The sequence below is a fragment of the Silene latifolia genome, chromosome 10 (assembly GCF_048544455.1).
Source record: "Silene latifolia isolate original U9 population chromosome 10, ASM4854445v1, whole genome shotgun sequence".
Taxonomy (NCBI): Eukaryota; Viridiplantae; Streptophyta; class Magnoliopsida; order Caryophyllales; family Caryophyllaceae; genus Silene; species Silene latifolia.
The window spans coordinates 140,556,808-140,628,896 of NC_133535.1; the positions used below are offsets into that span (position 1 = coordinate 140,556,808).

The 72,089-nt window shown below is 41.3% G+C and overlaps 4 protein-coding genes across 6 annotated transcripts; 2 read left to right on the plus strand and 2 right to left on the minus strand.

Moving 5' to 3' along the window:
- Window positions 1-3,037: 3,037 nt before the first annotated feature.
- LOC141606044 (zinc finger BED domain-containing protein DAYSLEEPER) lies at window positions 3,038-8,401 on the minus strand. 2 transcript variants are annotated; one of them, XM_074425022.1, is made up of 2 exons: window positions 7,968-8,401; window positions 3,038-6,011 (listed from the first exon to the last, which is right to left on the minus strand). In XM_074425022.1, the coding sequence occupies exon 2, from the start codon at window positions 5,988-5,990 to the stop codon at window positions 3,270-3,272; it is 2,721 nt and encodes a 906-aa protein (XP_074281123.1). In that variant the 5' UTR covers window positions 5,991-6,011; window positions 7,968-8,401; the 3' UTR covers window positions 3,038-3,269. The 2 variants fall into 2 exon arrangements, with proteins under 2 accessions (XP_074281123.1, XP_074281122.1); XM_074425021.1 differs by lacking the exon at window positions 7,968-8,401 and adding an exon at window positions 6,857-7,155.
- A 3,519-nt stretch (window positions 8,402-11,920) lies between these two features.
- LOC141606045 (uncharacterized) lies at window positions 11,921-20,439 on the plus strand. Of its 2 annotated transcripts, none has more exons than XM_074425024.1 (6): window positions 11,921-12,586; window positions 15,639-15,725; window positions 16,465-16,629; window positions 16,721-16,807; window positions 16,901-16,972; window positions 18,244-20,439. In XM_074425024.1, the coding sequence occupies exons 1-6, from the start codon at window positions 12,389-12,391 to the stop codon at window positions 20,098-20,100; spliced, it is 2,466 nt and encodes an 821-aa protein (XP_074281125.1). In that variant the 5' UTR covers window positions 11,921-12,388; the 3' UTR covers window positions 20,101-20,439. The 2 variants fall into 2 exon arrangements, with proteins under 2 accessions (XP_074281125.1, XP_074281124.1); XM_074425023.1 differs by having other exon boundaries at window positions 12,005-12,586; window positions 18,214-20,439.
- A 1,690-nt stretch (window positions 20,440-22,129) lies between these two features.
- On the minus strand, window positions 22,130-23,399 carry LOC141606046 (uncharacterized). The gene is made up of 2 exons (XM_074425026.1): window positions 22,458-23,399; window positions 22,130-22,354 (listed from the first exon to the last, which is right to left on the minus strand). Exon 1 carries the CDS (start codon window positions 23,325-23,327, stop codon window positions 22,461-22,463), a length of 867 nt encoding a protein of 288 aa, XP_074281127.1. The 5' UTR covers window positions 23,328-23,399; the 3' UTR covers window positions 22,130-22,354; window positions 22,458-22,460.
- Window positions 23,400-35,799: 12,400 nt separating this feature from the next.
- Window positions 35,800-36,303, plus strand: LOC141608363 (uncharacterized). The gene has a single exon (XM_074427724.1). It carries the CDS (start codon window positions 35,800-35,802, stop codon window positions 36,301-36,303), a length of 504 nt encoding a protein of 167 aa, XP_074283825.1.
- Window positions 36,304-72,089: the final 35,786 nt, after the last annotated feature.

A 72,089-nucleotide genomic window follows, 5' to 3' on the forward strand; every position in this document is an offset into this window, starting at 1 on the left:
CAAAAATATATTAACAATCAAAGATACAAAACATTATGATTTCACAACAACACAACCATAGGATAAATTAATATTTGTAAAAAAATACATATGACAAAATTTGGCTAAACTAAGCAAAAGTAGAGTAAGCATAGTAAAATTGGTTAAAACATCCTAAATTGGTTTTAGCTAAACTAAACTACCTTAATAATCCTAAACATTCTAAATTGGATTTTAATTAACTAAATTATTTTAACAATCCTAAACTTAATTAAACTAATCATTCTCAAATGATTTAAACATCCTAAATTGGCTTTTAACTAAACTAAACTACCCTAATAATATTAAATATCCTAAATTGTATTTTAATTAAACTAAATTATTTTAACAATCCTAAACTTATAAACAAATTATTCTAAGCATTCTACACTAATTACTCAAGCATCCTAAATTAGCATCCTAAACTATCTTAAACTAAGCATCCTAAATTAATCAAGCATCCTAAACTAAGCATCCTAAATTATTCTAAGCATCCTACACTAACCATAATTAATCAAAATAATAACCATAAAACAACCCTAATTAATCAAAATAAGAAAATTAAGTAAACAAACCTTGACTTAATTGAGACAAGGAAGTGGGGAGGTGGTCGGCAGCACCGGGTCCGGCGGCAGCGAAGGGCGGCAGGCGGCAGACGGCCGGCGGCAGGGGAAAGAGAAAAAAGGAAAGGAGAAAGGGGAAGGGGAAGGGGAAAGACAAAAAAAGGAAAGGAGAAAGGGAAAGGGGAGAGAGGGCGGCGGAAAGGTGTGGTGACCGGAGTGGGGTTGTGGCCGGAGTGGGTGGTTGTCGGAGGAGGATTGTCGAAATTATTGAAGAGAGATAGGGGATTAGGTAAAAATAATAGAAGAGAGATAGGGGGACACGGGTGAAAACCCGTCTATAAAAAAAGCTTGTGACGGAATTTCCGTCGCAACAATAAAAAAATATTTTTCACTGATGAGTTGTAAACACAGTCATTAAAAAAAGGCTGCGACGGAAATTCCGTCGCAGGGAAAATATTATTTTAATATAGCGAAAGAAATTCCGTCGCAGACTTTATTATTATTTTAATATTGCGACGGAAATTCCGTCGCAGCCCTTCCCGCCATGTCAGAAAATTTGGCGATCTGGGAAATTTTGTTGTGACGGAAAGTCCGTCGCACAATCTGAGGTCCGCCGCAGGATCCGTCGCAGGTTTAAATTAGCTACGGATTAATCTTCCGTCGCAATGTGTCCGTCGCATCGAAACGTTTTTTTTGTAGTGTCATTCTTCCAAACTGTGCCTGAAAAGTGGGTTACTATTCTAACCTCAGCATCTGGAACACATGTTGGGTGAATGGGGAGACACCTATTATGAATTCTAGTCTGACCCCGTCGCAAGCCTTATCTGCTATGAATCTTAAGGTTAAGGATTTAATCATAGTTTCGGGAGAGTGGGACTCAGATCTTATCTATGATTTGTTTGGTGATGAATGGAGGTCTAAAATTCTTGCTCTTCCCCTGTGTATTTCACAACCTAATGATAAAATTTATTGGAAGCATTCGACATCAGGAGTTTACTCGGTGAAAAGGAGTTATGGGATTGCACTTGAGGATCATTTGAATAAGACATGTAGAGAAAAGGATTTAGATAGAGCTAGTAGGGTATGTGTTGCTTTCTGTAGGAAGAAGTTATGGAAACTTCCTGGGCCTCAGACGTGGAAAGTCTTGATCTGGAGAATTATTACTAATTCTATCTCGAATGGAACGGCGTTTCTGAAAAGAGGCATCAATGTAGACCCCTACTATCGCTTTTGTTATGGTAGTGATTGCCTAGAGACGGTGAATCATCTGTTCCGCGATTGTGCAGTTGTCACACAGATTTGGGTTGCTTCTAGTCTTGGAATACGAACTCATAACGATAATCATGTGGATGTCGGTGATTGGATAGTTAATTGGATTAACTATCTTTCGGGGGATTGATAACGGGGACCGGCTGATTATTCACTTCCTCGCCATCATTTGGAGCATTTGGTGCCATAGAAACAACCTTGTCTTTAGAGACTGCACGTTTTCTCCGAATGCTTTTTTCAAGATGCAATCACGGACAGCTGCCGATGTGATTGCTGCGAAAGAGTCTTCTCTTGGGAGGCCAAGATTTGATTATTATAGTATACATCTACCGTTTAATGAGGTACGTGAGAAACTTAAGGAGTGCATCCCCATTTATCTGATTGGCACGGGCCATGGATGCAATACAATTAGGGTGAAAGTGGATGATGGTTGGAGGAACTCTTTAAGATCGGCAGCGGGTTGGGTGGCGTATGATTCGAATGACACGGTTATTTATGAAGGTGGTAAAGGGTTCTGGTCTGAATCTGCGTTACAGGCGGAAGCTAAAGGTATCCGTGAAGCACTTCTTTGGGTTAGGACAAATGGTTTTCTTCATTTGGACGTGTTCTCCGACTGCCTGCGGATCTTATTCCAGATCACAGGAGTGGAGAATGAACACCGCTTGACTCAAGGAATCCTTCTAGACATCGAAGCTTGCTTTCCTTTTTTTCATTGTCTTAGTTTTAGTTTCATCCCTAGAAACCTTAATTCCGTGGCCCATCGACTAGCTAAACGGGCCATGGTTATGTAAGACGGGTTCCCTTTACAGCTGCCAAAAAAAAAAAAAAAATAGTAATGTAAATTCACATGGGCCTCAAACCCGAGTGTAATCTATCGTAATGTCGTCTTACACAAAAATTATTATTGATCATTTTTGAAATACAATCAACTATGCACAAGTCGATTAGCTTAGTTAAGTCATAAGAGGCAATACTCATGATTCATGAGCTGGGTTTCAACCCCATCACTCTGAGCATCATGTCCCTCGTACAATATTTACGAATGACACGCGTCAACATCGAACTACGTGCCGAGTGAGAAGGTAGCGTACCATCACCACATTCGACACTTGCCTCTGTTTCATCACAGTACTTTTATAACCGTTATAGCGACACTCTGGTTATAAAAAATAACTTGGCAAAAGATATAACAAGATCCAATCAAACACCAAAGACACGCTAAATCACAAAAGTTGCGAAAATTACAAATGTGGCTTGGCTACCTAAGACTAAGACTAAGAATCAGCGTTTAAGAACACCATTTTCACAATCTGGGCTAAAAATCGAAAAAAGAAAAAACACTAATAAGCAATTGAAGAAAAAAATAACCTAAACAATAAAACATCAATATCTTACAAGTTCTGAACCAACAGCCAGACCTCAAAGTTCCATCTTCACTACCTCTGTCGAGACGGTTGGCGTAGCTTGTTGCAACCAATCCTTGGCACATATCAGGGCTTCGACTGTCTCAGGGCGCAACGAGCATCTGTATGAGTCCATCTCCTTAGGCACAGTATCAAACACGGAGTCTGACGCAACCGTTGAGAGAGGAATTGATAAAATATCCCGAGCCATTTTCGACAGGGTGGGATACTTGATCTTATTTAGCTTCCACCAACCGAGCACATCGAAATCTTGGACCCTGGGAAGGAGTGACTCCTCCAAATACTGTTCCAATTCTGATTTCATTTGTTGACTTGTCGTCTCCATAATATACATATCAAAGTCGGATAGTCCGTTATTTCCTGTCTGATCCACAACCTTCATGTTACCACCAGACCCGTCTTCTCCATAAGACGGGGTCAAAGGTGAAGGAAGATTAGAGTACTCTTTAAAAAGCTCGTGCATCCCATCATCAACGACCCGGATGTAATGCGGAGCTTCCTCCGTGAAAATTTTCGTGAAGCTGAACTCAACAAGTTTCATTTTGAACCTTGGGTCCATGGCAACGGCAATGGCTAAGATCAAGCAAGCATTCTTGAAGTATTTGTGGAACTTATCTTGCAAGATTCTAGCCATGCCGCTAACAAAGATATCGTCACTTGCACCAGCACGAGCCAACTCAAGTTGAATCTTCCATACCTCATGAAAAAAGACGTGAGATGATGGAACCGTCTTTGATGTAAGCAAGTCGGCGGTGTCATGCAGGAGTTTGAGGAACATACAGATATTCTCCACTTCTTTCCAATCTTCCATGGAAGGAGCATCGGTGTAGTTAGGATCGCTGGTATCCAGGCACGAAAACACTTGTTTCAGCTCAGATGCGGCAAGCAGCATTTCGTAGGTTGTGTTCCATTTGGTCAGATTGTCCAGAGAGAGACTCTTTTCAGAAGGAACTTGAAGCTGTTGCTTCAACTCAAGAAATTTCTCCTCATGAGATTCAACTGTCTTCACGTATTTCACACTAGTTCTAATTTTTTGAATCGTTCCTCGGCCACCGTCTAATACTTCTTGGGCCATGCTGCTTAAGGTATTGGCAATGCATCCCCTAATCAAGAACTGACCATTGAAAAGAAGTGGGTTTTTCACAGCAAGCAAGGCCCGAAGCTTTTCGAGCCCAGATTCACCCAGAGGCTGATTGAAAGTAATCGAGGCTAATTTACGGTCCAAGCCCCAGTCAGAGAGACAAGTACCAATAGCATGGCTGAATGCAGTGTCAGACTCAGGGAAAGGTTCAATCACGACATTAAGAAGTCTCCTATGCAACTTCCAGTCATTATCAATAAACTGCCCGGTCACAAAAACATAACCAGTTGATTGGTTAGAAGTCCACATATCCAATGTAAGGCAGATCCGCCCGGGTATTCCCTCAACAAATTTTTGAAGGGTTTGCTTCTCCCTCAGGAAAGTGGCGACACAATCTCCTTGTACAATGTTGAAGCTCACCATATCAAAACGAGGCTGAAGATTCTGGACAAAGGAAACGAAACCCGGATGCTCAACCATGTGAAGTGGATAATCATGCATGATGATCATCCTAGCAATCTCGTGCCGACATCGGTCTTGATCAAATATGAGGTATGGTGAACCTTGGGTCCTATACCGTCTTTTTGGTTGCTGAACAGTACCTGTCTCAGTCCCACCACTCTTAGGCAGGTATGGGGATAACTGATTCTTCTCTTGCTGACGAAGAATGACCGGGCACGTCCCTTTGGCAATGTGCCGTTTGAGATGGCTTGTACCGGCAACCTTTGAGCCGGTACTGTAAGCAAATGACTGCTTGCAAACCTTACAACAGGCCCTCCTACAGCCAGCACTTACTGTTTCAATGGTAAAATGCTCCCAAACAATAGACTTCTTTTTTCGGCGTTTACCGGGCTGGGTATCAGGAGTAGGTTCCAGAGAACTAGGGTGCTCGGTGCTGAGAGGTTGTGGCAAATCCATCAACTCCATGCCAACAGCAGGTGAATTGATAAGTTCATTACCATGAGAATGCGAATTGACCAGTTCCACCGGCTGCAAGTTATCTTCTTGCATATTTTCATGCTTGAAGTGACCATTATCGTGATCGACAAGCTCTGAACTTTCAGGGTGCGAATACATTAGCTCAGCATTGTTAGGCTGGGAATGATCCAGTGAGCCAGCGTCTGCATGTGGATGGACCATCTCAACAGTGACCGCATGTGGATGAACCATCTCTGAAGAGGCTGGCACAGAATGAACAATTTCCGAACCAAGAGCATGTGGATTCATATGATCTATCTCTGAAGAGGCTGGCTCGGAATGAACAATTTCCGAACCAATAGCATGTGGATTCATATGTTCAGAAACGATCGGCACTGTATGAAGGTGCTCAATTCCCTCTGGAGGTGAAATCATCTTTTCAGAAGTGGGTGGTGGTGAATAAGTCACCTCCTCACCAAGTGGCTCAGGATGTGCGATGTCGGCGCTAGTAGTTTGATGTTGAGCCTGATCACTAGTATTCTGAGGATCAAATTGGTCACCCTGCGCCTCGGAATCAACAAGCTCCATGTCGACAGTGTCTGGCTCAACTCGCTCCGGTTTCACCCCTGCTGCCGTATTGTTAAGTTCTGAGTTTGTTGGATGAGCATCAACTTGATAAGCATCAACCATTTCATTATTCTCAGGAGATGTTGTCATACTGAAAGAAAAAGTCAGAACCTGAAAGAAAAGTAATCATCCGTCAAGAAGTTACAGATTCTATGTGAAACACCAGTACAGAAGCCTCAAGGCTTGGGATTGTATCAAACTTCATCAAGTAATGACATGACTCCAATAACTAAATTCTAGCCAGTATTTAATTAGCTTTAGAAGAAATAGCTGAAATACAATAGGCCCTCAATAATCAGTACTCGACTTCTTTGTTATTAAAGCAAACTTAAGCACACATACAGTACTCTTCTGTATCTGACTGTGAACATACAACAAAATCCTACATAAACCATACAAATAAAAAAAAAAAAATTTAAATCAGACCCAGATAACGAAACAGATTTACGTCAACGATTAACCAAGCCCTAATTTCAATTTCTTGTAAAAGAGGATTAAGCTGTCAATTAGCATAATCACACATCATGATGGATTCATGATCAAAGTAAAACGATTTGCTTTGACAATTAATCACGCCCAAATTTCACTTCATTGTCTAACACGATTAACATGTCAATTATCATAATCACATCATGGTCAAAGTTCCACCTTTACTACCATGTGACCCAATTGAATCAACACATTAAAACTCCTTCCATTACAATAAAAAAATAAAATAAAATAAATAATCAAGCAAACTCGGGCTCCGATTGTAAAAAAACAACATAAATACGAGTATAACAAAGACGGGTAGATTAAACCAACCCAATTGCATCAATAATCATACAACCCAATTGCATCAATATTCATACATCCCATGTAATACTTCAATCTAACAGAAACTTTGGGCTCAGATTAACATACAAAATACAAGTAGAAAAGAGACAGAAAGACAAGAGTTTTGGAGACCCAACTACCTCGGAAGGAGACTCCTATAAAAACTGGGCTTTAATTTTTTGTTCAGAAAGATGAAGTGGATGCAATCAAGGTCCACCCCACAAGATACAATAATAATTCCTAAATATAATAACCTAAGATATGAGATACTAGTATATCATATATACCACCTAACCAAGTCTACGCAGTTTCTAATAAAACCAAAGCCCAATACCAAGGGCCCAACAAAAAATCACTTGACTAAAATACCCTTTCCTTAAAATAGCAGTCCTGTTTTGGTGAGAGTTGATTGAATAGGGGTAAATTTGACATTTTTCATGCCAATAAAGAAAGGGACCAGAAGGGCTAATATGAGTAATGATGCAAGGCCCAAGAAAGTTTTAAAATGACTTAAATACCCTTTCCTTAAAAGACGAGGACCACACCAATAAAAGTTAATTACATAGGGGTAAAGTGGTCATTTTTTTCATACCCAATAAGAGAGGACATCAGAGAACCAAAACACATGGGACCAAAAGGGCAAAGATGTAATTTTTTCAGCCCCAAACTTTTGTGGGCTGTTAAACAATAAGATAACAAGATCGAACCATTATATTTCTAGGGTTTATGATATAAACTTCATCTTCAATTGGGCTGTTTCAAAAATACCTCTTTTTATATCATATCATACCAATCACAACATGAAATTAAATTACCACAAAAGCTTATTTTCATACCAAAACACAACAGAAGCCCAGAAGTTTATCGACCAAATAATTGAACATCATAAAACCCAAACTATGGAGCCAAAATTCAAAACTTTCATGTTTTATGCCAAAATTCAAACTATTTCGTACAAGTTTACACAATGATGACGCTCAAAAACCTCTGAAATTCTCATCTAGATACCGTATACTAAGATCTAATCGAATTAAACAATGAACAAGAAGCTCGAATTCAAGTTCATAACAAAAACAAGAAAAAATCGATAAAAATATCAACTTTAAAGTGTGTTACTCAACATCAACAATAAACAACAACTAAATATGATTAGCATAAAAAAAATAAAAAAATAAAAAACACAATATTTCAACAGCGATTACGATGACGATAGATAGGAAGCAAAAACCTAGGGTTTGCGCGGAAACTTACAATCGACGATCTCGAATCGGAAAAGTCAACTTATTAAAACAATCGACGTCGTCGCTGTTGCCGTCGTCGGCGGAGGAGAAATGACGGCGGAGAGATCTAGGGTTTTGGAGGGAGAGGAGAGAGAGAGTGAAGAAAATTGGGGATTTTTTTTTTGGGTAGGGGAGGAAGAGAGAGATTGGGCTTGGATAGTGGGTTGGGTAATGTGGTAAAAGAACCAAGAATTGGACCTTATTATTTTAGGAAGGGGGACTGACTAGCCACTGGGAGTGAGTTACGCATTTGCATTTAGTATAAACGAGATTGGGACTCGTTTTCTATGTGACTTTTGTGTTACATTACATTCATTTAATTTGGGTGTTTTTATTTTTTTTGTGCAACATATAAGTCCAATTCGATTGCTGCTCAATTGTTGCTTTTGTGTTAGCCTTCTTGTTGTTCGTTGGTTTGTTTTTCTGTTGGATTTGATTTACCACATTGTATTGTTTTAGTACTTTTCATTCTACTGGGATGCTTTAGACTTTAGATGTAGGATTCAAAAGGGTTATCGGTTATCGGTTACGAGAAAAATTTTAGTTTAATTGACGGTTATTGCATTTTTTTTGGTTAAAACGATAAACTTTGGAGTCTTTGGTTGATCGAGGAACTTCATTATTTAAACAAGAAACGTTTATAATTATTTTTATGTTAAAAACAATATACTTGTACTTGATTTGGCGTTTACCCTGAGGAGCTTATGAACTACTTAATTATTTAAACAAGAAACGTTTTAAATTTAGTGTGGGTTGGGTAAGTTGACACTTCAGTCTACAAGTAGCAAAATATGACTTCAAATTTGAAAATGCCTAGTGTATTCACTTATATGCATGTGGTTAAATACATTTGTCACCTATAGAAACACTACCTATCACATTTGAACAACTGATTAATGATCATTTGGTTCGGATTTATATCATCGAGTCAGATTGAAATAATTTCACTTAGGTGAACTTTCTTATTGAATTGAATTTTGATTCCTTACATTTAAATGGTAAATGGTTTAATAGTTTGATCTATTACAACTTACAAGTCAACACCAATTTAAATCTAACCACAAATTTGGGCGTGTTTGGTTGAAGGGTTTGGAATGGATAAAAATGTATCTGGGCAAATCTAATGTTTGGTTGACTTGTTTTGGAATGAAGTTAGATACTTAATGGATTCTAACTCCATTACAACCTTAGCCTCCCCCTCAAGTTTCCAACTTCATTCCCCCGTAGCGTAAAAAATAAACATACCAAACAACTTTAGAGTGGTAAATTTTTTTTTTTATACGGTGAGAAAACTAGGTTAATCGTAAACCAACCTATACCATCCTTGCGGATGAGAAAGTAAAACGAAATTCGAAAAATTTCGATTTACCATGAAGAACCATTTAATAAAAGGTTACATATAAATAGGTTCTCCTCGAGAAAGCGCACATTTTAAACCCCGTGAAAAAGAAATCAAAAATAAACTCAATATGATCATGGATCAAAGGAGATACCAACACGCGCAGATCTCAAGAATACCCACAAGATAGCATAGTGACCAAATCTAATCAACGAAGGCAACAAGGGGAATAGATAGACCCAAAAAAATTTTTAGATCTGTTTATAAATCCAAAAGGATTATAAGAGCATCCACAATAGATGAACCTTTAAAGAGGTTTGTCACATGACACATCACCAAATTAACAAACCTCACCAATAACAAACCCATACATAACAATAACCAAACTTTTTCAAGGTTCATATTATAGGACCCACTTCAATTTATCCATTTTTTCCTCTCATATGCTGGGTACATTTTATGGACCACCACTTACCATGTCATCCCACAAACCAGTATATAAATATATGTAACCATTCTCATCTATGAACCTTAACCCTCATTCCCAACAATAGAGAGGTTTGTCAACAAACCTCTAAAAAGTACACAAACCTTTTGTTGACAAACCTTTATTGTGGATGCCCTAAACTTCCATACACATCCATTATAAATATGCATAGCTAATTTGAAGAAATTAATAGTAATTTGGCCAATTTATGAAGTTAACTTTAGAAATATTGCTATTAAATCACTGATTTAAACTTTTTTGACCAAGACATTATGACTGAAAAATGCTCTCTTAGGCTAAAATGGAGAGCAAATTAAAGTCAAATCTTTAAAAGGGAGAAAAATCAAGAAAAATGGCTAAAAATTTTCCAATATGAAATTAATAAGAGACTAAAGATCTACCTAATCTTGAAGAAGGAAGAAAATGACTAAGAAGAATGGTGATTCAAGAAAGGAGATGAAGAAGAGTTTGGGGATTGGCTTTCAACCCTATTTCTTCTTAATTCTTTTTTCTTTTTTTTTTCTTTTTTTTTTTTTTTTTTTTTTGCTTTGCGAGATTCCCTCTCTCTATTATGTGTTATTTTAACTTTAGAGTGGTATGGGATCTCAATCCATTCTTCTACAGTTTCAATATATCTAAATTAAGTTAAAGTTTAATTAAATTAGTATAATTTAATTACGTTGATTTAAATTAAGTGAAGTTTAATTAAGTTTGGTTTGTTGATGTTTTGCTTTGTCTAGTTATTAATGAAGTTAATTTAAGTGAAGTTTAATTAAGTTAAGTGATTAGGTTCGAGTGGCCTCACCAAAATCAAACAATTTAACTTGACCAATGAACTAGGGTAATCGAGGTCGAGTACAAGGATAATGCTGGTTTACACATAATTTGATTCGAGTCTAAGTTTAGTTTAAGCAAGAGGTTTGGTTTGATTGAAATTTGAACCTAAATTATGAACTAAAAAGGAAAGAAAAAAGAAATATATACTATAGTGATAACTAAATGTGATCTAAGGATTAGTAAGGAGGGGGTGTATTAATCATTGAAGAAGAGACTAGGGTTGTCGGGGACTCAAGATCACTCACGTGATAGGGTATGAGTCAGGTCACCGTATTTGGGTCGATGTGAAGTTTTTGTCTAGGTCTAGCCACGACCTTTTGGTCTGAGGGCTCCCTTATGATGATTCTAACGGACTTTCGCTCTTATTAAGTCAACACTATCAATCTTAGATGGTCTATTCACTGGTCTCCGCTTTCGGTTATAAGACAAGCATACAATGGTGATGAAAGACATGAACTTTCACTCAATAGTTCATCAAACATGTAGAATGCATAAGATTGAAGACAAAACACCCAAATAATTTACCAATTACTACCACATCCACCCAATCATATGGCCATAATCTCACATAAAATCCATCTAAACCCTAGTAATTAGCTACTGACACGTGATAAGAGAAAATATCACACCAATCTTAAGATTAACAATGAACAATATCTCTAACAAGATATTAAACTAACTAAAACAAGATTGAAAGCAAATGAAAGACAAAATACAAGTAGAACTTTTACCAACAAACACTAATGAAGAAGAAAGATCGAAACTTTCATAAAACCATATGATTGAAGATTTGAAGTCTTCAACTTTAAATACAACCCAAGAGAGAAATAAAACCAAACTAATCAATACTAGATTAGTGCTAAAACAAGGAAAAGTTAAGGGTTGATTAAGATAAAATTAGACGAATGAGGAGATTTCTAAATCTATGTTTCGTCTCAAAGGCTCTCTAAAACCTTTATACGGAGTATTTAATTAATAGTCTACCAATTGACATAAGGGGGTCTTCAAATTTGGAGAAGCAACGTGTAAGCCGTGACACTCAGCCAGCCAGACGACCATCAGCTTCATGTAGGGGGCGCGCCTAAATTGCAAATGGGAGGGAAGAACATCAATTAGGGGTCTTCAGCCGATCGACCGACGACCGTCGGCCAGCTAGTGGCCTTAATTAATCCGCTTCTTTACTAAACTCCTTTCATAAATGTAGAATCGTTGGTTGCTAACCATATGATAAAAAAGATCAATTACCTTATTTCTCAAATCCATTGTTGTCATTGTAAGTGCTGTTTGACATTTAGTTAATGATCTTTTTCCCCTTTATAAAAAAAGTAACTCTTCAATTTAATTTCCGTTTAACCTCACTAAATTTAATTAAGTTTATAAGTATTAAACTCGATAAGTTCAATTAAGTTCAACTCATTTAATTTGGTTTAGTTCAAAATACTTGGGTCATTTTGGTTCAGCTTGGCTTTGTTTCAATCTAAAAAGACACTCTCACGGGTCACGGTATTCAAAAATCCCCCTCAACTCCCTCTCTAAAATATCCCAATCCCACCCGCCATCGTTCTTTCTATCTCTCTAAAATTGGGGAAATTTAGCTGCACAAATTCATTAAAATCTAGGGTTCTGTACTTCTCCACAACTGTGTTGTTTACTGAATCAGTTCGTGTGATTGAATTTCGTGACGAGGCATTTTAATTGGCGAAACTTCATTTGTTTGCTCAATCTTTGGATGGATTCAAGAGATTCATCATCATCCTCGTCGATGAATGTGGCGAGAGAAGGCGGCGGCGTAGCGAATGACGATGAAAACTTATTACTCACTGCTTCGCTTGCTAAAGAAGCTTCTGCGTTGTTTCAATCGGAGAAGTTTGCGGAATGTGTTGATATTTTAAAGCAATTGCTTCAGAAAAATGAAGGTGATCCAAAGGTATAATTCTCGATTTCTTGTTCTTCTTTTTATTCATTTTCATTTTAAGTTCAGAATTTTGTAATTCTTGTGTAAGTTGGTTGGTGTAAACCATGTAATGCATAATTGATGATAAGTGTTGTTGATTTTGTTTAGTAGGAATTTTGAGGTGTAGTTTTTGATTGAATTCGGTTCGGACTCGGGTTAATGGTAGATTGGTAGGTAGTAGGTACGCCAGGTAGATAGCTTTTAGATAATTGCAAGGTGGTGGTATTACTGTTTTCAGCGGCGAATTGATTGAGTCACGAGTGGATGTTGGAACGTCTCGGTTTTGGAATGGAGACAGTTGTTTTCAAGAAGTTCCTTTTTTTTTTTTTTTTTTTTTTTTTTTTTTTTTGGGAGGCTCTAGCCTAAGGCTTAAGAGTATAGTTTGATGTATGGTGAATGGTGAATTTAGTTTTTAAAAGGTCCGTGGCACACCTCATAGGAACGAGGCATATTGGCGGGGAGCTCATTTACACGAGGCTCATTGAATTTGGAATCAAGTTTGTATTTTAAGAATGAAAGTCTGTGTAACAGTTCAATTTTTTTGGATTTTAAAGAAGGATAACATGTAAACAAGGAAAAGGTAGGGATAATGTGGCCACGAGAAAGGCATAATAAAAGAACTAAAAGAACTATAAGGTGTTTTGGGGAGTGCCTTGGGGTTAAGCCTGCTTGAGGCCCGCTTTTCATAACTAAGATTGTGATCATGGGTGTAGGTTTCACATTCTTGCTAAAAACAGGCTGAACTCGATAACTACTTGTGGTTTTTGACGAGGTCAAGATTGTGATCATGGGTGTAGGTTTCACATTCTTGCTGAGAATACTGAACCGAAGCTCGATACAACATCCCTCGTTTTCGTCCAAAATATTGAATGATGTTGGTGCCTAGTTTCCCTTGTACAAATGTCATCTACTTCCTCCATTCCACTCAATACTATACATTTGGATTTTGCACAAGTTTTAAGGAAAATTATTATTATAAGCAATTTCACAAATTTACCCTAAAATGTCCTCAACCCCTAACAACTAACTCCCAATCATCGGTCCTCGCTCCTCTCCCCACCAACCACCCTTCATAATGCCCCCTTCTTTGTTGGCGGGATCACCTCAACCAGACCAACCACCAGAGCCGTCAACCGCAGGCGAAGCCATCAGGCTAATCCCCACCGCAAAACTTCCACCCGTAAGTCTTCTTAAATAAGCATAATGCGGTTTATCATCAAAGTGAAGCCATCATCGGTCGCCTGTCTTCGTAATCGGAGATTGGTAACTCGACTTCTTCCTACTCCTACCCATATCTGCTTTGGGTCGAGTGATCGCGAGCGATGTGACTTCGGTATCGGAGATCGTATCGTGTGACTCGTGTCTGGTGTTGGTCAATTGGGCGTAATGGTTCTCCCGTGGACTGCAGTCCGTCGTTTATAGTGCTTGTTTGGTGGTTTAGAGAGGGTTGTGGGTGGCTTATTCGATAGTAACAAAGGGAGATTTTGGTGAAGAAGTCCGCGGTGGTCGCTGGAATTACGTTCGCCTCTGGCAGCGTGTGTCTAGTGGCTTGGCGGTGCAAAGGGTTATGCCATCTTGTTGTTTTGGTTGTCTGGACGTCGGGTAGATTGTGGTGGTATGAGTACTGGAGATAGTGGCGTCGTTACAGAGGGTTGGGTGGTTGTGGGCTAGGCTAGTGTCGTCGTGATTGGCGTTAGTGGTGTTGCGTGACGGCGGTGAGCTGGAGAACTAACATGGTGTCTTTATGAATGGTGGTAGTGGCAATGGGTAAGTGAAAGAGGAGGAGAGAGAGAAAAGGGGGGGGGGGGGGGGGGGGGTATGAAAACCAAGGGTAAAAATGCAACTTAATGACTTAAAACTTGCCAAATAAATAAATGTATGCAGTTGAATGCAAAAGCCTAATATGGAAAATGTAAATTGAGTGGAATGAAGGGAGTATATTTTTACTCTTTCTGAGCTTACAAACGTGCTTCTTATCTATCAGTCTATCACTAATGTTTTATACACACCTCGTCAACAATTGAGCTTTTTGGGAGTTATAGCAAATTTTTGCTGTGTGTGTTTCTGACTGTTTCAACAAGTTATTTGTTGCTCAAAAAATTTAATCTATGCCTTGACTGGTCTACTCAAGGTTAGTAGACTTACATACTAGAGTTGTTAGGTATTTAAAGTAGTGTCGCACTTAGCAGATATTCTTGTTCATTTTGGCTCTTGGATTCTATTTCATGTTGCGTTCTTTTTGTTTTTTAGGGGTGGGGTGTGATGTCCTTTTTTCCATCAATAAATTTCGGGGTTTGGTTATGCCAAAGACAAGAATTTCCCTTTTTCAAATGAAAAGGGCACTCTTTTGATTGTATTTGGAAGATTGTTTCTTCTAACTTCTTTAGATGTCTGCAGTGTCTGAGATTGTTTGTGAATAATCCATGACGAAAATTGCTTCTTTTTGCTAAAACGAAAAAAATTACGTAAGCAGTACACGTTTACATTCCATGAAAAATTCATAATTAAAATGCATATAGATCTAGATCATGTTTTACTTATTGTGATAGTTTGTATGGTCAGATCATATGAAACAGAAATTAGTGTTTAGACTTTTATCAGCTTAATTTCTGAACACAGAAAATTTTCAGTCTACAGGAACCCCACTAAGTAGCCTTACAAAAAGCTACTTCTACTATCTTGACTACTGCACAAAACTAGGAAAATTGGTGTTTTTCAGATTCATCTCTTAGAAACACAATCATTAGCCTTGTAAAAGCTAGCTTGACAACTGAACATGACTAGGAAACATGTGTTTTTCATAATGAACATGGGTCAGGACTCGGATTATAATTTTACGTTCTGGAGAGTTTGATGACCAACCTTGGTAAACAATCACCAATTGGCATGCAATGCACGTCACTTCATGTTTGTGTCAGTTTGTGTGAATTAAGTGAATCTATATCAGTTATCCGTTTTTTATGACGTCTGTATGTCCCCTTTCATGTCTTTTTATTCATGCCAAGCTTCACCAAATATTGTACAGATTCTACATAATGTTGCTGTAGCAGAGTACCTGCGCGATGAATGTTCAGATCCAAAGAAATTGGTGGAAGTCCTTATCAGTGTCAAGGTAATGTTTATGGCCTTAAATTGAGATATATGCTGAATGTTCAGTCTGTGACCTGTTCTCAGTCAGAGAAAACCACATTTGTTCATATGCTAGATTGGGTGCTAACTAATCCTGTATTAATTGATTATCATGGAAAGAGTAGACTTCATTTGCTGAAGTAATACCTTTGATAGAGAGTTTTTTTTTTTTTTTTTTTTAAAAAATATGAACTCTGTTAGGATTTAGGAACGTAAGCTGAAAAACCTAATGAGCAACATAACAATCCAAGTGCATAGGTGTGTGGTCAGTATCAGTTATGCCTTAATCAACCAATCAATGAACGGATAACAATAGATTCACCTTCTAGGATGAAATAAAATTTGTATGAACTTAATCTTACTCGTAAATGGAATACCTCACTAAACTAAGAGTTATGAGTTTATGACAGCCAGATCTAAAAGCATCAGAAGTCAAAAGAGATGAATTTTGTGAGAATCTACTCGGTGAGGGTCTGAAAACCGGGAGAATTGTTGAGTTTACAATCATGAGACGATTGCCCAATTTTCCACCTTGTCTATTTTGGCACTGGAGTTAATTATTGCGTTCAAGCAAAAAATCTATTTGGTCTATATGTGCACACTTGTATCGAATTATAGTCTAATCAATTACCCCCCTTTTCCAAACAGTCGCAGGCCTTTGCTGATTTCATAGTTTATATGTGAACTTTTGCTTTTGTTAAAATTGCTTCTATATATGCCAGGGGAGGAGTGAAGACCTTGCTCGTGTATCTAGAGAACAAACAGATCCGGCCACCCATGCTTCAAATAAATCTATTTCAGGAACTGAAGGACATAATGATAAAACTAATGATGCCAATTCTGTTTTTGCTGATAAAGTTGATGCATCTGTGGCAGCATTGAACATTGTATGTATTTATTGAATCCTTAATGTGCCACGCCCTGTTACTATTCTTTTGGGTAGTCTTTCTGATTATCTTTTTTATTTACGATTCCCAGGCAGTTATTCTCTTCCAACTGCATGAATACTCAAAAGCATTATCAGTTTTGGTGCCGTTATTTCATAATATTGAAGCAATAGATAAGGTTTGTCAATGATGTTTACTCTCATAGTTGCAAATATAACTTTTTATGGGTGTTTGTTGATTTACCTCCTTAATTGCCACGTGTCATGTGCAGACAACTGCTTTGCGTGTTTGCCTCTTACTTCTGGATGCTGCCTTTTTGACCCAGGATGCATCCAAATTTTCGGTAAGTTTGTGGGCAAATGTATATTATTGTCATTGTTGGCAGCAAGTGTTTTATTATTATTATTGTATTGCGTGCTTAGTACAATAGTCCCAAACTATTTGTAACTGAAAGGAACAAACTAGAAATAGTCAAATTAGTGAGTAGCATTTTTAATGGGGTACTTGAGGTAAATTGCCTAATTTTGTACAAATGACCCTTATTGAAACTTTTTAAAGTGATCGTCTGTCCTTGGATGGAGGGAGGAATTAAGGGGGCGTTTGGTTGGGGGGCCTTTAGGAAAGGGAATTAAACCTCTCCATTTCCTTTGTTGTTTGTTTGTTTAACCATTTTTCCCTTACCCTTTAGCAAAATTTCAGAATAGGATTACCCCAAATCCCTCCAAATTGATTCCCCCACCCCCAAAGGGGTATCCTGTTCCCTTACCCCACTATCTCCTATCACCACCTTCACAACACTCACATCCACTATGAACGACTACCACCCACCACCTCCTCTCACACCGACACGTCCATCACCGGCTCCTCCCTCCGGCATACTTGCCGGCCACCGCCTCCCTGCGCCGTCGCCAGCCTCATCGACAAATACCACTCCCCTTCTAAATCCACCATCCTCAACCTCTAAACACCACACTAACACCACTAAATATCATCTACCACCGTTGAAACCTCCTCCAACCCTACAAACTCCAGATCTAGGGTTTGTAGGGGTGGAGGAGGAGGTTTTGGTGGTGGTAGATGGTATTTTAGTGTTAGTGTGGTGTTTAGAGGTTGGGTTTCAAAGGAGAGTGAGGCTGACATGGGTACGGCACCGGTTGACATGGGTTTCAAAGGACTATCGAAGGGCTGGCTGACGGTGGTGCCAGTAGAGGTGGTTTGAGGTGGTGGTTAATGTTAATGTCTTTATTTTTCATTCCCTTGCTCATATCAACAAACACGTAATAAGAATAGGAAAGAAAACCCTTTCCTTTCCTTTTGTTTCCCTTTTCAATTTCCTTTCCCTAGCGCGAACCAAACACCCCCTTGTTGCTTATCCGGCCGTACCAAGCCTTCATGGTATGTTTTGTGGTTGTAATAAAATGTTTGGCTGTATTCTTAAAGTTCACACTGATATATTTAGTTTGAGGTAGAATTTCGTGTGTTGGTTGCTTGGAGTTATAATAGTACAATGTGCCTCAAAGATATATACGTATGAGATATCCGTCTTCCATCTGAGTCTTGATATTTTGTCTGCTGCTTAGGAAGATGACTCAATTCCATGCTACTTCTCTCCAGGATGTCATAAACTATCTCGATAAAGCTTTTGGAGGGAGTTATATGCTCAATCAAATTGATGATGGGAGCACTATTCATCTACAAATGCCAAATTTGGTATCAAAGTCCTCATCAATTGCTAATAATTCATCAACCTCTGACGATTTGTATTCAGAAGCGACATTTAGTGGAAATGCCTCTGAAGGGTCTTTATCAAGAACACAATCAGATGATACGATGGAATATGAAACATTGTTATCGACACTTGACATATCTAGGCCGTCCAATATTCCTTTATTAAGTGATATTTCAAGGACGTCCATTGATAGGTCAACGCCAACCATTAATCTGAAGCTGCAATTACCCCTTTACAAGATACAGCATTTGCTTCTAATGAGAAATCTAAAGGCGGCAAAACGTGAAGTTAAGCAAACGATGAATATAGCGCGTGAAGTAGATTCTTCAAGGGCTTTACTACTCAAATCGCAGCTTGAGTATTCCAGTGGAAATTACTCCAAAGCATTCAAGCTTCTAAGAGCATCTAGTAATCAATTAGATGTTGCAAGTTCTATCGTAATAAACAATAATATTGGGTGTATCTATTATCAGCAAGGCAAGCTTCACACCTCGAGCATTTTCTTTCACAAAGCGTTGACAAATTGTTCATTCCTCTGGAAGGAAAAGGAAAAGCCTCGGAAACTTACCACATTTTCTCAAGACAAATCTTTGCTCATAGCATACAACTGTGGCTTGCAGTATCTGGCTTGTGGCAAACCCTTACTTGCTGCTCGATGCTTATTAAGAGCCAGTTTGGTTTTCTACGGCAGGCCTCTCCTGTGGCTTCGACTTGCAGAATGCTGCCTTTTAGCAACGGAGAAGGGGTTATTAAAGTGCTCTGAAAACTCAAATGACTCGCCTGTCAAGGTCCATGTCATTGGTCAAGGGAAATGGAGACAACTTGCGTTTGAAAATGGCCCACTGAGAAGTGGAGACAACTTCGTTCTTGATAGAAATGCCAAGGTAGAGCTATCTTTGCCATTTGCCCGACAATGTCTTCTCAATGCCCTACACTTGCTTAGTGGTTTCGAGTTAAAGAGTGTGAAGTATGGTACTTTGTCGACAAAATATTCCAACGAGAATGAACCAAGTGACCCTAAAGCACCTAAGAACCCAGACCACAAGAACTCCGGTGATGCCAAATGCAAAGAATTGGGAAACTCTGGCCTGGTTAGCGAGAACGGGGATTCAAAAGAGCTAAGGGGTGGATCCCACACCATAACCGAGTATGAGGATATCTATAGGCGAGAAAATCAGAAAATCAAGCAGGCTATTCTTATTGATTTAGCTTTTGTGGAACTCGAATTAGGAAACCCCTTTAAGGCTCTCTCGTCGGCGCTCTCTCTCATCAACTTTCCAGATTGTTCTAGAATGTATGCCTTTTGGGCCCACGTCTATGCAGCTGAGGCTCTTTGCTTGATGAACAGACCAAATGATGCTGCTGAACATCTGTCTACTTATCTCTCTGATGGTAGCAATGTGGAATTACCTTACAGTGAAGAGGACTGCAAACAATGGCAGTCAAAGAAGATTCCCGTTTCTGAGGATTCTAGTATTGGTCAAATCAAGCAGCATGATAATGTGTTTCTCAGTCCCGAGGCAGCTCAAAGTACGCTATATGTCAATCTAGCTTCCATGTATGTAACACTGGGAGATTTCGAGCAGGCAAGTCGGTTTACTGGACGTGCCCTAGCAATTGCTCCCAACAGCCAAAAAGCCGCCCTCATGGCAGTGTTTTTGGACCTCAAGCTCGGTAAAGTCCAGGAAGGTCTCACCAAGTTGAAACAGTGGTGCCGGGTTAGATTCTTGCCGGCGTCATGATTATTATTTGATCCTCTGTTCTTCTATGCATTATTTGTAGCTCATACCGCAGTCGCAGTTTGGACAGGCAAGTAACCAGTAATATAGTTTGATTCAGCAAATAAATTAAAGCCTTTCTTTTTCCCTTTTTCCATTGTTTTTGTTTTTTCTTTCGTAGATGTACATGTAGGATTGTAGGCTTCTAGGATATGGTATGTTTTGGCAGTAGGGTGGTCTGTTAGAGTGCCTGCCGTTTAGTTAGTAAATTGTTGTTGGTTATGTGGTGATGAATCTTTCGTTGTTAATATAACCGAGGCTTGCAGCCCTTTTCATGAATTTATATAGATCTGTTTCTATGATTATGAACATGGTTGATATTGAATCTGGGTTGCGACACCGCACTACGGTTGAGCTATGAAGGTTATTTTAACTATATCTGAGGCAGTATTGAGTATCGACTACACTTATGCCGCGATACTAAGATCAGATCGGGCCGACTCATTTCAAACCGAGGTCTCTCCTGATTTTAAACAAAGGATGATTAGCTCCGAACTCAGTACTGTACAAAATGTAGTTTTGGAACACGATAGTCTGCCATGTCTTGCTCCCGACTTTCTGATACAGTGTCAAAAGGCTACATTTTACTACAAAAAAGGCTTAGATAACTGATGAAATAAGCTTTAGAGAAAGCCTTAGGACCATTCTTTAGGTCAGCGCTCTTTAGAGAGCGGTTGCAAACAAGGAGTCGAGGAGACGAGGACCATGCTCTTTTCTCGAGGAAAAGAGTACTATTATGCCTGATGACTGTTTTTGGCTGGGCTTGACAGCCGTTCTGTTTTACTAGAAAAGAGGACGTTTGGGTAAGCCATGAGAAAAAGGATTGTACATCAGATGTACTACATCATACTTAATGACTTTTTGAGTTTTTATGTATTTTTTTCGAGTACTATAGAATTTATGAATTACATTTTATTTTTATGATGAAATCAAATTTTTTTGAACTTATATGTAATTTTTTTGAGGTATAATGTAACTTTTTGAAATTAGAGTTTAAGTAAATAAACTCAAAAACTTTATAATAAAACTCAAAAATTTTAGATTAAAACTCAAAAACTTTATCTTAATGCTCAAAATTTATACTATCTGATGTACTACATCAGATGTACAATCCACTTACTGGTAAGCCATCGTTCTTTATGTATTACTCCGTAATTTTTTTACATATGAAATGAGAATTTTATATTGAAAATGAGAAATATAGTGCTCAAATTTAACAATTTTTTCTCGACACTTGAGCTCATCATAAAACTACACAAACTGAGAAAACTAGCAGCAATAGACCACAGAACAAAACAACGAGTGCTCCTTATGGAACATTTTACAACAGTTGCGCTACATGCACCGGCCTAAGCTCATCATAAGTTCATAACTGAGCAAAGTCACCCTAACTCCTACTTCGCTCGAAGTTAAATTTCGTAATCCATCAAACTTGGAATGAGTAGAAATAAGAAGCCGGGTATACTGAGTACACTCTGCTTCTTTTGTTCGAATGTAATTGATCGTGGAGAACTGTCGATAATAATCGTTTTAATTGTCGAACATCACATTGAAAATGAGGCCAATTCTTTACTCCCATACGTATTTTATCAAGGCAAAAACTGCCATGAACCAAGTTCTGTAATTATCAAAAGAGCGTAAATATTCTCAAATGTGTACATTTGTTCAAAATAATCTAATCTCTTTTACCTTCTTCTGCACTTGTCAATACTCTCAATTTCTGTTTTTACAATTTCATCCAGCAAGGGTTTTAGTAAATTTTTCGGCGCTCTGTTAATATTTCGGGATGTTTTCTGGATGATATATATCTTTCAAAAACTGAAAATGACATAAATTAAAAATAGAATGAAGTTTAACAATAATTCTGATATTATTCCATCTATATAGACCACACACTTTACTAGTACTATAGATTGAAGATGACGGAAACAAATCGAAGGAAAAATTGTTTGGTTGCGAAGGCAGTAGACAATCAAACCTGCACACTTTGAAGGGAACAATAATAATAATAATAATACATAATACATAATACAATGGTCTCATGATACACAAGTCAATTACAAATAAATTCTGTGTCCAACAAACCCAAATCATCATAATCAACCCAAATCCAATCGACAAAAAAATAATAATAAAATCAAAGCGAAAGACTGGGATAATGGAAGCTCAACATCCTTTCATGTCAATATCTTCCAATTTGTTTCTGCATCTAGCAAACCTGCAACACAAACAAGCATTACTTATTGTAAGACCGTTTTACAGAACGGACATTTCTAGGAAATGACCGGTTGAGTCGGAAATAATAGGAAAATGAGCATTACCATTTATAGGGAGCAAGTGAAACCAGAAGGTGGAGTCTTGCCACAAGTGAGGAGAAGCTGAAGTGCAAGTGGTACATACAGGTTGAGGTTTAGAAGTTTGAGCTTAAGTGTAGTACACAAGCAAGCCGCCGCCTCGGCCTCAACTAGCCCACTCAAAATTGGGCAGCACTTGTTCTTTACGGAGTCACCGAGCCCAATGTGGATAAGTCCGCCTAGAAGGTCAACACATGCTCCCAATTTCAAGGTGTCAATTGGGCATGTATCCTTTGAGCTTGGACCGGTTGGTGTACCTGGGGTTGGGCATGGTTTGCCACTTGGGGTTGGGGTGGATGGTGGGTTCAACACCGGGACTGGTGGGAGTGGTAGCTTTGGGATTGGTACTGTCGGAACTGTGACTGGTGGGAGTGGTAGCTTTGGGACTGGTGGGAGTGGTAGCTTTGGGATTGGTACAGTCGGAACTGTTACTGGTGGAACTGGTAGCTTTGGGATTGGTACTGTAGGAACTGTTACTGGTGGGACTGGTAGCTTTGGGACTGGTACTGTCGGAACTGTGACTGGTGGGACTGGCAGCTTTGGGACTGGTGGGACTGGTAGCTTTGGGACTGGTACTGTCGGAACTGTGACTGGTGGGACTGGCAGCTTTGGGACTGGTGGGAGTAGGGGAAGAGGGGGGAGAGGTAATGTGGGGACGGTGACCGGTGGTACAGGTAAGCCAGAGCCAGGTGTGGGGGAGGAAGGCGGGAGAGTGTGACCGGGTTTGTGCTTAGGAGCCGGGCTGCCACCACAGTAGCCACAACCGAAAATGGGAGTAGCTGAGGAAATGAAGAGCATGCATATGAAGAGGATAGCAGAGGACTTAGAAGAGTCCATGATTGTAGTAAAGCAAGAAGAAGGTTATTAGTGAGGTGAAGGTGTTGAATGTGAGGATATAAGAATAGAAGATGCAAGTGTTATATAGAGGTAATATAGTGAGTGAAGAAGAGTGTATGCATGCAAAAGAACAAAAGAACATTGTTGAAGCATTTCACGTGAACAAGTATTGGGACTATGGGAATGCCCCCAAAATAATACCTCATTGCTAGTTGGCATTTCTTACCCTACTTGTGGCTTGTGCATTATGCTCACGTTGCTTTCTCCCTTTTTACCATTCACTAAATTTATCTTCCCACTTTTTTCATCTTATGACCAAGTTTTAGTAACCGTCTGTCCTGTCCTGGTCATTTGTTTACCCTTTCTATATTAGGGCTTATTCTCATGAGTTATTTGATCTTCCACATTTATAATTTTTCATTTGGCATCAGTGGCGGATTTAGGGGGGGCCTAGTAGGGGCGCTGTCCTGCTGGTCAAGGAAAAATTCAAAAATTTTAGTTAAAATTTCCGAAAAAATTTCAATTTTACGTTATGCCATTAGCCATTACTTGTTCACCCCTCTATATGTAAATCCCTGCTTGTCATTCAAAACAATAACAAAAAATGGTTCCCTCCTCTTTCTTTGATCTTTCTACCAAGAGCAAAGGTAAGCGAATAATCAGACGGTGGGAGTAATTTCAGTTGGTCTTACTTCAGATAGGCCATTTTGATCTGAAGTAATAAGACGGGATTTTGTAACCATTTTACAACTAAATGTTACGACTTTTGAAAAACAAGTTACCATAAACGCACTAGTTGTACCATTGTGGTTACTTTTAACCATAAAATGGTCACATATACTCGTCTAAAGCTTCAGACGAAAAGTGGCCTGGCCGTCTGAAACAAGAATTTGCGAAGTAATTTTGATGGTAAAGTGTAGCGTAGAATCATTGTGAAACTAGATAGAAGCTTGAACAAGTGATCAAATGATTGAGAGCTTTGTGACTACTAGTAAGGCAGTAATTTTGTATATACCATGGGCTCCTAGGATTGGTGGTTTAAATTGCTTATGAAATGTCATGTGAAATGTCAAAATATATAGTTTGATCCATCAAAATATTTGTTTTGATTGTTGTTACATCAACTGTTAACTATAGGTCATGTTCTCCCCTAGGATGTTTCCAAACAATATGATTTGGGTACATTTTTGCCGTAATGTTTGGATTGCTGATCGGAACTGACATTATTGCCAATTGCGGATCCATGTTTAAAGATATGTCTTCGGACACACAAAACGAAAATTTCGTGTGTTTTGTCCGATTTTTAAGCAAAAAGAAAGTTATGTAAAATAGCCACTTTAACAACAACAAAAAAAAAAAAAAAAATAGCCATAACATTTTCATCCAAACTCCGGAATGAAAATTTCTGGATCCACCACTAGTAGTTTCCTCGAGTAACCAAAAGAGACCGCCCTACGATCGTCTTAACACTAGTAGTTTTTGACAAATTTGTTGACGCTAACTAATACTCGCCTGAGATGCAGGCCGGAATCATAGCGAGGGTAAATTCCACAATTTCATACTTAACGTGGCGATGTTGGTGACTATTCCCTTCGTCACAGCGTACCTTTGATACGCCATGGCCTGCACCAAGACACGCCTGTGATGCTAGTCGTCGACTTTGAACAGTTAACGTTAATCCTTGGCTTTTGACATAACCCTAACATTTCTTTTTACAATACAAGTCTTTATTCAAAACATCTTCACTGTTGTCGATGATGATCGAAGATGAATATTTACGTTCCCGTCCCGAGTCTGAAGTCGATATATCATAATCTTACCCCCACTCCCCATCTTTAACCTAAAGCCTTAACTGGCAACAAATTGTATTCTACGATAGACGACGATGATATAATTAAGTAAAAGAGACAAGAACATGTGGCCACCTTCCCAAATTGCAATTCTAAGTAACTTGCTACATTTTTACTTGTTTTAGCCTTCTTTTTATGTCGACCATGGATTTTAGTTATTACAGCAAAATTGGCTGATGGGAAATTAGATAAATCGCAAATAATCCATAATAGGGTATTAAAAACAAATATAGTAATTATACCTCATAATTGTGATCAATCGTGAATAGTAGGTCTTCTGAGAGACCAGAACGATGTAGCAAGATACCAATATCACAAAATTAGGTATCGAAAGTTAGAAAGTGGTTATGAATGTCATAATATAGGTATTAAAAACATGAAATTAGGTAGAAAATAAAGGTTTAAACAGGCGTCAGCAAAGTAGCAAAGTGGTACTAACAAATACGGAGTAATATATAAGGATGAGTTTTTTGCCAAACACAACCTTTAAAAAAAGTATTTTTCAAACATCACCTTTAAAAAAAAGTTTGTAAAACACAACTTTTAATAAAATTTTTGTTGTCAAACACGACTTTTTGGGTGAAAGACTTAACATTTTGCAATGGGTTAACTTTCATTGATGTTTGAAATAACAAACGAGGTCGGTTTGAGGTGTTCTTGAACTCGTTGGAAATGTGGTAATACAAGCTTTCTAGGGGTTATAAATACGATGGTCAAAGGTGGCCTTATGTGGGATCTATAAATGTGTAAAGTAAGGCTAGTTGGAGAGGCTAGCTCTAAAGCGAGTGGTCATAGGGTTTTTCGTGGGTCTTTAAATGGGGTTAGGATATTTTATTTGGTCTGAAATTTGGTATATAGATAGAAGGGAGTGTAAGATAGGTCGGAGTTGTGTTGTTTTTGGTGGTTGTTTGTTGTAAGTGGTGGTTTGAGGTGAGTAAATTGACCCACAAAAAAAAATCTTACTTTGACATTCTTTTGAATGTTTTTTTTACCTCTAAATTAACTCCCCTCGAACCACTACTTTCAACCAACAACTAGCACAAACAACACAACTAAGACCTACCTTACATTCCCCGCTACCTACATACCAAATTTCAAACCAAACAAAGCATCACAACTTCATTAAAAGACCCACTAAAAATTCTCGACCTCCCGCTAATCTCTCCGACCAGACTTACTTTGCACAATAATAGACCCCATATAAGGCCACCTTTGACCATCGTGTTGATAACCCATGAAAAGTTTGTATTTCCACCTTTCCAACGAGTCCAAGAACACCTCAAACCGACATCGTTTGCTATCCCAAACATTGATTGAAAGTAACCATTGCAAAATGTCAAGTCCTTAAGCCAAAAAGTCGTGTTTGACATCAAAAAAAATTATTAAAGGTTGTGTTTTACAATTTTTTTTTTTAAAGGTGGTGTTTGGAAAAAAACTTTTTTTTAAAGGTTGAAGGAATGACATTTTGACAAAAAAAGTGACCACTCAATAATTTATTAAGAGACGGTCTTTCACAATTTTTTTTTGAAAAGTACAGTTCAATCTTCAATTGTATCATCATTTCATATCAAAGTTTACTAGATAATTTTAAAAAAACTAAAATTTTTTGAATTTTTTTTAATGAAAGGTAAGTATAGTATACAATATGTTTCATCCACATTACATTCACATATCTTTTGTCACTCAACTCAACTACTCAATTTACACAACTTTTAGTACTGCCTATACATCCAGGTTCATATACAGCTCTCCAACCATTGCTATCTTTATGCGAAAGTAAGCTAGTATTCAGTTTCTCCATTCTCTGCTTGACAGACCAGTAAACCTGAGAAACCTGAAACTCAGTTCTCATTACCTTAAATTGAAGTCTTGCTTTATTTCTTGCATTCCAGATGATATAAGTAGCATAAACCTGGCAAGCACTGATGACTTTCCTCTGCAATTTGCTCTTGTGTCGTCGATTGGAGCACCACTGACTTAGGGCATGGCCATTAAGTCGGACTCTCAATCAGTGTTAGTTGAAGGAGACTGATACAATATTTGCTGAATGCACAATTATAAAAAAGATGTGAGTGGCTCTTATGTAATATTCCATTGATAGGCTTAAAATCTGACTACCACTTAAAAAGGATTGAAAGTACTACTTAGATCAACAAAATGCACTTTTTTTTCTGGTTATCCATGCGAAAGAACTCTATAGTTAAGCGTGCTTGGCTGAGAATAGTTTTAGGATGAGTGACCTCCTGGGAAGGTTCCCGGGATGCACATGAGTGAGGACAAAATGTGTTGGAAAGGACCCGTGTTGATCTGTGGGCCATGTACACAGCTCGACAAGTTACCGTGAGTGACCGTCGGGAGATGTTATCATCTCGGTTTCCCGAGGCGGTGAAATCGGAATTACAATTAAGAAACTCTTTACATAAATAACAAGTTTAGTGATTTACAAAACAAAGAATGAATAAAATGTGAACTATCCCCGTCTCCCACGTGACACCAAACCAACCTGTACTTAACCTGCTCCCCCATATGATCGGAAATATCATATGAATCGACACAGGCCACCCCGGAAATAAGTGACAATTTACACAGACACACGTCAGTTTCAAAAAATAATCACGAGACACTACATGATAACTAAATATGCAACATGCCAATAATATGAATGAGACACGATTATACAATCATCACGCCGGTGCTAGGGACACGCCCATGACACCTCACAAACAGGTACCGGAACACGCCCAGACGTACCGGGTCCTTTAGCCAACCGGATCCCCTACCAGACGCCGTGTCTCAACCACACGAGTCCCTCCGTACTCAAGTCATTAATTTGCATATCCCTCTTACGTCTCCACAACAACAAGTAACCAATCATAATCCACCATATCCTCCAATATACGACACAACACAAAAATGCAAGACACCACATAACATGCCAATTACCGACTCATCAAGTCGTCTTAACCAATATCATGTTATAATGCATTTCTAGTAACATATGAACTTACGACAACATGTTATAATGCAATGACTACTTAATGACGACTCACATGACCATTTAAACATATTGAAACTGAGTAGGATTAACCTACCTTTTAGAAAATCTCCATAAGCTACTCAACACATGCAAGATCCGCCTCATAAAACCCTTTCCTAAATACGATAATAAAATACGTATAATTACTAACTAATTTAATTAAATTAAATACGTAATTTAAATAAAAAATCCGTCTTAATACACTACCGAAAACCCATGAAAATAACCTATAAATCGCCCAAACACCGCCACCACGACGACCAACCACCACCTGCTGCCGCTGCCACCGTGGACCACCACCACCACTAGCCATGGTGGACCATGACCAACAGCGCCCCACCTCCCATAACCAACGACGACAACCACACAACACAAAGCAAAACACACTCACAACCTACCCTCCAGCCACCACCGACCACCACTAACCGATACCAGCCACCACTGTAGCCTCCTATGACCACGGTGGATCCAGTTGCCATCCCACAACCATGACAACAACAACAATAACAGCCGACAACAATAACAACAACAACATTCCACCACTCGCCTAAACTCCCCCTTTTCCACCACCGTACAACCACCTATACCGCCACCACTGACCACCACTGCCACCCTCACTCAACCCACAACACAACCACCCCGCTACTGCTTTAGGCCAGTCACGGTAAGAGGGGTAAAAACCCATCCCAAAACCGAGTCATACAACCACATAACAATCTAGATCTAATCGGTCAAACCTATTTTTATGCGGTCAACAACGGGTTTGGTATGGTCAGCGACGGTCCTAAGGTGGTTCGAGGTCGAGGCGGGTCAACGATATAAATTAATTAAGATATAGACTAATATAAGACGATCTTACCTTACGCTCTCAAGGCGGAGGGACAAAATCTTCAACTTTCTCTTCCTTTTTTCTCTCTCCCTCTCTTCTCATTTGTGTGGTGGATTTGTGATGTGGTGAATGGATAAGATGGGTGGATGAGGCGAGATGGAGTATATATATGTATTATGTATTGTTATTATTATCATTATTATTTTATTATTCCGTCTTATAACTCAACTTGTAAAATACAATATAATTTTATTAAATATATTTACCCATTTACCGTTGACCAGCCTTTGACCAAGGTAATAAAATACGGGATATTACAGTCTTCCCTCCTTAAAATGAACTTCGTCCCACTCTCTCCTTTCCTCAAGTCTTCTCAAGGCTTATTAAGTCTCGTCACCGATTCTCATGCGCTCTCTCACCTCAGATGCTTATTTACCGTATACGTTCCTTTATAAACATCACAATCATTCCAAGGTTCCTTGTTCAACTCCTATTACCTTCTCACATTCCACACTTTCTCTTTCCGTAACTTCCGAGTTGTTACATTTACGCCCCCTAAAAAGAACTTCGCACTGAAGTTCAACGGTGAAAATCCATATGATCATATAACCCTAGGGTTCCTAAAGAGGTCAAAGCACAAGGTCAATCAAGGGTTTACGCTCTACTTCCCTAAGCCACTCCCAACGCATGTTGGTTGTGCACCTACGTCTATCACGACTCAAACATTATCATGTATGCATATCACGTCGAATCTCATACACTCACATGTATGCATGTCAAATCACACAAATGTGTGGACTCCATGAAACAATTAAACATTGCCAAAATGGCTCAACCATAAACAACACTTCAATTCCGTACACAATGCTACGCGTGTACCGCGATAAATCCACCACATGATCACATATGTGTTTTCCATATCCATTCCCATCCATCATCAACACTCCCGCTTATACGGAAGACCACAACACAACCATGCAAATGACCACTATGCGACACAGAATTTGCATTTTTCATCTTACTTTTATACAACAAAATAAAATCACGTCAATTAACACACGTCACACAAGGTTATCACATCATTTCTATCATCAATCCACTCATGTCGAATTGACGATTTCCATTTAATTGCAAAGTGCCACCTAATATAATCAAACGTATCAATTCATAAGAATATAACCCATGTAGGGCCAATATGTTCATCTAGATATAAACTACGAAATACGAGATACCCTTAATACTTGGCCGAGTATTGGCAAAACAAGGGTCAAGGCAATCCACTCGATCGAGTGAGATGGTCCATTCGGTCGAGTAGGAGTCACTCGGTTGAGTGAATGGGACACTCCGCTGAGTGGCACATAGGCAGAATTGGGTTCGGTCCAAAATCACTTCCAAGTAAACCTGGCGAAATGGGCCAGACCTGAATGACCCGACCCGAAAAGGCTGACCTGAGACCCGAAAATGACCCGAACTTGCTTGACCCAAATACGTCCTGAAACGCAAATTGACCCAACCCGACCATTGTCTGACCCAGTGTTGACCTAACCCGAGGTGACCCAACCCGAAAAGACTCGACTCATAATTGACCTGATCCCAAATGATTTGATGTAACCCAAAATGACCCGAAACGACTAGTAGAAAGTCATATTAATATTATAAATATCAAAATAAAGTTTCATTGGTTACAATAATCCCAAATAAATAGTTAAATTTGCAAAATAATACTCCTCCTGTTCAGCCTATAGTTCCCTTTCATTATAATACTCCTCACATATATTAGAGAAAGGGGAACTATAGGCTGAATAGGATTGAGTATTTCTTAATCAAAATAGTACTAATTTAAGTGCTTAGCCATTAACTCAAAAGCAACCCGACCCAAAATGACCCATATCCGAAAATGACCCAACCTGAAATGACCCGACAATAGGTCACCTGAAATCCACTCGAAACCCGAAACTGACCCAACCCGACCCGAAATGTGTGACAGACCCTAAATGACCTGACCCAAACTGACCCGACCCATACCTGACCCGAGTGACCTGTTTTGCCAGCCCTACTTCCAAGGTCACTTATTCTAGCACACGAATGCAATTAAACCCAAAGGTGACTAATGCACCATTAAATAACCATATTAAAACATACTCACGGCCTTATTGCCATCATTACAACCCAACTAAAATAAAATATGATACAACATCACAACTTAATAAAACACTACCACAAAGTCACAATGTCTAACACGGATGTTTCACAGAGAACTAGGAGACAATTCTACGGCAACATACATGTTACCATTCATGGGGTCAAAGTCCCACATAACCATTTTCACACTTATACACACCTACTTAAATTAAACGGTTATACGATATAACACAAGTAATCAAAATACTCTAACTACACAATTGGGCCCACATGCATCCCATATCGTACTCTCAAGTTCATAACCATGGAGACCAACTTGGTAGTGCTACATCCACAACTCTATCTCACAAAATAACACCGCCGAAAAATTGACGTCGGTATAATAATATAACCATAAATTACTATATCACACGTGTACAATAACTCTCAAGTAGTCTCACCACTAGACATTACTACGGCTTTTAGCAGACATCTCTCACCGTCCAATCTTGTTGTTGGAAAACAGAGAGAGAAAGAATGATAGAGAGAGAAAGTGATTTAGGGTTCATCTTTTCTTAATTAGCAATGGCTAGACAAAGGAAAAATCTCCCTAAATCTAGTAGATTAATTAAAGTAATAGCAAATAATAATACTAAAAACACAAAAAACCAAAAAATAGTAGTAATAACACATCTCTTAATTATAATTCTGGTTCGCAATATCGTATAATCTCGCTTTCTAATCACGACAAAGAAGATGATGTTGGTCAAACTCAGGAGCCGGCATATCTTCTTCGTCCCTATAATCTGAATGCGGTCATGGAGTCTATCTTGGAGGAAGAATCTGATGAGGACTGGGAGGATGTTGCGAGGAAAGACAAGTCACCAGGGTCTGCTTCTCCATCTGCATCTAGGGTAAGTGGACTGAAACTTACAGAGTCTGATGTTAAGGGTGAATTGGACTATTGGTCGACGGCTGTCTATTGCTATGTTTTGGGTGCAAATCCTCTATGGAAGGTGTTAGATGGTTTTGTTAAGCGTATTTGGCCCGAGGTTGAAAATATTGCTTTTCATTCTAATGGAATCTTCTTGGTTAGATTTAAAACTGAAGTTGTTAAGCTTAGGATTCTGTAGGCGGGTCCAGTCTTCTTTGATAACAAACCTGACGTTGTCAAGGAATGGACTCCGTCGTCTAAATTGATTAGGGAAGCAGTTGATGTAGTTCCTATTTGGATCAGGTTTTATGAGCTTCCATTAAAGTTCTGGGGAAATGCTCTTAAGAAGATTGCCATTCTTGTAGGAGCACCGATAAGATGTGATAGCAACACCCAGCTGATGACTTTTATTGGTTATGCACATATCATGGTGGAAGTAACTGTTGGGGAGGCTTTACCTGATGTGGTGGAATTCCAGGATAAGATGGGTAACCCTCATAGGCAAATTGTCCACTATGAGTGGAAGCCTACCATCTTCACTGAATGCAAGGTTATGGGGCATTTAGCTCGTGACTGCAGGAAGAAACACAACACACAGAAAGCTCACCCTCAGGGAAGGAAAGTTTGGGTGCCTAAGAAAGTAGCACCAGTTTCCCCCAAGGCTGGGAATCAGCTCACTGTGGTTGCTGACAAGCCGAGTGGGAAGAAGAGCAATGTAGAATTGGGTACTGGAAAAGGAGTTTTTGTTACTCCCATGCCCTTCCAGTCTGTATTCTCTCTTACTAGAATATTCACTCAGATGACTAGATAAGGGGGTATAGGAATTCAGAGCAATAGGAGGACATTCCTTGAAGTGGTTGAACGTTCCATTCAGATTAGAGAGGTTTGTGAGCCTGAAAAGGAGGATAATACAACTTTAATAGAGAATGGGTAGCATTGGGTTTTGGAATGTGAGAGGGTTTAATAGTGGGAATAAACAATCTGATGTTAGAATATTTTTGCAGTTGAATAATGTAGGTTTATTTGGTATTCTAGAAACTAGAGTTAGAAGGAATTCCATAAATAAAGTGCATAATGGTTTAGGGATGAATTGGTCCATGGATAACAATATAGATGCTCATGATAGGGGCAGAATATGGCTAGTTTGGGATCCTATGAATTATAAAGTTGAGATTATTAGTAGTCAAGCTCAGATGATGCACTCCAGGGTTACCTTCTTGCCTACTAGGGTTCAATGGTGGGTGTCTCTTGTTTATGGTTTCAATAGGGTTGCTGATAGAGTCTCTCTTTGAGAGTCTCTTAATCTTATGGCTGGTGTGGTAAATGGACCATGGATGGTTATGGGGGACTCTAATAACGTGTGGGCAATGGATGAGAGGATTGGGTTTGAAATTACTAATGCAGAGTTGAGGGGTTTCCAGGAGTGTGTAGCTAATTGTGGGTTGATGGATGCTCCTGCCCAGAGGGCTTTTTTCACCTGGAACAATAAGCATGATGTTGGTGACATGGTGTTTAGTAGAATTTACAGAGTGTTGATCAATGATGAGTGGTTGGAACAGTTCCCTGCTGCTAACATTATTTTTCACCTTGAAGGGCTTTATGATCATTGCCCCTGTACAATTACTCTTTGGCCTACTACTGAGAGAAGGAAAGGCAGCTTCAAGTTCTTTAATATGTGGGGGCAAGATGCAAATTTCTTGACAATTGTTAAAAGTGTATGGGATACTCAGGTTGAGGGGGTATACCATGTTTCAGATAGCTAAGAAGCTCAAGGCTCTTAAGAACCCTTTGAAAGATTTGAATAAGTCTAGTTTTTCAAATGTTGAAACTTCAGCAAAGGTGGCATTGCTCCATTTATATGAAATACAAAAACAACTTCATAATTCTCCCACTGATGTTATTCTGAGGCTGCTGAGAAGTTGGCTGCTAGTGCTTATAGGGAGTTGGATGCTGCTTGGAAGAGCTTCCTTAGCCAGAAAGCTAAGTTTCATTGGATGAGTGATGGAGATGAAAACTCTCATTACTTCCACAATGTGATGAAAGCTAGAAGACTTCATAATAGGGTATTGTGTATTCAGGATCTCCAAGGGATTACACATGCAACTATTAACAACATTGAGATGGCCTTTCAGGAGTACTATATTCAGTTGCTGGGGTCTAGTAAGCTTGTTGGGGATGTGCACTTCTCTACTGTCAAGCAAGGCAAGGTGGTTAGTGTGGAACAAGCTAATTGTATGATTAGCTCTGTGACTGCTGATGAAATTAAGAAGGCCCTCTTCTCCATTCCTGCAAACAAAGCACCTGGACCAGATGGTTACTCTTCTCAGTTGTTCAAAGATGCTTATAGTATTGTTGGCACTGATATTTTTAAGGCGGTTAAGGAATTTTTTGAATTCGGTAATCTGCTGAAACAAATTAATTCTACAACCTTGACCCTAATCCCTAAAAAAGAGAGACCTATTAGTGTGGCTGATTTTAGACCCATTGCCTGTTGCAATGTCATTTACAAGACCATCTCTAAAGTGATTTGAAATAGGCTAGCTAAGGTGCTCCTTGAGATTATCAGTCCTAATCAAAGTGCTTTTATTAAGGGAAGGGAAATTGTGGATAATATTCTGATTTGTCAGGATTTAGTAAGATTGTACAATAGGAAGTCTTGTTCTCCTAGATGCATAATGAAAATAGACCTCAAGAAAGCCTATGACTCAATTGAATGGAAATTTATTGAGCAAATGATGACAACTCTTAGATTCCTTTCCCAGATGATTAGATGGGTAATGGTGTGTGTTTCCTCTCCCTGGTTTACTCTATCCCTTAATGGCTCTAGTTTTGGTTATTTCCAGGGAAGGAGGGGTATTAGACAAGGTGACCTCATGCCCCCTCTGTTATTTACCATCTGTATGAAGTATTTGAGTAGGGTCCTTGCTGTGGTGACTGACAACATGGACTTCAATTTTCATCCCCTCTGTAGAGCTATGAAGTTAAGTCATTTATGTTTTGCAGATGACTTACTTATATTCTGTAGAGGGGATAGGGGTTCTATTAAAGTGTTGTTGAAAGCCTTTGCTACATTCTCTAGTGTTTCTGGGTTGGAGATGAACTGTGACAAGTCAAATATATACTTCAATGGGGTTTGTCAAGCTGAGGTTGATTATGTGTTGAGGGTTTCTGGTTTCAAGATTGGACAATTCCCTTTTAGGTACCTTGGGATTCCTATTTCCTACAAGTGTATGGTTATAGGGGATTGCACTCGTCTTGTTGAAAAGGTGGTAGCTAGAATTTGTGGGTGGGGTGCCAAGAAGCTGAGTTACACTGGCAGACTGGTGTTGGTTCAGAGTGTACTATCACAGCTTCATGTGTACTGGTCTATGATTTTTGTCATTCCAGTCACATTCATTGACAGAATCACTACTATTTGTAGGAATTACTTATGGTCTGCTTCAGAACAGTATGGGAGAGCACCTTCAGTGTCCTGGAAGTCTGCGTGCACTGATAAGAAGTATGGAGGATTGGGGATTGTTAATAGCAGACAGTGGAATTTAACTATGATAGGGAAATATACTTGGTGGTTAGCCTGTAAGAGTGATCATCTTTGGATCCAATGGGTTGATCACATTTATATGAAAGGCATAAATTGGAGAACTTATGAACCCAAGCAAAATACAAGTTAGACGTGGAGGATGATTTGTAAAGTCAAAAATATGCTGAAGTCTGGGTATGGTAATAATCTGTGGTCTGTTGGTAATGGTGAGTATACTATTAAGGCTAGGTACCAATGGCTACAAGGATCAATGGCTAAGGTAGACTGGTATCCTCTGGTTTGGAATAGATTCAATGTTCCTAAACAATCCTTTATCACCTGGCTGTGTGTTAGGCAAAGGCTTCTAACCAAAGACAGATTGCAGGCTTTTGGGGTCCCTAATGATGGGCTTTGTGAGCTGTGTAAGGTATGTGATGAGACTCATCTGCATCTTTTCTATCAGTATCCATTTAGCTCTTCTTGCTGGCAGTTGTTAAAGGACTGGCTAGGTGTTCAACTACCTGGGCAGGACATTATCAATTGGTGTGTGAAATGGAGGTGCAAATCCTTGCTGAAGAAGAATATTGTCTTTGCTGCCGTGGTTGCAGTTCTGTACTCCATTTGGCAATGCAGGAATCTATGTCGTCTTGAACTGTGGGTGAAAGCTCCTAGAGTAGTAATTTAGGAGGTCCAAAGTAGCATCAAGCAACGGTATTTATCCAGAAGTTGGCCATCTAGATTTCAGCAAGTTTATGTATTCTAGGATGGTTTAGCTGTATTGATGTTTAGTTGATTGTGTAGGTGGTAACTTTCATCTCAAAGCCATGTAATGCATTTATGCACTCATTATATATTAATATATTTCACATTCCACCTAAAAAAAATCTCAACTTGTTCTCAACCATAATCTTCAATCATGTTCAATAATAACATATCTCAACATGCAATCCAAGCCTCATTCGTTACCCATACGTTCAAACACTCAACAAATATTCAACCTAGATTATACATCACTCATTATCCAAAAATTACCTCATACAATCATCTTTCTCAACTCAAGACACCTTACGCAAGCTAAAGTCACTTCCTCGTACTCCCAATTTCCAACCTAAATTATACACCTACCAACTTACACGATTCAAATCCATATCAAATGAACAAACTTACATCAATCCCAATTGATGGGGCATATTCCGCACCCGCTGACCGAGTCAACATATTGAGCAAGGTCAAAGCCAAAAGAAAACAAGTCAAAGGAAAAGCGACCTAACCGACGAAGCCTGTCGGCCTGTCACTTGGGTCTCGGCTCGGCAACTAGCCGGCCGAGAAGCATATCCGCGTACTCACATCCAGTCCCCTCGGCATGGAGTCAACCAGGCCTGCCGGCCTGTCATGGGTCCCTCGGCCGAGGGTAAGACAGTCTTTCCACCTGCTATGCCACTTGGCCACTACGTGACAAAAGGTGAAAGTCTATAAATACTCCACATCTCTCATTGAGAAACTAACTGGAAAATCTGGTATAAACTCCCTTATCTCTCTACAATATACTTTGCCAAGTTAACATACAACTTATCTCTCTAAGTTTACTGACTTGAGCGTCGGAGTGAGTACGTTCGGCCCCAAGCCGAGCCCTCAGTTTGTTCATCTTGACAGGAAAAAGTGAAAGGAAGAGACAAGCAACGACATCATTCTACAAGCTTAAGTGGTCACAATCCTGCTCCGGAATTACACCCGGAACACCAATAAAACACATGTTTCACATTCATAACTCTCAAGATGCAACACCACTCATCACAAATTATTAGCACTTGACCCTTTGCCCTCATAAGCTCGTCGAATCACTCTCATTTTACATCCTCTCAATCATAAGCACGTGCGTGTCATTCGACTCACCAAAGTCGGACAAGAAGCCCTTCCCGCCAGAGGGAGAGAAGCCGGACTAAGGTTGCGAGGAGCCGATCGCCGCGTGTCATTCGACACGTGGTCAGACAGCCCCTCAGTACCTATGTCCTAGAGATCCCTGTGCCGACCAAGCTGAAGCTGCCGCCCTTATAATACAAAGGGGATAGCGACCCAACCGACCATGCCGAGGCTTTCGAGTCGTACATGTCGGTATGGGAGCAGCCTGAAAAGGTGTGGTGCCGAGTCTTCCCAACGACCCTCCATGGCATGGCTCAGAGTTGGTATAAGGGGCTACCTAATGGCTCGGTATACTGTTATGCCGACCTGAGAGACAATTTCATAGCCCAGTATGCTTGCAACAAGAGAAGGGCCGTGGAAACATCAGATCTCCTAACTATCCGACAGGGGAAGGACGAGTCCCTCCGAAGCTACGTGAAAAGATTCGACGCTAAGGTTCAGCAGATCCGTGAGCTGAACACCGAACTGGCGGCCTTCGCGCTGATGAAAGGCCTCCCGAAAGGCGAGTTCAAAAACGAGCTGATCAAGTGCGAAGACCTCAACTTAGACTCCGCCAGAAAGATGGCCGACCGAGCCGTAAAGGTGGAGGACTATCACAAAACCTGGGTAGGCCACAGTGAAGCTGGGCACCCAGAGAGGAAGAGCCGCCGGGACATCTATATGAAGGACGCCGTGACGGGAATAGGTCACGGCCTGAGAGATTTAATAGGAAACAACACTCGGTGGGCGCCGGGGGGAGTTCGGGACCGTACAACCAGAAGCGGTACAACAGTCTCACCCCCCTGGTCGCCTCTCCAGCCGAGGTCTTTACCCTAAGCAAAAATGATGGACAGAAGTGGGCAAGGCCCCCCAAGGCGAGGGGGGACGGTGACACCAGCCAGTTTTGTGAATACCACGGCCACACCGGCCATAAAACTGACAATTGTCGACATCTAAGAAACGCCATCGAAGAGCTAATCCGAAAGGGGAACCTCACCAAGTATGTAGCTGGAGGCCCAGGAGCAAGCGCCGGCGGGGCGAATAGAAAATCAGTATTCCAACGAATGGGAGTGATCCAGGTTGTCATCGGGGGAAACGAGAACGGTGGGTCAGATAATGGGCACAAACGACACCTAAATGAGTTATACCAAGCCATCAACTTTGTGCCTAAAACAGCGATCCCCGCTTCCACCATCCCCGATATAACCATCGGAAAGAAGGACTACGAAGGAGTCGTCGCCCCGCACAAATGACCCCCGCTCGTAGTCCACCTAGATATAGCCAACCACTTGGTCAAAAGGTGCCGATTGACACAGGGCGCCTACACGAACATCATGTTCGGGGAGTGTTTTCTTAATCTCGGTCAATATTGGAGACCCGAGCCCCTGCATTAACCCGCTATACAGACTTCTCCGGGGCCGGCACGGTACCCCCGGGTCAATCAAACTGCCAGTGATGTTCGGCCAAGCGGACGCGGCTAAAAATGTTCTATCTGAGTTCGTGGTTATCGATGGTTCGTCTGCCTACAATGTTCTCATAGGCCGGGTCACTTTGAGCGAGGCCGATGCAGTAATGTCCATCCGGGCCCTGACATTGATGTACGTCTCGGACCGGGGGGAAGCACAAAAGCTCGTCTCAAAGGACGAGAGAGATGAAATAGTCAATATCCAAGTGTCTGCCAGGGGGTGCAACATGCAATCCCTCAAAGTGGCGAAGAAATCGGAGAAAGGGAAGAGCCCATCCTTGCAGCAGGAACGCGAACCGATGGATACTAATGTCGGCATGGTCGAAGGAGCCGAGACCGAGGAAGTGGAAATTGACCTAGAGCGCACCGTAACTGTCGGTGTCGACCTGGAGCCAAAATTCAGAGCGGATCTCCTAGACCTACTGAGAAAGAACAAAGATGTCTTCGCATACTCGGCCGAGATGCCGGGCGTGAGCGGGAGGTGATCGTTCACAAGTGAACGTACTCTCCACCGCTCGGCTGTCAAGCAGAAGATGAGGAACTCCTCGGCCGAGAAGGATGAGGCCATCAAAGCCGAAATAGACAAATTATTAGCGGCGGGCTTTATCATGCCTTGTACTTACCCTGAGTGGCTAGCAAATGTTGTAATGGTGAGGAAATCGTCAGGGGCGTGGAGGATGTGTGTTGATTTTACCAATCTTAATAAAGCGTGCCCTAAAGATTGCTATCCCTTGCCTCGAATAGATAGTTTAATTGACACCACGGCAGGCTACACTATGCTAAGCCTGCTAGACGCCTTCTCAGGGTATCATCAGGTATTTATGGCCGAGGAAGATATGCCTAAGTGCGCATTCATCACCATTCACGGCACATTCATGTATAAAATGATGCCGTTCGGTTTGAAGAACGCTGGCTCAACTTACACCAGGTTGGTGGACAAAGTGTTCCAAAATAAAAAAGGGCGAAACATCGAGGCTTACGTCGACGATGCTATTGTAAAAAGCAAGTCTGACAGCGAACACTTAGCCGATTTGAGCGAGACATTTTGTTCTCTAAGGAAATATAAAATGAAGCTTAACCCAAAGAAATGTAACTTCGGTGTCTGGGCCGACAAGTTCCTCGGCGTGCTCGTCAGCGCCAGGGGAATTGATGCCAATCCGGAGAAAGTCAAAGCAATACTAGACCTACCGGAGCCGAGAAATCAAAAAGAGGTTATGATGCTGACCGGAAGGATGGCGGCTCTCGCCCGCTTCATCTCTCGGTCGGCCGACAAGAGCACTCCGTTCTTTAAAGTGCTGAAGGGGAATAAAGACTTTAGCCGGGGAGGAACAGAGCACGGCTTTCGTGCAACCGAAAGCCCACCTTCGACACTACCGACCCCTGTCCGGGCCGACGCTGGGGAGACGCTATATCTATACTTAGCGATTACCTCGGCCACGGTCGATCTTGTAATCGTCAGGGAAGAAAATAAGCAGCAATACCCAATTTACTTTATCAGCCATACACTGCTGGCCGCCGAAAGAAATTACCCACTAATCGAAAAGGCAGCCCTCGCCGTCGTCGTTGCCGCAAGGAAGCTGAAACCCTACTTCGACGCACATCCCGTGACGGTCTTAACCGACCAGCCATTGGAGAAAGCATTAGAAAAATTCGAAAAATCCGGCAGACTTATCAAATGGGCGGTGGAGCTCTCCGGCTTTGGCATTCAAGATGTTGAGGCCTTCGATAAAGGGGCAAGCGCTTGCAGACTTCCCCGGCCGAGTGCACGTACCAAGAAGAATCACATCCGGCGTGTGGGAAGTGTATACCGACGGGTCCTCCACGGCGAACACTCGGGGAGCCGCATCCTTATCATCGCCCTAACGGAGACGAGTTTGAGTACGCCTTGAAGTTTACCTTCTCGGCCTCAAATAACGAATCCGAATATGAGGCGGTGATAACTGGAGTCGAGTTAGCTAGAGCTGCCGGGGCGGAGCATATTGTGGTGAAAACAGACTCGCTCTTAGTGACTAATCAAATCCGAGGAGAGTATGAGACTCGAGACGATGGGATGGTAAGGTACCTGGAGAGGGTAAAAGCTGACACCTCAAAATTAAAATCTTTCCAAATACAATGCATCCCCAGGTCTGAGAACAACCGAGCCGACGCTCTCTCAAAACTTGCCAGTTCAAGCACCAAAAATGTCATCGAACCGTGTTTGGTGGATATCGAAATGCTAAAAGCATCACTGAGACCGTCGACATGGTGGGCGACATCGAAGCCGAGACGACGTGGATGACTCCGATAATGAAATACAAGCTGACAAAAGAGTTGCCGGAGGACCGCAGTCTGTCTTAGAAGATAAGAAGGATCGCTGCAAGATACTTAGTGTTCGAAGGGGAATTGTACAGAAGGTCCGTAATAAGACCACTCTTGAAATGTGTCGGCCCAGCCGACGCGGAGCTTATACTGACAGAGATTCACGAAGGCATCTGCGGACATCACATGGGGGCGAGAACGCTAGCCCACAAAGCTCTCCGAGCCGGCTACTTCTGGCCTACCATGCTGAAAGATTCCAGGGCAAAAACCAAGAAGTGCAAAAATTGTCAGATGCATGCTCCGGTAATACATGCACCTTCCCGAGACCTGCAACCAGTACTTAGTCCCCTACCATTTGCACAGTGAGGGATGGATTTATTAGGACCATTTCCGACGGCCTCCGGAGGAAGGAAGTACCTGATTGTCGCCGTTGACTACTTCACCAAATGGGTCGAGGCTGTCGCGGTACCTGCCAAGACCACGGCGGCCGTAAGAAAGGTGATTTGGGAGAACATCATAACTCGTTTTGGGTTACCCCAAGTCATTGTATTTGACCATGGCCGAGAGTTTTGGAGCGAAATGGTGATGAATTGGTTGGAAGAGCTCGGTATCAAATTTGCATACTCCTCCGTCTGCCACCCTCAGAGCAATGGGAAGGCGGAGGCAGCTAATAAAACAATACTAAACGGGTTGAAAAAGAAGGTTGAAGATCTAAAGGGAAGATGGGCTGATGAACTACCCGGCGTCCTGTGGTCCCTTCGAACCACGGAGAAAGAAGCAACAGGGTACAGTCCATTCCACCTAGTCTATGGGTCTGAGGCCGTCCTGCCAATTGAAGCAGCGGTGCCAACATTCAGAATGCAAACCTTTAACCCGATCGATAATGAAGAAGGCCTGAGAGCCTCCCTAGACCTGGTCGAAGAAAGTCGAGATACGGCACGGCTCAAATTGGCAGTATATCAAAACCGAATGAGAAGAGCCTACAACCGTAGGGTCCACAAAAGAGACTTGAGAGTAGGAGATCTAGTCCTGAGAAAGTCGGCCGCAACCAACAAAGGAAACATCCATGGTAAGATGACGGCCAACTGGGAAGGACCCTACAGGGTGATTGAAGAAATGAGGCCGGGGACATACCGGCTGACAGACATGGAGGGTGTGCCTCTAATGAGCCACTGGAACACAGACAACCTTAGGAAATATTTTGTATAGCGGCGGAGGTGTCCGAGACCGTTGTGGGCACCCCAACGCGTGATTATATCTTATGAAGAGTGATCCAAGTTTTCCATCGAAATGCTTGTCCCCTCCGTAGTCGTACCAAAGTAGACGCCACGGCCAAAGCCGGGCAGTCACTACAAATGCAGTTGATACTCGCGAAAGCGACCAACATGCTTAAGAACGTATAAGTACAGTTGAGAAACGCAAATCTGACTGCCTCGGTCAATCCGGGAGTGGCAGAGGAAGCGATCAATATGTCTATAGATACGAATGCAGTCGAGCCGTAACCTCGATTGCCTCGGCCAAAGCCGGGAGTGACGGGGAAAAACGACCGATATGCTAACATGTTTACAACAGCAGTTGGGAAGCGCAAATCTGACCGCCTCGGCCAGACCGAGAGTGGAGGAGGAAGCGACCGACATGCCAACATGTTGCTATGCAAATTGGGAAACGTGAATCTTGCTACCTCGGCCTGTTCAGGTGCAGCAGGAGGGCACGACCAATATGCTAAAAACGTTTAAGTACAGTTGAGATACGCAATCTAACTGCCTCGGCCAAGCCAAAGGTAAAACGAAAAAGCGCTCAATATGTTTAAAAACGTAAGAAGACAACTTAATGGAGGATGAGATCAAAGCCTCGGCCAAGCCGAAGGCAAATAAACATACTTTATTAAAAATGTTTACAAGTGAGACAAAATCAAGTCGACGGCCGTCCCCATAGGGATAGCCTAAACACAACCTACCAAAATTTAACAAAAAAGAAGGAACAACAAAAGATTACAACATTAAGACATGAAGCGCCAAAAGGATGGCAGGGAGGAAAAGGCTCAATAGTTGGCTCCCGAACAGCTGAAGCTGTCCGAAGGGCCGGGTGAATCTGGTGACGACCACCCGTCTCCCTATGCTTGTTGCTGCTCGCCACCGGCAGCAGTAGCAGCATCACCAACGGTGGGCGGCCCAGAGGACGACTTGGCAGCTTCACTTGCCTTTGCCCTCTCAGCCTCCTCTCTAGCCTCCACCTTATCATCATGGGCCGCCTTGGCCGCAGCTTCCTGTGCAGCCTTCGCCGCCTTCGCCTCGACCGCGGCCTTGGCCTCCGCAGCAGCCGCCTTCTCATCCAGAAGCCTGTCAAAATCTGGCCACGGAAAGATGCCTTCAGGAAGGAGCTCTTTAATCGCATCCCTGGTAGCATCTTCAGCTTGGTCCCGGTACCGGGCACACATTTCAGGGATGATGATGGTTTTCAGCATCTCAATATCCTTGTCCCTCTGAGCAAGGATAGCCTTTGTGCCCTTATGCTCCTTCGCCTCGGCCAAATGCAGGGACTTCCATCTTTCCCTCTGCTCAACCATGGCCTTATAACCACCCTCAAGCTTGTTTCTCTCCTCCCGCACTTAGCAAAGATCGGCCAACGCAGACTCAACCTTAGCTCTCTCGGCCAGGACCACCTTCTCAGCGTCCTCCTTAAGCTTTCGCTCAGCGAGGAAGTCCTTCATGGTGGCCAGGAAGTCCTTCTTCGTCCTCTCAGCCTCCTTCCTAGCAGCGGCAAGCTCAAGCCTAAGCCGTTTGAGCGTAGGGGCAGTTTGAGCCACGAGCTTTTCTTGCTCGATAAGATGAGTGCCGGCTAGTTCAGCCCACTTCACCAGCCTTTTGGCCAACCTTATGCCGTCCGCCCTGAGCTGAACGGAGGAAACCTTCTCGGACGAGGAGTCGGCGGCGGCATTTTTGTCGCCCGTCTGCACAGGCTGCTTCTCCGATTGCCGTTCGGTGAGAACAACAGCTGGCGACGGCTGATCTATAAAAAACCCAGACAAAGCGTCCATGTCAACATTCATCGACATATCAGAAAGCCTGTCATCAGGAATGCATAAGGAACCTGCTAAATCCGAGCCATGGGTTAGATCCGTACCAGTCCTGGCCTTCTTGGATTGAGGGCCGGCTGACCCCTCCTCTTTCCTTGCCTCGGTAACAGCAGCAGCAGCAGCAGGCGTTTCTTTCCTCTTATTTGAAGGAGGAGGACCCTCCAGAACGGTGATGTCCTCGCCAACATTGACGACCACCTTCTCCTTTTAGACTACGGGGATTGGAGATCGGGTTGGAGTTGACGTCGTAGCCACCGAAGACATTGCTTTTGGTTTTCGGCGCGGCACGTTACCGCCAATCTCCGCCTGAGTCGCCCCCACATCCATTGCTTTCAACGCCTGCTCCATGAGTTCGTGCGGGGCCTGCTTGCGATCACGCGGCGCGGCCTTAGGGTGCAGCTCAACAACTCTCCCGTCCTGGTCAAGTCCCAACTTGTTTAGGATGGAGACACACAGATCCCGGCCAAATCGATCTGCAAGAAACAAAGCAGGAGTTAAGCAAAAGAAGTAAACCGAGGCTCAAATACAGGAGCATAAAAAGCAAAGGTGGGCCTCATACCAACCCCACTCACCCTGGCCGAGGGCCGGTATGAGGCCGACGTGACAAAGCGGCTCGTCTTGAAGGACGATCTGCGTCGGAGGCATCCATCCCTTCGGCGTGCCATCCCTCTCAGCCTCGAACATGCTCATTGCCCGCACTTCGTCATCCTTAAGATAGACTTTCTTGGCGTCCATCTTAATCTTATTACGGGAGACATATCTTTCATGCTCCCCCTGACTCTCGCAGCGCAAATTGACGCGGCGCTGGAAGGAGCGGGGCAGTGGATAGTCCTCCGGAACCTCGACGTATACCCACCGCCCCTTCCAGTCTTTGCAGGATGTCAGCTTGGAGACGGTCACGTAACCCGACTCGGTTTGCACGCTGTACCACCCCGTGCCGCCTAGGGTAGTCTGCCGAAGATGGTGGAGCCGGCGGAAAAGGTTCATCGTTGAGGCCTCCCCCTTAAAGAGACAAAACCATACGAAGCCAATAATCGTCCTAATGGCCAACGGATGCAGTTGTGCCACGACGACATTCATGGCTTTGATTATGGCCGCGACGTGTTCATTAAGAGGAAATCGGAGCCCATACTCCAGATGTCTAATATACACGCCGATACAGCCTTCGGGAGGGCAACAGACTGCCTGATCACCCACAGGGACAATAATTCTATACCCCCTGTCGAAGTTGTAGTGATCTTCAAAAAGTTCAGGCCCCGAGACAGAAGCGAACTTGTTCGTCCAAACGCGATCAGGTTTGATCGAGCAGGCTTCGCCGTGCCACAAGTAATGCGGCCTCTCTGAATCAGATTGGGTCTTCTCATCATCATCATCATCAAAATCCTCGAGATATTTCTCGTCGATTTCAGGAGAAGGCGACTTGCCGCCCCCGAACCCTATCGGGGTGACAACCAGTGGCTCATGTTCATCGGGACGCGACGGTTCGCCCCCCGGGGTTGAGGTACTAGGCAGAGCATCAGCAGAAGACATGGTGGCAACAATTAATTAACAAATAAAAGTTGGGGAAGAATTTGTTTGTTTACCTTGAAAGAAAGTGTTACGCCGAGTAACGCTTCGAAAATTAGAGAGAAAACGCTTCGAAAACTAGAGAGAGGAAATTTTTTAAGAAAAAGAAGTTTGCAGGTAAAAATGAGGGGCATAATGCTCTATTTATAGAGCAAAGCCCATTCAGTGGACCAATCAGAGCAAAGCCCATAAAGCGTCCACCAATCAGCACCAGGTCACGTGTCAAGCATGCAGCCACGGAATGTCAATCGACATACAGTGACCAATCTTCTTCGACACGCTCCTTGGTATCTATTTGCCAACGGCCAGCTGATCAACCAAGCTTGGCAGCACCGGCCGGGGGCAATCAAAAGCACACGGCACTCTCAACCTTGGTCTCGGCCAGCGCCATTTTCTTTTCCACATTCGATGTCCATTACACAAACATGTGGAGGGGGGATATGGTACGGCCTGAACAGAACCAAGCCGAGAAAGAAGTTCGACTTGCGCAGAATACGCTCAACACGCATCGAAGGTCCATACCACGGCATAGACTACGCTGAGGGCAAATTGATGGGACATATTGAGCAAGGTCAAAGCCAAAAGACAACAAGTCAAAGGAAAAGCGACCTAACCGACGAAGCCTGTCGGCCTGTCACTTGGGTCTCGGCTCGGCAACTAGCCGGCCGAGAAGCATATCCGCGTACTCACATCCAGTCCCCTCGGCATGGAGTCAACCAGGCCTGCCGGCCTGTCATGGGTCCCTCGGCCGAGGGTAAGACAGTCTTTCCACCTGCTATGCCACTTGGCCACTTGGCCACTACGTGACAAAAGGTGAAAGTCTATAAATACTCCACATCTCTCATTGAGAAACTAACTGGAAAATCTGGTATAAACTCCCTTATCTCTCTACAATATACTTTGCCAAGTTAACATACAACTTATCTCTCTAAGTTTACTGACTTGAGCGTCGGAGTGAGTACGTTCGGCCCCAAGCCGAGCCCTCAGTTTGTTCATCTTGACAGGAAAGAGTGAAAGGAAGAGACAAGCAACGACATCATTCTACAAGCTTAAGTGGTCACAATCCTGCTCCGGAATTACACCCGGAACACCAATAAAACACATGTTTCACATTCATAACTCTCAAGATGCAACACCACTCATCACAAATTATTAGCACTTGACCCTTTGCCCTCATAAGCTCGTCAAATCACTCTCATTTTACATCCTCTCAATCATAAGCACGTGCGTCTACACGTTTTTACTCATCAAAGCCATACAATTCACAAGGTAAACAAAACACTGAGACCCACATATAAGCAAAATAATACATTATTAACAAAGATTGCAACATTACGAAACAATGAAACTATGTTTAAGTACAAAATTAAAGTTTAATCATATACACTATGATATATAAAAAAAATTTTGGGCAAAATTAAAGTAAGATTCTCGATTTAAGACAATACGTAGCATTATTAATAAAATTAAAGTCTTATTACTTAATTAAATCAAGAAAAACTTTAAGACAAGATTTTCAAATTTTGAGACCATGCCTGACATCATTAAACAACATCTGAATCTTTATGACATAATTAGAAAAGAAAAAAAATGGAGTATAAAAATCGGACTTGTCGGTATAACTAACATACATGCCAAAATTTGAGACGTTTTGTAAGGCAAAACCGCTAGCTTAATACAACCAAGAAACAATTATGTCATGTTTTGAGTGAAAGAATCAAAACCATTCATTTTAAGATGAAATTTTAAAAGGTTTTGGGCAACATTTTAACATGAAATCTTGATTCAAGATGATACATGCCGTCACTAACAAGGATAGTGACTTCTTTAGTCAATTAAACTAAGTTTTTTTTTTTTAAATACGAAAAATAAATCGAAACTCAAACATGAACATAAAGGTTTCGAAAATTTTGGGACAAACTTTTCAAGATAATTTCAAATGTACAACAAGAATCAGTAATAACAATCAAACTTTAGTCCTTGTTAAGCAATTAACCAAGCAACAAACATAAAGTCAAATTATTAACTCAAGAATACTTATTTTCGAGTTCATAAAATTTGGGCAAAATTCAACACAAAAAATTTACACTTGACATCATAAATGTTATAAAAAGATGATCACTATCATAAATTTAAATAAAACATGTAAATGATTGGTAGAACTTGAAGAAAATAAAGTAGATCTAAACAAAACTAAATTGGGAAAAGTAAGAGGAAAGTGAACGTCACTTACACGGTTAAATTAACAAATTTAAGGGAATAAAATGAAGTAGAAAACTTGAATCCAAGCAACAAACAACAACAATGGAGTTTCGAAAAATATTTAAAGGGATTTTGTGCTTTTGTTATGACAAATGATGAAGAAATGAAAGAGATAAGATAAGATAGGTTAATAAAACAAATCTCACGAAATTTACAACTCACAAAGTGGCACTCGGTCGAGTGCAGAGCCCACTCGGTCGAGTGCCCTTCTCCACTTGGTCGAGTGACCCATTTCCAGAAACATTCCAATTTCTGGAAAATGGTCCACTCGGTCGAGTACCAGCGTTCACTCGGTCGAGTAACTGGTACTCGGCCTAGTACTAGCTCGCACTCGGTTGAGTGCCTCTCTATGATTTGCAATTTCCGACTAAGAAATACTACTTATACTAGCGATTGCACTACTAACAACCATTACTAATCACACTCTAACTATAGTACTAGTGAAATCCAAACATATATGCGGTATTAAAATGCCAATTGACGGGGTTAATACCCCTTACACACCAACACGTAATAACCACTCTCAAAACACTTTATACACATCACTCTTTTCATCCAATTTTCACATATTACATGTACCAAATAAATGACTACATCATGCAAGAATCTTATCAACTTGTTACGGTACACATGAAATATGTAATCACACCACATTTAACATAGCCTTCACACATCGAGAAATAACAACCACTCCTAAAAAATGTTATACTCGTCAATTATTTCATTCAACTTCCACATATTACCATACACCGCATGAACGATTATATCATACAAGAAATGAACGACTCACCAAAGCATACATGCATCCACATTATGTTTAACATAGAGTTGACCCATATTTATGACCGCCCACATAGTGACCAACCGAGACAATAGGCACTAGTTTTGATATGAGGACGCCTACTTATCCAAAACCGACCTCCTATTGTACTCATGTTGGATTCATTTTATTAGACACTATTAAATTCATTTTGGTTCATTGGTTTAGGTTCTAAAATCGTTGCTCTGATACCACTTTATAAAACCCCCTTCTTACCCGGCCAAGATAATTGGGAGATGTTGCCATCTCGTTTTCCCGAGGCAGTGAAATCGGAATTACAATTAAGAAACTCTTTATATAAATAACAAGTTTAGTGATTTACAAAACAAAGAATGAATAAAATCTGAACTATACAACTCGACTACCATCTATGTTATCTATCAACTATCCAAGTACTCAACTCCAAGTCCAAAGCTCGTCCCGTCTCTCACGTGACACCAAACCAACCTCTACTTAACCTGCTCTCCATATGATCGAAAACATCATATTGATCGACACAGGCCACCCCGAAAATAGATGACAATTTACACAGACACAGACACAGACACACACACGTCAGTTTCAATAAATAAACATGAGACACTATGTGATAAATAAATATGCAACATGCCAATGATATGAATTAGACACGATTATACAATCATCATGCCGGTACCGGGACACGCCCTGACATACCCACAACCACCGGTGCCAGGGACACGCCCACGACACCACAGCTCACAAATAGGTACCGGGGCACGCCCAGATGTACCGGGTCCGGAAGCTAACCGGATCCCCTGCCACTCGTCGTGTCTCAACCACACGAGTCCCTCAATACTCAAGTCATTAATTTGCACATCCCTCTTGGAGTGGGAAGGTCCAAGAGGTGACTCAAGCGCAAGACAGTCTCATAACCGTCTTACGTCTCCACAACAACAAGTAAACAATCATAATCCACTATGTCCCCTAATATACGAGATTGCAAGACACCACATAACATGCCAATTACCGAGTCATCAAGTCGTCTTAAGCAATATCATGTTATAATGTATTTCTAGTAACATATGGATTTATGACAACATGTTATAATGCAATGACTACTTAATGACGATTCACATGACCATTTAAACATATTGAAACTAAGTAGGATTAACCTACCTTTTAACAAATCTCCATAAGCTACTCGACACAAGCAAGATCCGCCTCATAAAATCGTCTCACAAAATCGTCTCCTAAATACAATAAAAATACGTATAATTACTAACTAATTTAATTTAATTGAATTCGTAATTTAAATAAACAAAACCCGTCTTAATACACTACCCAAAACCCACGAAAACAACCTATAAACCGCCCCAACACCGCCACCATGATGGCCAGCCACTACCTGCAGCCGCTGCCATCGTGGACCACCACCACTAGCCATGGTGGATCACGACCAGTAGCTCCCCACTTCCCACAACCAACGACGACAACCACACAACACAAAGCAAAACACACTCACAACCTACCCTCCAGCCACCACCGACCACCATTGGCCGATACCAGCCACCACCGTAGCCTCCTATGACCACGGTGGATCCAGCTGCCAGCCCACAACCATGGCAACAACAACAATAACAACCGACAACAACAACAACAACAGCAACATTCCACTACTCGCCTAAACTCCCCCTTTCCACCATCTTACAGCTACCTATACTGCCACCACTGACTACCACTGCCACCCTCACTCAACCTACGACACAACCACCCCACTACCGCTTTAGGTCAGTCACAGTAAGATGGGCAAAAACCCATCCCAAAACCGAGTCATACAACTGCATAACAATTAGATATAATCGGTCAAACCCATTTTTGGGCGGTCGACGGCAGGTCTAGGGTGGTCAATCATGGTTTTAAGGTGGTTTGTGGTCGAGGCGGGTCAACGGTATAATTAATTAAGATATAGACTAGTATAAGACGATCTTACTGTCTCAAGGTGGATGGACAAAATCTTCAAGTTTTTCTTCCTTTTTTCTCTCTTTCGCTCTTCTCATTTGTGTGGTGGATTGTGATGTGGTGAGTGGATAAGATGGGTGGATGAGTTGAGGTGGAGTATATATATGTATTATGTATTGTTATTATCATTATTATTTTATTATTTCGTCTTATAACTCAACTCGTAGAGTACAATATAATTTTATAAAATATATTTATCCATTTACCGTTGACTAGCTTTTGACCAAGGTAATAAAATACGGGGTATTACACAAGCACGCTTGACCATGGAGTTCTTTCGCTTGGATAACCAGAAAAGAAAGTGTACTTTGTTGATATGAGTAGTACTTTTAATCTCTTTAAGCAGTAGTCAGATCTTAAGCCAATTAATGGACCTCTTTAAGGGGGGTAACCCACCCAAATAACGTCTTGAGTTCAGTTAAGTATTACACAACCTCGCGAGCTAGCATGAGTGACTTCTCCAAACCCAGGGTTTAGGCCGGGGTGTTACACTTAGGTTCAACTTCACATAGGAAGCAAGTATTATCCACTCCAAAACCCATCCTCACCACCCTATCCATAATTAACAGTTTCTGATGCATAACAACCCAGAACATAAAAAACTTTTTTGGAAAGTTCAGGTTGTTCCAGCAAACATGTCTCCAAGGTACCTGACAGGGCAGTCGTATACCTATCAAAAATAACCAACTGGCTCTAACTAATATAGCTAGGGAAGTCGGGTCGATCTCCACAAGGAGATGGGAAAATGTCAGCTTTGTCTAAGTTCGTCACGGTAACCAATTGGGGGGTTGTGTTTGTTTGTTTGTTTTAAACTAAAAAGCCTAAGAAAGAGAGGAAAAGCAAGAGAATAAAGATTAAGCAAAAATAGAGAAAGCAGCTAAGACAGACGGTTCACCATGATCATTCAGTCAAGTAATCTAAATCTCAGGTCAATGTAAGTATGGTCTGAGGAGCAGTGAATATCTCCTTCCGGTCTCAATTCGCCCTAAAGCATAAATAGCTTAGCTTCCGCCCTCACTACAGTGCCCTAATGTTCGCTAAGAGTCTCACCCCTTCCAACCTTCCGGTCCAGGTCGAGGTTTACTATAATTTAAATGCCTGATTGTGTCGACTCAATTAGACAGATACAAATAAGTGCAGCGATTAACACCAGAGACTATACAAGCATAAGACCTAATATGGCAATTGCTATTCCATCATAATCATGGATTCCCTAGTCTTAGCAAAGGGGAATTAGCTACACATTACTATCGAATCAACAACAATAACATATAGGTAATAGGAATTAAACATAATAATAACAGAAAATGGAGAATTGAGTAAACAGTAATAAAAGCAATAAGGGAAAGATAAAAACAAAATGATAATTGCGATTAAGAAATGAAAGGAGAAATAATACCAACTACAAATCCGAATCCGAGTAGAAAGGAGTAGAAGAAGAGTAAAAATGAATAAGCAGTAAAAGGAGATAAAAGTCTAAGTGAATGAAAGATGAATTAAGAGTTACGCAGTCTACCCTCTTTAGTAGCATACGAAAATATCTCCCTTAAACCTAATCCATAGCTTAATTACAAAAGCCCATACGAAATTAGGTGGAAAAACTCTTATACGGGCCAAACCACTCGATCGAGTGGAAATAAACCACTCGATCGAGTAACTCAACGACAAACCCTTCGATCGAGTGGAAATAAACCACTCGATCGAGTAACTCCTTGTATTGTCTTATCGATTAGATACTGCGACTGCTCGATCGAGTAACCTTCAGTATATAAAGCATTCGATCGACTAGAGAAGTAGTCGATCGAGCTATTTTGGCACGTTAGACACTATGACACCTTCCGAAACCAGCTCACGCGTCATCAAAGTGATAGATTCCAAGCTCCGACTCCTTGTCCTCCATAAATGCATGCAAATGGGACGAGTTTAGGCTTGATTTAGATCCTCTTCGGTTTATTCCTGCAATTTACATAAAACGAACCAAAGTAGACTATTTGGGAGTATTTGTAGCTAGATGCCACGTAAATAGTACAAAAATGCGTGTAGAAATGAGGTAAAAACCTTATATAAAATACACGAATCAAATCTCCCCAAACCAAACCTTTGCTTGTCCCCAAGCAAACTATGAATGCAACTAAGAAATAACAGTGGAACGGGACCAACGCATCAGCTACAAATCATCCACCAAAACCAGTTTAATGCAACAACTAACAAAGTGGCAAATGATAAGTGCAAACGAATTAAATCAATGTTTCAAACTTACTGAACCGTCGACCTTGCAAGACTCAAAAATATCGGACTCTCACGGGTCGCTCATCTCTCAAAATTAGGCACAAGGTGAGTATATATGTGAAAGATAGAAAGAAGTAAAGACACTCACCTAACTCGACCTATAAGAACATGCATGCAGTTAACATGAATAAAGTCTCTACAACCATACATACGCACTCCAACCATACTAATGACCAAAACACATGCCGAGGACTTACATTTGGGTAAGTGAGGTAATGGGTAAGAAGGGGCTAAGATGAATTTGGATATGTGGAGTTAATAGCCAGGCTAGCAACAACGAATCCAAATATTGAACTGCATCCCAACTTCGTACTCAATATAACAAAACATAACGGTGCAAATTCAATGCACTCATCTCACAATACGCCATAAACTTGTCAGCTCCCCATAAAATATAAGTAAAACATGGGAGTAAAAATTATCCAAATAATTTTCCATTTTTTCGCACATGATTTTTCCTTTTCGTATTTCCAATTTTTTTTTTTTTTTTTTTTTTTTTTCATTTTCATTCATCATTTTTTCTTTTCATTCCCTTCAGTTCTTCCACCATCTTCTGAAATCAGATAAAAGTAACCAAACTGCGTAAAGCATTTCAAACAGCTACACATCACTAGCTTGGCTAGGGTAGGAAAAATTATAGTTTGTAGCTAGTAGGACAAAAAGGGCAATTTGGCTATGTGGGGCTCATGGGTAGAATGAAATAAAAGGGAACTGCCTCTCCTAACATGTGTCACCATCCACAGACCGAATGCATACAGGTATTAAGAAGACTAGACTCATGCTTATGCAAATTGATGTTACATGCCTTACAGAGAGTACTACTCACATCCTAAATGAAACCAGTCATGAATGTCACCAGTTTATAAAGCTCTAACCTCAGAATGTAATGTAGCTTGCCGGTATGTGAGTCAAGTCTATTCGTTCAGATAAGAGAGAAACAAAAACTCGTAGATCATGCACATAATCATGCCAGCTAAATGTCAAGAATATGCAAGGCTAAAGTAAGGATTCAATGTAGCGGCAAAGTTCAAACGTTCCGACTCAAATTAAACGTGAAAATTTTTGAAATTTAAATTTGAATTAAAAACAACAATGCATGCGAAAATAAATAAACGTGCAAACGAAAATGCAAGAAAACATGCAGACACAGATATGGATGCATACCTCCCCAAACCAAACCGTACAATGCCCTCATTGTATCAAAAATAGGGAAAGAAATGCAAACTGAGGAGAAAAGGATAACTCGAGGCAGAATACTTACAAAACGTCGTGAAGAGGGACCTCCCCAAACCGACCATGAACATGAGAGGTCAAAGGAAGTCAAGCAGTAATTCAACAGACGAAAAGTAGCAGCTGGAAGACGAAACCACTCGATCGAGTGGCCTAGAACAGGTCGACCGAGTGATTTGGTGTTAGAAGGGCTCGATCGAATAAAATAATCACTCGATCGAGTGATGGTGAAATTGTAGCTTTTCGATCGAGTAGATAAATTACTCGATCGAGGGAATATCATCTCAGAAGTGCTCGATCGAGTAGAAAAACTACTCGATCGAGTGACTGTACCTGCAAAATTCGTATAAGAAGCATAGGGAAAGTATAGAGAGCATAGTTTTGTGTTCTAAAGTTCAACAAAAAGCTAAAGGCAAAGAAATAGTTCAACAAAAATACAACAAAACAGTCCGGGTTGCCTCCCAGAGAGCGCAGGTTTAAGAGGTCCTGCACGACCTTTATGGCATTAATTAACTGGCGCGTCAAGCTTGTCGAAGTACAGGACTTCAACACGATTGTCTGCTTCATTTGCCTCGTTATAATGTTTCACATATTGCCCATTTACCTTGAACCGGTTTCCCTCGGGGCTTTCTAACTCAACGGATCCAAATTTAGTAACAGCTGTCACCGTATAAGGACCACTCCACCTGGACTTCAGCTTGCCAGGAAATAAACGCAGTCGGGCATTAAACAGCAGCACCTTTTGCCCAACAAGAAATTCCCGAGGTAGAATTCTTTTGTCATGCCATCTCTTCGTCTTTTCCTTATAAATGCGCGAGCTATCATAGGCATTAAGCCTAAATTCTTCTAACTCATCTAGCTGCAAAAGACGATTCTGACCACACAACTTAGGATCAAAGTTAAGCTCACGAATTGCCCACCAAGCCTTATATTCCAACTCAACAGGTAAATGACATGATTTCCCATAAACTAACCTATAAGGTGATGCACCAATTGGTGTCTTAAAGGCAGTTCTGTAGGCCCATAATGTGTCTTCTAATTTAAGACTCCAATCCTTCCGTGATTTAGAAACTACCTTAGACAAGATCTATTTTAGCTCGCGATTAGAGACCTCAACCTGACCACTAGTTTGGGGGTGATACCCCAAACCACGCCGGTGTTGAACACCAACTTTAGACAGAATGGAAGTTAGTTTCTTTTCTTTAAAGTGCATTCCCCCATCACTAATGACGACCGTAGGGACACCAAATCGGGGAAATATGACCTTTTTAAACATTTTTATCACGGTCTTGGCATCACAATGAGGTGAGGCAATTGCCTCAACCCACTTCGACACATAATCTACAGCCACTAAAATGTACCTGTTACCTTTACTGGAGGGGAACGGTCCTTGGAAATCAATGCCCCAGACATCGAAAACCTCAACCTCTAAGATACCATTTTGTGGCATCTCATGTCTCTTTGAAATGTTCCCTGATCGTTGGCAGACATCACAAGCTGAAACAAAAGACTTAGCATCAGCAAACAAAGAAGGCCAGTAAAAACCAGACTGAAGTACCTTAGCCACGGTGCACGATGGACCGTGGTGACCATCATAGGAAGAGGAGTGACAGCCTTCCAGGACTACTTTGGTCTCCCACTGCGGAATACACCGTCTGTAGAGATCGTCTGCACATTCCTTAAACAAATAAGGGTCGTCCCAAAAATACTGCTTAGCGTTATACAGAAAACGCTTCCTCTGGGATGAGAAAGGTCGGGCGGCGACTTGCCACATCGACAACATAATTAGCTATATCTGCGTACCAAGGCTCTTGGTTAACAATAGACGATAATACAGCAAATAAAGAATCATCAGGAAAAGACTCATCAATAGGTAAAGAATCTTCCCCTTCTTGTCGCGACATATGATCAGCTACAACGTTCTCAGCTCCTTTCTTATCTTTGATTTGGAAATCAAACTCCTAGAGAAGGAGTATACACCTCAATAGCCGTGGTTTAGCCTCCTTCTTAGCAAGGAGATGCCTCAAAGCTGCATGGTCAGTAAAAACAGTAACTTCTGACCCAATCAAGTAAGAACGAAATTTCTCTAAGGCATAAACTACAGCCAACAGCTCTTTTTCAGTGGTAGTGTACTTCACTTGAGCCTCATCCAGAGTTCGGCTCGCATAGTAGATTGCATTTAAAGCCTTGTCTTTCCGTTGGCCTAGCACTGCTCCTAGTGTATAGTCACTGGCATCACACATTATCTCAAACGGCAAGTCCCAGTCGGGAGGCTGTATGATCGGCGCAGAGACCAAAGCCTATTTTAACCTGTTAAAAGCAGAAAGATACTCATCAGTAAACACAAAAGGGGCATCCTTAAGTAGCAGCTGTGTAAGTGGTTTAGCAATTTTCGAGAAATCCTTGATAAACCGGCGATAGAAGCCGGCGTGGCCAAGGAAACTCCTCACCCCCTTAACATTAACAGGAGGTGGTAATTGCTGAATCACTTCCACTTTTGCTTTATTAACTTCTATTCCCCTATCAGAAACTAAGTGCCCTAAGACAACTCCCTCGTTGACCATGAAATGGCACTTCTCCCAGTTAAGCACGAGATTAACCTCAATGCAGCGTTGCAACACTTTATCAAGGTTAGACAGACAGTTAGAAAAATCACTTCCGTAGACACTGAAATCGTCCATGAAAACTTCCATAATAGACTCAATATACTCTGAAAATATCCCCATCATGCACCTTTGGAAGGTGGCAGGGGCATTATATAAACCAAAAGGCATTCTGCGATAAGCAAAAACGCCTTGAGGACAAGTAAATGTAGTCTTAGCTTGATCATCTGAGTGAATAGGGATCTGAAAGAACCCTGAATACCCGTCTAAATAGCAGAAAAACTTATGAGAAGCTAACCTTTCTACCATTTGATCAATAAAAGGAAGGGGAAAGTGATCTTTCTTGGTGGCGGCATTCAGCTGTCTGTAATCTATACACATCCACCAACCAGTCACTACTCGAGTGGGTATTAACTTAGTTTTGTCATTCCTAACCACGGTAGTCCCTCCTTTCTTCGGGACCACCTGCACTGGACTCACCCATTTAGAATGACCAACAGAATAGATAATACCTGCGTCGAGCAGCTTCATTACCTCAGCCATCACAACATCTTGCATCTTCTGGTTCAGCCTGGCGCCCGGCCCCCGTCTCGCAAGGTTTGTGATCTTCCTCCAGCTCTATCCTGTGCATACAAATATCGGGACTAATCCCCTTGATATCGTCCAAAGAATAACCCAAAGCTTTCCTGTTTTTCTTAAGAACAGCTAACAAAGAAGTCAGCTGATCATTATCAAGCTTAGCACTAACGATGACTGGATATCGCTCAGTATCATCTAAAAAAGCATATTTTAGATGAGAGGAAGAGGATTACGTTTCGGCACCTTTACGTCAATGGAGCAAAGGGTACTGATCATCTGTTCCACTCGCTCTCCCTCGGCGTCGGTGAGCTCACGCTCATCTAAATCATCTATAAGCAAATCCAACACAGCATCATCGTCATCTGGGTTATCTGCACACTCATCCAAAAGCATAAGAGTTTCTAGTGGGTCCTTTATAAAAGAACCTGACCGGAAGTCATAAATAGACTCGTCAATAATATCAACTGAATAACATGTGTCCTTTATCATTGGCCGAGCCAAAGTGCTAGGCAGGCTGAAGGTAATCGCGTCATCCCCTACTGCAAGAGTCAAACGCCCTTGTTTGACATCAATAATAGCCCCAGCTGTACAAAGGAACGGTCTTCCTAAGATAATTGGGGTCCGGGTGTCCTCAGCTATGTCTAAAACAATGAAGTCTACTGGTATAAAGAACTTGCCTATTTTCACAGGCATGTCCTCTAAGACACCCAAGGGTCTCATAACAGATCTATCAGCCATCTATAGGGTAATATTAGTCAACTTAAGATGACCCATATTCAATTTCTTGCAGAGAGATAAGGGCATGACACTGACGCTAGCTCCTAAATCACAAAGAGCCTTATCAATAACCACATTGCCTATAATACAGGTAATAGAAAAGCTACCCGGGTCTTTCATTTTAGGCGGAGCCTTATTTAAAAGTAAATTACTAGACTCTTCCATAAATGAAACGGTCTCAAATTCACTTAGCTCTCTCTTACGCGTCACAATATCTTTCATAAATTTAGCGTAAGTAGGTACTTGGGTAACAAGTTCGGTAAAAGGGACAGTTACCTGGAGGTTCTTCAAAACGTCCACAAACTTACCGTACTGTCGCTCGACCTTCGCGTCCTTCAGACGACTTGGAAAAGGTACTCTGGTAGCAATGAGTGGACCCGTGACTTTCTCTTTACCTTTATCAGTGCGTGACGTCTCCACAGCAGGGGAAGATGACAGGGTAGCGGAATTAGATGTCAAAATAGGGTCTCCGCTGCTTCTGGTACTCTATCGAGTAATTTACTCACTCGATCGAGTGGTTTCATGTTGGCATTTACTCGATCGACCATTTTCTTCAATCGATCGAGTGATTTCTTTTTCTTTTTTTTTTCGCTCGATCGAGTAAAAATATTACTCGATCGAGCATCTTTGATTTGGGCACTACTCGATCGACCACAATTATCACTCGATCGAGTGATTTGATGGACTATTTCACTCGATCGAGTAGAAATTTCACTCGATCGAGTGTCTGGATAACACGCAGCAAGTATATCGTCTAGAAATTCATCCAAATCATCATCCGGGGTATTATCAGCTGTCACAATCCCGTCTTCTGGTACTTTTGGCCCCTTATGAGCAAAACCACCTTGGAGATTCGTGGCATTAACTGGGTCGTATGTCGGTGGATGGTTGGCTTGGTCTTTCGCGAGTGTTAACTGCGCGACTTGTTCTCTCAACTCCACTATAGCGGTTTCATTCCTATTGTATTTCTCCCCAAACTGTTGTGTTAAACTCAACATTAGGGACTTCAATTCGGCAATTTCCCCATTCGTAGAAGGAGAGACCGGCTGCGCCGCTGGCGTAGAAGGAGTAGAAACACTTTTCATTTCCTCATTTAATTGAGAAAAAGGAACCCCTTGCTTGTATTTCTGATAAGTAAGGACGCGCTCTACACTTGACAGACAATCAATGGGGTCATGCCCCTCCATGCCACATCTACCGCATACTTCTACATGCTCAGTAATTGCACAAACTTGTGCACTCTCACTCATAGCCTCCGTAATCTCCACATTACACAGACTTTTGATAGGACTTTCCACTACAGCTGCAGCCAACTCGTTAACTTGCCCACTCCTTCGGGGATTTCCATATTCTGCAACATGGATAGCCATCTCTTCAATAAGACGCCACCCTTGATCATCCTCTACATTTTTCGTGAACCTCCCATTAGCTACACTATCAAGAATAGCTCTCTGGTTCCGATATAACCCGTTGTAAAATTGGGTGCAAAGGAATCAACGCTTAAAACCGTGATGAGGCACAGAACGGACAAGCTTCTTGAACCTAGTCCAAGCCCCATCCAAGTCTTCAGTGGGCAATTGCTCAAAAGAGGTAATCTGAGCTCTCAAGGTATTGGTGCACTGCGGTGGGAAATATCGCCTGTAAAAGGCCAAAGCGAGAGAACTCCAGTCGATTATACCGGCTGCCTCCCTATCTAGGTCCCTCAACCATTCCCGGGCATCATCAGCTAAAGAAAAGGGAAAAAGAACTCCCTTCACTTTGTCCTGTGTCACCCCAGCAGCAAGAGGAATGGTAGAGCAATACTCCGTAAATAGCTCTATATGCCTGCACGGATCTTCTTCAGGTACCCCCCCTAAAGAGATTTCTCTCGACCAGCTGTATATAAGATGGGTGGATTCCAAAGGTGCCCGACTCAGTAGTGGGAAATAGGAAACCTTTTGGAAGCGAATCCACATTAGGCTCTGAATAGCTGGCTATATTAGGCATTTTGGCAGATAGAGTTTACAAAGCAAAGTAGGTGTGACGATGTTCTCTTATAGAACAGATAACCTGCAAAACTAATCAAAAACTTTGCAAAAATAAGATCAGTCTCAAGGAATAAATTCCTTGAGACGAGAGACAAACTTAAATAAAGCAACAAAATTGCGTCACCTCCCCGACAACGGCGCCAAAATTTGACAGGGCAGTCGTATACCTATCAAAAATAACCAACTGGCTCTAACTAATATAGCTAGGGAAATCGGGTCGATCTCCACAGGGAGATGGGAAAATGTCAGCTTTGTCTAAGTTCGTCACGGTAACCAATTGGGGGGTTGTGTTTGTTTGTTTTAAACTAAAAAGCCTAAGAAAGAGAGGAAAAGCAAGAGAATAAAGATTAAGCAAAAATAGAGAAAGCAGCTAAGACAGACGGTTCACCATGATCATTCAGTCAAGCAATCTAAATCTCAGGTCAATGCAAGTATGGTCTGAGGAGCAGTGAATATCTCCTTCCAGTCTCAATTCACCCTAAAGCACAAATAACTTAGCTTCCGCCCTCACTACAGTGTCCTAATGTTCGCTACGAGTCTCACCCCTTCCAACCTTTCGGTCCAGCTCGAGGTTTACTATAACTTAAATGCCTGATTGTGTCGACTCAATTAGACAGATAAAAATAAGTGCAGCGATTAACAACAGAGACTATACAAGCATAAGACTTAATATGGCAATTAGGGATGTCAATTTCACCCGAATCCGCCTTAAACCGATCCACCCGAACAATTTAAACGGATGAAAACCCGAAGTAAATGGATAAAAGGCGGGTGACGGATGAATCGGGTGACGGATCGGGTTGGATTCGGGTGGAGATTTTTCATCCGTCACCCGATCCATCCACCCGTTTATAAATTAAAAAAATGATTAATTTTCAACTCCTTTATAATATATACCCATGACCTATCAAAACCCTAAGCAATTCATTCTTTCATATCTCTGCCTGCCGCCACTTTCTACTATTTTGTTTTCTCTAAATTTTTAATCACTGCAAAACTTCAAAGACATCGCTCCCCTTCAACCTCCATTCACCACCACCAGTCCCTTCAACCCTAAGCAATTCATTCTTGTTTTCTCTAAATTTTTAATCACTGCCGCCACTTTCTACTATCTTGTTTCCTCAAACCACCGACTCTCACCTAGCTATCTACCACTGTCGTCGTCCGCCAATCAGCACCAAATCGTAAGATGGGTGGTGCTTTCACGGCGCCTCTCTTCGTCTAAGAGTAAGATCTTAACTCCATCACTTCTGTCACGAAGGCAGCCGCTCAAGTAGTCCCCACTATACCCGCTTTGTAAGGCGTTCAAGGTGGTGCCGTAGATCGCGCACTAGTTGAATCTACCTAGTAATACACCGTTTATGTAATAAAAAAATGCTCTTGTAATCAATTTGTGCAATTTTTTATAGATGCTATTGATGGGGTTGATTGAAGTTTCATGCATCTTATTAATTTGTAAATGTGTCAGTTGCATTTCTAATTTTTTTTTTCATCCGTTAATCACCCGATTCACCCGAATCACCCGCGGATGATGGATGGGTTGGATTCGGGTGGAGGGTTAATCGGGTGACGGGTGGATCGGGTGGACTTAGTAAAGTCGGGTGATGGATTCGGGTGAGGCTTCACCCGATCCGAAACCGACCCGTTGACATCCCTAATGGCAATTGCTATTCCATCATAATCATGGATTCCCTAGTCTTAGCAAAGGGGAATTAGCTACACATTACTATCGAATCAACAACAATAACATATAGGTAATAGGAATTAAACATAATAATAACAGAAAATGGAGAATTGAGTAAACAGTAATAAAAGCAATAAGGGAAAGATAGAAACAAAATGATAATTGCGATTAATAAATGAAAGGAGAAATAATAACAACTACAAATCCAAATCCGAGTAGAAAGGAGTAGAAGAAGAGTAAAAATGAATAAGAAGTAGAAGTAGATAAAAGTCTAAGTGAATGAAAGATGAATTAAGAGTTACGTAGTCTACCCTATTTAGTAGCGTACAAAAATCTCTTCCTTAAACCTAATCCATAGCTTAATTACAAAAGCCCATACGAAATTAGGCGGAAAAACTCTTATACGGGCCAAACCACTCGATCGAGTGGAAATAAACCACTCGATCGAGTAACTCAGCGACAAACCCTTCGATCGAGTGGAAATAAACCACTCAATCGAGTAACTCCTTGTATTGTCTTCTCGATTAGATACTGGGACTGCTCGATCGAGTAACCTTCAGTATATAAAGCATTCGATCGACTAGAGAAGTAGTCGATCGAGCTATTTTGGCATGTTAGACACTATGACACCTTCCGAAACCAGCTCACGCGTCTTCAAAGTGATAGATTCCAAGCTTCGGCTCCTTGTCCTCCATAAATGCATGCAAATGGGACGAGTTTAGGCTTGATTTAGATCCTCTTTGGTTTATTCCTGCAATTTACATAAAACGAACCAAAGTAGATTATTTGGGGGTATTTGTAGCTAGATGCCACGTAAATAGTACAGAAATGCGTGTAGAAATGAGGTAAAAACCTTATATAAAATATACGCATCGGTACCTTTGGCTTATCTTCTCTCAACCACTTGTAGTGTTTAGATACAGAGTACTCTTTAGGACTATTTTGTGAAAGGCCATTTACATAGGCAGATTTGAAAGTATTCATTATTTTCTATTTTCCACCAAGACCAACTACTACCAGCACGACCAGTGTAGTCAGTTCAGGGAATATTTTTCATATAAACATGACTAATCCATCTTACCCATTGTTTGGGCTAAAATCCGCATTCTAGTCTAAAGGGAGCAAGCCCATTTGTTCTCGTTTAAGGAGTTGGGCCGTGGAAATAGATCAAATACCGAGGAGCCCAAGAACGAGTGGGATCTGTCTAAGGAGTTGGGCCAAGAAGCCAAGCGACAGAAGAGAAGCCTGCGGGTAGAGGAGTCCCGTGCTTTAGGAAGCCTTCAGGGAGATCCTAGGGAGAATTCAGGGAGATTAGGGAGAATGGAGGGAGACGACCCGTTATGGAAAGAGTTGCAGTAGAAGTAATATTCCTTACCATAAACGAGGTAGAGCATATCTAGGGTTCCTACCCTATAAATAACCAGAGGAGCAATCGAGAAAGGACATCCAAGATCTCACGCATACACGCATAATACATTGTGCTAGCTAGATTTATATTCCATCTCCATTTTACTCATCCTCTATTAACAAACTAGTGCAATACTTGGAAGGGTACCGTCCCTTCCCGCGGTCGTTTCCATATTCGGTTTTCCGCGTCACTAAATCTCACGTGTCAACCTTTATTTACGTATTTAATTCTTCCACTTAGTATTAAACACAATCGTACAATCAATACGCAACGAGTAAGACCGCATTGACCTCGCATAACCTAAAATCCGGTAAAAATTACCAAAACAGTTTGGCGCCCACCGTGGGGCATTGTGGTCGTCAATCGTTGATTAACTCAGACGTATAATGGACAAACAAGCATCAGTAGCCGTGTCAGGGAGCGGTCAGCCGTCGATACCACCCAATCCAGCTCAAAATCCAGTATCAGCGACACAAACTTATACCCCCGAACACACCCCAAGAACCATATCCGTGACAAAAGTCATTCAACCTCCCAAAACTCTTGCTGTAGCAGCCCAACCTAGATCAGACAGGGGCACAACAAGTTCAGGCCTTACTCCACCACCCAGTCTAATACAAGTCCTGCTTAGTGGTATAGAGAACCTTCAAAAGGTAATGGAATATATGAGGGAAACCAGAAAAAGGCAGAAGCTAAAGCAAAGAGAATGGACAGCGAACTTTGGGCGCAGATATAATTTCTAAAGCAACAATCAAGCACACCAGCAAGCATGGGGAATGAAGGCCAGGCCCCGGTAGTAGATCTTACCCAGTGGGCATCAGGCAGCAGGAGTAAACTTCAAGAGATACCATCCGAGTTGGTGACAAGATTTGATCTAACAACAGTATCAATAGGAGAAAGAATAACCCCCCGAGGATTAGGATACCTCACACCTGACAGCTGGCAGCCAGCCAACCGTGTAGAAGCACAACCATGTAACCTTCCAATCGGTAATTTCATGATAACAAATCATACGCCAGGTGCAGGATCCGCAGGTAGCCTGCAGGTAAGCTGGCATCAAGGAACACTCGTAACCTCAACACCATTAGCTACCACGCCGCACCGGGACCTTCAAGAATTCGGGCCAGGAAGCAGAACCCCAAGTTAGCATGTAGTAGATAGACGAAACCAGGACTCCAGAAGCGTGACCAACCAGCAGTACCTGGAGCTGAGGGAGATGCTGAGTAGGGTCCCATGATTGCCACCTCCACTCGAAAAGGCGGCACTCAACGGTTATGCTGACTCACCGTTCGTGGATGCCATATCCATTATTTCCATGCCAAAGGTATTCACAAATCCAAACATGCCACTCTTCGATGGCACTATAGATCCCTTTGACCACATGAGCCATTACAAGCAGAAAATGATGATAGTGACGGCAGTAGGACAAGTAAAAGAAGCCTGTATGTGTAAGGGATTTGGATCCACACTGTCGGAACCAGCACTCCGGTGGTTCGTAGGCTTACCTAACAGGTCGATCTCCACGTTTGCTGAACTGGTAAACGCATTTACTCAGCAATTTGCAAGCAGCCGGAAGCCACAAAAGCATCCATGAGACTTTTACAGAATTGTTCAGGGAGTTGGAGAGACCATTGGAGAGTACAACACCAGATTCAATAATGAGAAGATGGCAGTACAAGAGTGTGACATATCAACAACATTAGAAGCCTTCAGAAGAGGCGTACACCATGAATCTGACCTATACAAGCAGCTAACTATGCATCCTTGTCATAGTTTTGAAGTAGTACAAGAGAAAGCAGCAGTTGCGATCAGGTTGCAAGAAGACACCCTAGCCAGAGCCAGCATACCAAGTATGCCAAGCGTATCCAACACATCAGCCATGGAGAAATCAAGTAGGAAGCAACCCACTAGAAAGAAGGATGAGAGATACATGCCATATGGTAGGGGAGTCAACATGGTTGACAACAGAGAGAAAAATCAGCAACTCCCCACACTGGCAGAATATGGATTCACAACTGGCGTCGGAGGGATCCTAAAAGCACTTAGAGAGATGGGAGACAGGGTAAGATGGCCCAGGCCACCAGTAGAAGAACATGCATGGCGAAATGACAGCAAGAAGAAGTGCAAGTTCTATCGTAACATCGGGCATAACATAGAGGCTTGCTACACACTACGCAGGGAGATCGGACGTTTGTATGAACAGGGGGATCTGAGCCACCTATTACCACGTGGGGGCAAGCAGCAGGATAAGGTAGGTTCCGCAAAACCTGCAACTCTACCCAAATGCACCAAAATAATAAACGTGATAACAAGCGGCTCAGATATAAGCATATTAACATATTCAGTAGCCAAAAGGCGTGTTACTGAGACTAAGGGAGACAAGCCAGAAACCTCTTGCAGAATTTCTCATAGTGATCTACCTGCAGTTGCTTTTGACAAAGGAGATATACGTGATGAGCAAGAGCATCACGACGCACTCATTATAACTCTGTCAATGGCCAACTGCACAGTCAGAAAGGTCCTAGTAGATACTGATAGCTCGGTTAACTTGATCATGCTGAAAACCATAGAAAACATGGGGTTCAGCGAGAAGGATTTGAAAAAGAAGACCATCCCGCTAGTAGGGTTCAGTGGAGAGACATCTAACTCATTGGGCGAGATAGTGATCCCAACCTACGTGGGTGGAGTCAACAAACAGGTAAGGTACTTGGTCATAGACGGACCCTCTAACTACAACGTCATCTTGGAAGACCATGGTTGCACCTGATGAAGGCAGTTCCCTTAACATACCATCAATGCATAAAGTTCCCCATGCTATGGGGAGTAGAAACAATACAAGGAAACCAGGAAGAAGCTAGAGGTTGCTACAAGAAAGCATTGAAGTGTACAACCATCCTCCCAGCATAGCAATCAGAGAAGCAGCCTGTCCAGGACGAATACATTGAACCTCCAGCCGAGGACTTAGACCATGAAGAGTCTATCGATCCGAAATACTCAAGGGGGGGGGGGTGAATTGAGGATTTAAAACTTTGAAAACCTTTTCGATTGTATGAATATAATTGATTATTTAAAGTTTATTGACTAAACTTTAACTAATCAACTAATGGACAAATAAAACAAAGTAAATAAACGAATGAAAAAGAGAAGACACACGGTTTTTGAAGTGGTTCAGTTTCACAAGTCGAAACCTACGTCCACTATTCTCGATTAATAAATTTCGTTCCTTTCTACGGATTACAAATTTACTAACCCAACTCATACAACTAACTCTAGCTGTAACTGAATAGGTACCGTTAAATACTCGAGTGACTAACTTACGCTAATAAGAAAGCACTAATGATTCTTGTAAAGGTTCACATTAATGAACAAGTAAGAAATCTATTGAGCACTATTATCTTATAACGATAACTTAACAAATGAATATACGAGTTTAAAGTACACGACTTTTTAAAAATAGCAAATCGGTTTTCTACTTGAAATACGCGGTTTTGCTCTTTGAAAATAAAATCAATTTTATGCTTAGGGTCTCTCATTTAAATGTTGCAAAAGCAAAGTATTTATAGGAAGGAAAAGGCAAGGCACACTCGGTTTCGTGAAACCCTAATGGCCGAAATAGGAGATATGTAAACAAATCATATCTTCTATTATTTCTTTCCTTAAAGCCTAAAAGATAATAAAGAATATTCCAAAAGATAGAATATAATTTATTCAATTATTATCTTTTCCATAAATTCTAAGATATGATAAGATTTCTTATAACAAGAATATCTTTTACCATAAACAACCATATCAAGTAAGATATAAAAGATATGTAAAGATATTCCTTACAGAATAAAATATTTACAAAATATACCTTAGGTCACACGAGATATCACGACTCATATGCCTCGTGACTCGTGCAAACCCTAGCTCAATATTTGGATTAGAATTTAGGTTTTAGGAGTGGCTAGATAAAAACCCTAATTAGTAGCATGGTCCAACTCATAAGTTGACCCAAAACGACTACCAATAAACGTTTAACATAAAATCGAACTCCGCACTAAACCGGGCTTTATTTAATAAATACTCGTACTAAAACATTTAAAATAAACGTTAAACAATTTTCAAAAATAATTTTGAAACAATATATGTCGTGTATAATAAACTCAGCATCTCAATGTTATAGTAGGAGAGCTATAACATTGAGCTCTTTTACTAGTAATGTTATAGCTGCAAAGCTATAACTTTACCAATTCAAGAAATTCATTCGTAGTTACCATTACGAAACAATCACCTACACTAATCTAATCTTCTTAGGAGATCTTCGAATGTAGGCTCCTTTAATATCCAAGCTTGATTAATCTTTAAATGAGCTTCATCTTCTCAAGTATGCTTGAATAATACTTTAATAACTTGTATGATCTTGATCTTTGATTGAGGCTTGATCACGATATACTTCCATCACAACTCCTTAATGCTCGTAATGAATAAGTCCAATCTAAAAGACTACACAAACAATTACGCGCAACGAGTATATGAAATATAAATAACGCTTGACATCATCAAAACATAAACATATATCTTATATGGTTCAACAGACCAGATCAACCTGGACAAGCTGCACCCTGAAAGGACCGTGTTACTAGGGGCAGGGTGCATAGGAGACCTCAGACAACACCTAGTCAAGTTCCTGCAAGCCAATATGGATTGCTTCGCATGGTCTCATGACGACATGATAGGGATAGATCCATCTATTATAACACACAAACTCAGTGTGGACCCAGGATGCAAGCCCATCCAGCAGAGACGAAGAAAGTTTGCAGCCGAGAGAAATAAGGTGATCAACCAGGAGGTAGACAGCCTGCTAGCAGCAAACAATATAAGAGAGGTAAAGTACCCAGAATGGTTGTCAAATGTGGTGGAAGTACCTAAGTAGAATGGAAAGTGGAGAGTATGCGTGGATTTCACCGACCTCAAAAAAGCATGTCCCAAAGATCCCTTCCCACTACCACACATTGATGCAATGGTGGATGCAACAGCTGGACACGAGATGTTAAAATTCCTGGACGCTTGGAGTGGTTACAATCAAATCAAGATGGATCCAGCAGATCAAGAGAAGACATCATTCATGTCCGAAAGAGGAATATATTGCTACAACGTCATGCCCTTCGGCCTGAAAAATGCAGGGTCCACATATCAAAGGTTGGTCAACCGCATGTTCAAAGAGCAAATAGGAAGAACCATGGAGGTGTATATTGACGATATGGTGGTAAAGTCAGAGAAAGCTATGGACCACATGCAGCATCTGGCAAAAACATTCAGCACCCTCAGAGAATATAAAATGAAGCTAAACCCGTCTAAGTGCACCTTTGGAGTTTCCTCCGGCAAATTCTTAGGCTACATCGTTACTCAAAGAGGAATAGAAGCTAGCACCGAGCAGATTAAGGCCGTGTTACAGCTGGAGTCACCAGAAAAACCAAAGGATGTACTAAGACTAGCTGGCAGAGTAGCAGCTCTGAGCAGATTCATCTCAAGATCCTCGGATAAGTGCAGACTATTCTACAATATATTGAGAAAGAGCCAGAAGTTTGAGTGGACTGCAGACCACGAGCAGGCCACTGAATCCTGCAAAGAAAAATACATTCGCACCTTACAAAGAAGGAAACTCTCAAAGGATACCATTGGGATTGGGATACAAACCCACGAAAGACGAAGCTTTGGAGATGCTCACTCAATTTAAAAATCGCAAGAACAAGGGAATCCAAATGCGACCCTTTATCCCTACACTAAATGGATACTTCATTAGAGAAGGAAATCAAGAATACTTTCACGGGTTTCCCGAACCTTGGCACTATAAAGGAATGCAACTAGATGGAATCGAGATCTTTCATGATTGCTACTTTATTCCTTCAGAAACAGTTCCAACCGTCAAGACTCGTCAAGCACCTTGCTTAGATGAACAGGCTGTTAATCTTCTGTTTGGAGAAGATCGATTTATTAGAGTGGCATAGGATGAGATCATTACCATGATACTTCAGGATGACCACTTCAACTCCGCAGCTTTAATCACCAAAACCAGTTCGAATCAGCAGAAAGGATGGAGAAAGTCGATCAAGTGGACAAACAACCAAGGAAAGCTCTTCAAGGTCACCACTGGAGAAGGAGAGATGTTCAAAGGAGAACCTGAAGATGGGGATGCAGCCCACCTGCAAGCCCACTTCGATTTGTGGACATACATCGGTCTTTTGAAAGCCACGCTCGGCGGCGTAAAAATGCTTTCGACCGGATCGTTTTAGATCGGTCGGTTTCGTCTCGGTAAAGGGTCTCGAAACGATTAGAGATGTTCGGAGTAGCCACCAAGCATTTGTGGGATGCTTAGAACCCATTCGAATCCACTTTATACCTCGGTCAAACGAAGCACAAAGCAGGGTTTGACATAGGTACTAAAGATAAGGAATCGTCCCTCTTTAGCATCCTATCTCTAGAATGACTCTCGTACACCCCGGATAAGGTCGTCCACTATCCAAAGTTTCTGAGTAAGAGGTGAAGTACGCATTGGGAAGCCCTTTAATCAGACACCCAATCCCGCCCGCGGTAGCGGCCTCTACTGATCGATCTTGGTTGGTTGAATGCAAAAGTTGATAAAACGGTTTAAATGCATGAATGCGCATCCAATAATTTAAACCTAACATGTGAGGGCTTTCTAAGTCGGTTGATTTAATCCAAGTATCAAGTATAAGATGTCGAGTTGGATTTATGGTTGATTTGCATGCGAGACGGGAATTAAACATCCATTTACCGTATTAGGTTTATGGTGCATAACGTGGTACAAGGGGCCTCCCCTGGTTTTGAAAATGGGAATTGAAAGGCCTGTTTTAGGCGTGGGTCAACCTACGGTTATATGCCGTATTCTGGCCATTTAGAAAACATTATAAAACGTGTTGAAAAATGGGTATTTGAACCCGATTTGATTTGAAAGGGTCGTTTAGACCGCATTTGTTGATTTGAAGAACTAGACCCGAATAATCATCATTATTTTGATAATATTCGGTGTCGGGTTCGGCTTGACAAGCTTGACATGAATAGTTTTGAAAGCAATTATGAACTAATTGTCTTAAGTTCACTTGAATGTAATTAGTCGATACTCATCATCGTACCCGGGTTAAAATCCGGCATGGTATGTAGAACCAAGGATGACTTTGTGTTGGTGACTAATATGTTTATTTTGAAAATGTAAAGAAATGATGAAAGGCTTTAAAATACCTCCCAAAATGTAAAGAAATGAAATAAAAGGGTTTAAATACCTTTTAAATGTCATTAACCAAATATTATCACCAAAACACAGATTTAACCGTCATGGTATGAGGAACCAAGGGTGAAAAATGTTTTATGGTTAAAACAAATAAAATAAAATAAAAGGGGTTTGAAAATATTTGAAATATTAACACCGATTACAAATATGAAAATGAATTAAAGGGGAAAGACGAGAACAAACACGGTTGAATTCAGACCTGGACACCCCATTTAGGCGCGGGCTAGCCGGCGAACCAAGGGGCTTCTGTCTCAGGCCAAAAATTAGTTTTGGCTCGTTTATCCCATGTTTTGGATCGTATTATGCATGTTTTAGCATGTTATAGTCATGAAACAAATAAAAACATGATAAAAGGAGGATTTTTACACCCTCATACTTACATGTTTGGTTATGGCGAGTGACCGACGTAAGTGTAACAACTCGTTTGGTCAGAAAAAACACGGTTTAAAACCGTTTTGGTAAGTAAAAAGAGTGTTTTAAGATTAGTGACGGTGTAGTGGTCGAAGTGGTCGGGCAAGTGATTTAATGCACGATGACGGTACCAAACAATGTGTAAGGCTTGTATTTACGATTGGTAGGTCGTAAATACGCGTCGGATTGTGACTTAAGAAGTCGAGTCGAGAATTTTAAGGGACAAAAGAGGGGGCGGACACTCGCGTAACTTCTCAAATGGGGGCATTTGAGGGGTATTTATAGGAAAATGAGTGGTTGTGTGAGTTTTGAGCGACGTGGCCACCTGGGCTGCTCAAAGAGGCGCGAGCCACGTCGCGGGTCTTCGAGTTGTCTTGTCGCTTTCACACAAGAGCAATCATGATTTGTTCTATCCTAGGATTTGTAGTCATATGTTTTGTACTTGACCATTCATAAATCCGGGAAATCTTAGCAAAGAAGGTTTTGAATGTTTGTTTTTTGTGGCTGACTCGGTTTGATTCGTTGTTAGAGTTGGGATTTGAATTTTTGAGTCGGTTTTTGGTCTGGTGTCGGTTTTGACTCTAGTTAGTGTCATTGCGACCCCGTCGTCGTGCATTAAATACTTCAGGTATTTTTGATATGTTTTGAAATGTTTTATTTTTGAAATCGTTTTAAGTTTTCCGACGTAAAGTTGTACACAAATTGTCGATCAAACGCCGCGATTCCAAAGCATGTTGTAGTCCGATAATCATCGGGTGTTTGTTGGAGTCTCAGCAGATACTGGGTATCTACAGAGCCCCCACTTT

Bases quoted from the DNA above. Each gene is read 5' to 3' on its own strand.
- LOC141606045 (XM_074425023.1), top strand. From the start codon at position 12,389: ATGGATTCAAGAGATTCATCATCATCCTCGTCGATGAATGTGGCGAGA. The intron at 15,726-16,464 runs GTAATGTTTATG...TATATATGCCAG, and splicing joins AAGTCCTTATCAGTGTCAAG to GGGAGGAGTGAAGACCTTGC. The intron at 16,973-18,213 runs GTAAGTTTGTGG...CTGCTTAGGAAG, and splicing joins AGGATGCATCCAAATTTTCG to ATGACTCAATTCCATGCTAC.
- LOC141606046 (XM_074425026.1), bottom strand. From the start codon at position 23,327: ATGGACTCTTCTAAGTCCTCTGCTATCCTCTTCATATGCATGCTCTTC.
- LOC141608363 (XM_074427724.1), top strand. From the start codon at position 35,800: ATGCTGAAGTCTGGGTATGGTAATAATCTGTGGTCTGTTGGTAATGGT.
- LOC141606044 (XM_074425022.1), bottom strand. From the start codon at position 5,990: ATGACAACATCTCCTGAGAATAATGAAATGGTTGATGCTTATCAAGTT.